This window comes from Peromyscus maniculatus, chromosome 2 (assembly GCF_049852395.1).
Source record: "Peromyscus maniculatus bairdii isolate BWxNUB_F1_BW_parent chromosome 2, HU_Pman_BW_mat_3.1, whole genome shotgun sequence".
NCBI classification, from domain to species: Eukaryota; Metazoa; Chordata; class Mammalia; order Rodentia; family Cricetidae; genus Peromyscus; species Peromyscus maniculatus.
Window position 1 is genome coordinate 826,703 of NC_134853.1, and position 72,089 is coordinate 898,791.

Genomic DNA, 72,089 nt, shown 5'->3' on the forward strand with positions numbered 1-72,089 from the left:
GAAAACGGGAAGGCTCTGTGCCTTCTCCTTGGTTACAGGAGTGTTTGTTTTGGGAGATTTTTCAAAACTACACTTAACAATTTGTGTGTGTGTGTGTGTGTGTGTGTGTGTGTGTGTGTGTGTGTGTGTGTGTGGCGTTTCCATATGTGTTCTATTTCAATAAAAATGTAATAAAAGCAGCTTTGTTTGTACTTCTTTACTCTTTCAACACAGTACATTATCTTCCTGCTTAGCTTCACTGCCAAATGTCTGCAAGGAATAATCTATGCCTGTTGTCTCTCTTGTTTTTAACATCCCACTCCTTCCCAGCCCATTACAATCTAGCTTCTGCCTTGCTGCTCTGGAAGTGCTTTTGCCAAAGTAACCAGTGACCTCCTAATTGCTAATTGTCCCTCTCCAGGGCTCATTGTACTTGACCTCTCCAAGCCATCTGACTCTGCTGACCACCCCTTATTTGTAATCTACTCCTCCTCTGACCCATTCTCATTCTTTTCCTTTCCCTTGGACCATTTCAATTAAGTCTTCCTCCTCCCCTGCTTGACCCCCAAGCACTAGTGTTTTTCACTTCTTCTTGTTGTGGCTGCTATAAAATAAGAACTAAAATCTGCCTGCCTGGAGACGTGGTTTCCATATCTCAAAGCACTTAAAACAAAACAAAACAAAAAACAACTATGAATGACTTGCCACTGTATAAAATCAGCATATTTCACACACATATAAATTCATATTTTGGGGACATTGGGGAAATTTGGTAACTTGGAATAAAATTGAATTGAACTTCTTGAGGAAGCACCAGTTTTCCAAAGTCAGATTTTGTGTGTTTTTTCAGTAGAAGAGGGGTCTCACTTACAGCTGCATTCACAGAGCCCGCTTGCAAGTCCTAATGTACTTGAGTTTCTTGCAATAATGACACCTACATCTTTAGAACAGAGATGCCCAGCAGTATATACAGTCACCCAGGAAACTCATCTAAATGCTTCTCCCCACATCAGGGAAAACAATGCTACTGGCATTAGGTAGGGCCACGAAAACTGCACCTAAAATGGCCCCAAACCTATGTAAATCCAAGACAGACTAAGGTCCAGCATGGAGATGGGGGTTGGACATACAGCACCATCCCTAGCTGTAGGGTGAATGGTGATTTTAGCTCCTAGAAAATAGACAGTTTTAGTTGACTGTATGCCGGTAGAAGACCACACATCCAAGAATGTTTGGGCAGCACAGAACTATTTTGAAAAGTTTTATTTTTTTAAAGGCAAATAGTTCTTATGTATGTTGTCTATGGAGGACACCATTGGGGAGGTTATTACTATGTGTTGTGTGTGTGTGTGTGTGTGTGTGTGTGTGTGTGTGTGTGTGTGTGTGTTGCATTTAGTCAGAGTTGACATCACATATTTTGCTTACTTTCTCTCCAGTTCATCAATGTGTGTAATACTGGGTAGAGTCATGTCTACCTGTGGCTATGAAGGTGGATCACAGTCTTGATTCAATACTAGTAATGTACTAGATGTCTAGGAAAGAAAGAAAATAGAGCAAATGTCTGAAAGAAAAATAAGTGTTTTGTGAGATAGAGCTTAGGTTCACTGGCAATATACTCAGAATGCAAAGGCCAGAGAAATGTGGAATTGAAGAACAGATAGTGAAGGATAAGAAAAGAATGAAGACTGAGCTAGAGAAGGTATGCTAAAAGAGGGGGCTTTAGATATTCAGATCTGATAAGTCAATCTGTTTAGTACAGAAACACTTGAGATTTGAGTTTGGAAAGATGTTGTTGGAGCTTAGTAGAGTTCAAAGGCCTTATAGTTGAGAAGATAAGCCTCTACAAGAAAGGGGCACTATGTGTGTGCATAGACACCTTTTAAGTACAAATGTCAGAAACAAGATATTGTTATTTATTATTCTTGTTTTCCTAAGATTTATCTCTGTTGTTCAGTTAATATATCTACACTTTTGGGGTCACAGGGATGAAAGTACTTAGTGCCACCAAAGTGTAAACACTTTGGTGAAAAAAAAAAAATGCCTTCAGCAAATTCCATCTAGGACAAAATAGTTCAGTGAGTAATAAATACTTAAACAGCAGAAGCATGTATAAGCAGTGTATAGCTTTCCTAACATGTTTTATACATGAACTCATCTCATTTTACCATGTAAGACACAAGGCAAGACTGTTCTAAACTAACAGATGGACAAAACAGGAGCAGATCATGAGTCCTCATTCCTCCACTTTGTTTACTTTTTAGTACATTTTGTAACCTGATGGAGATACTGGGAAGCAATAGCCAGTGCCTTTAATACTGTAACAATTACTGTTTGCCAACTATGATTTGAACTTAGAATGCACTCTCTTTACTTAAAAAATATTGAGAGATGTTTTTTCAAATTTTCTTTCTGAATCTGATGTTCAAAATTCATTTTTACTTAGGGTTCAATAAGAGTAAACCTGTGGATTGTCTGTAGCAGAAAACATGTATGTAAAGAAGGGAGTGAATCACAGAAATAGAGAATGAGGTCTGAGTGCCCTGACTTTCCTTTTTCCTCCCAGCATTTTCATGTAATTTCTCAACTCATGTCCTCTAGACACAGGATATAGGGGAAAGGATATAATGTTTGTATTCTGAAGGGGTTCCAGTATTATGTCAAGCATGTATTTGCCCGTTAGCTGTATCAATAACAATCATGTGAAGAGAAGAAGGAATTAAACTCAGATTTTCTATCTACAATATAGGTTTAATAAGAAAAATATGTATATTATTCATTTTGTAAAACATGAAAAGCCACAATGAACATATTCCACGTGGGAGAAGCACACAGACCATTACATTTTTGCACCTTTACTTTAAAAAATGTCCCTAAGCTCTAAACATTAATTGCTCATTGCCAAAGTTTAGATTGAACAAAACAGTTTGTTTCCATAAATTATCATCTAAACATTCAGTGTGTGTTTGGAATCCATGTTTTTGAATATAAATGCAAATTGCTAACAAGTGGTAAGATACCCGGCAGTTTCTGAGCTATGTTGTAGATTAATACGTATTTAATTTCATAACGAAGTCTAACAGAATGGTATCTACCGACCCTGTATTTCTTTAAAATGTGCAATCATATGAACAATAATGTGTAATATCTAGTTAAACATGTTTGAGGTACATAAAGGCTACATCAGGTTTCTCATCTTGTATGTTTATAGTTTGTCTCTGTAATTAAATATCTTTCACTTTCAAAGACAACATACGTTTCTTCTCGATCAACATGTGGAATCACTGGAATTGGACTTTTAAATGGAAACTTCTGTCATTCAGTATAATCAGAGAAAATCATTAAGACTTTGCACAAGTCTAAAGGGAGAAGAAAATCAAATTTTTCAAAGTTTATGAATAACTTTTAGACCCAGTAGCGAAGACCACAAGTTTTTAACTCTATTACTTAATGCAATACTGCTCTTACTTACTGTCTCAAGTCTTCCTTCTTCCAGACCACTCTCCATGTTGGTATCTGATGATTTTTCTTGGACTATTGATGGCCTCTGGGATAAAATTCATATTTTAATGTCTCCCCTTTACCTTCATCTCCTCTTAGGATTCTATTTTTCTTTAAAAATTTTTGTTTTATTTTACATCTTTTCCCACTCACCCCACCCCCCATCAGCTCCAGAGAGAGAGAGAGAGAGAGAGAGAGAGAGAGAGAGAGGCCTCCCATGGGGAGTGAACAAAAGCTTGGCATATCAGGTTGAGGCAGGACCAAGCCCCTCTTCCCTGCATGACATCATGAAATTTGCAGGCAAATGGATGGAACTGGAAAAAAATCATCCTGAGTGAGGTAACCCAGACCCAGAAAGACAAACACAGTGTGCACTCACTTGTAAGTGGATATTAGATGTAAAGTAGAGGATAACCAAACTACAACCCACAGCCCCAGAGAAGCTAGGTAATAAGGAAGACCCTTAGAGGGACAGCATGGATCACCCTAGGAAGGGGAAATAGGTAAGATCTCGTGGGTAAACTGGGGGCTGGGGAAGAGGACATGGGAGATGAGAACATGAGGAAATGGGATGGTCCAGTTGGGGGAGAGATGGAGAGGAAGAGCAATGAAAGAGATATCTTAATAGAAGGAGACATGATGGCATTAGGGAGACATCTGGTGCTAGGAAAATTCCCAGGAATCCACAAGGGTGATCCCAGTTAAGACTCTTAGCAATAGTGAAGAGGGTGCTTGAACTGGCCTTCCCCTGTAATCAAATTGATAACTACCCTAATTGTCATCATAGAACCTTCATCCAGTAACTGATGGGAACAGATGCAGAGATCCACAGCCAATCACTAGACAGAGCTCCAGGAGTCCAGTCAAAGAGAGGGAAGAGGGATTGTATGAATAAGAGGAGTCAAGATCATGATGGGAAAACCCACAGGGACAGCTGATCTGAGCTAATGGGAGCTCACTAACTCTGGACTGACATCTGGGGAGACTGCATGGGTCTGCACTAGGCCCTCTGAATATGAGTAATAGTTGTGTGGCTTGGTCTGATTATGGGCCTCTGGCAGTGGGGCTAGGATTTATCCCTAGTGCATGAACTAGCTTTTTTGGAGCCAATCCCCTGTGGTGGGACACCTCACTCTTAGGATTCTATTAATGCTTCTCCAGGCATAGTAGTCAGTGACTTAGTCACTTTATTTCTGTTGGAATTAGTTTTATGTTTCTACCTTCTCATAATAATGTTTTGGGATTTTGCAGATGACCTTAGCACATCACACTCAATAGCTGAGTCATCTGAAAGAACACAGATGTTTTTAATTCAGGAAGCTGAGTCCCTTTACAGAAACTTAAAATGATATTTTAGGACTACATCTCTAAAGACACTGCAATGCTAACTAAGCATGAAACTGACACATTCTTGATAGAGGCTGATATCGATGACTCTGGATTAATAAATTTTAATAAATAAAGTTCACACTTTGGATGTATAGAGAATGAGTACAATGCTTCTTTTGTAGAAAGGATTTAGAAAACGCCTGAGAAAAAAACCAACCAGTGTTCTTATTTTTATATGTTCAAGATTAGGAGGGTGTAAATAGTGGTATAAGGGCCAGTCTTGGTTTTATAATGGGGAAGACACAACTTGAGTGAAGTTTCTGGCTAGTCCCTTTTATCAACATATAGATCTTCTGCCCCAAGGTACTTGCCAACTCCTGAGACTGAATTGAGCACCTCATCGCTCCAATGAAACCAAGAAGAGATGAGCTGAGATTTTCTGAAACAGATGATTCATCTTCTTAAACTTCACCCATTTGTAAACAAAAGCTTGAAGTCCACCCCACAGACACATAGGAAGTATTAAGCAACATGGAAAGATAGTAAACATGAAAGAATACAACATTACCATCTCAAGACCAAGTTTGAGAAATGGAGGTAGATGCTGTCTCAATGCTCCTTTCTTTTTTTTATTAAGAAAATTTTTTCATTCATTTTACACACCAATCAAAGACACCCAGCTTCCCTCCTCCCATTCCCCCAGTCTCCCCTCCCAACCCATCCCGCACTCCCTCCCACAAGAAGGCTAGGCCTCCCAAGTGGAGGCACATTCAGTAAAGGCAAGTCCCAGCCCTTGCCCCTGCCTCAAGGCTGCGTGAGGTGTCCCATCACAGGTAGTGGGTTCCACAAAGCCCTCTCATGCACCAGAGATGGATTCTGATCCTACTGCCAGGGGGCCTCCCAAGCAGATCAAGCTACACAGCTGTCTCACCATGCAAAGGGCCTAGTCCATTCGCATGTAGGCTCCACAGCCATTGATCTAACTCTCATGAGTTCCCTCTAGTTTGGTTTTGTTGTCCCTACATGTTTCCCCATCATGATCCCGCTGTACTTGCTCATAGAATCCCTCCTCTCTCTCTTTGACTGGACTCCTGAAGCTCTGTCTAGTGACTGGCTGTGGATCTCTGCATCTGCTTCCATCAGTCACTGGAGAGAAGTTCTGTGACTACAGTTAGGATATTCACCAGTCTGATCTCTGGGACAAGCCAGTTCAGTTCAGGCACCCTCTCCACTATTGCTAGTAGCCCAGGTTGGGGTCATGCTGTGGGATGTTCTGTATGCTCTGAATGTGTTGCTCTGATTGGTTAATAAATAAAGTACTGATTGGCCAGTAGCCAGGCAGGAAGTATAGGTGGGACACAGAGAGAGGAGAAGTCCAGGAGAAGTGGAAAGCTGAGTGAGGAGATGCTGCCAGCCACTGCCATGAGAAGTGAGATGTAAATTACCGGTAAGCCATGAGCCACATGGCAACTTATAGATTAATTGAAATGGGTTAATTTAAGATATAAGAATTAGATAGCAAGAAGATTGAGCCATTAGGCCAAACAGTTTAAATAATATTAGCATCTGTGTGCTTATTTGAGTCTGAGTGGCTGCCACCCTGGGCAGGACTGGAGATAACTCCAACTACAGGGTCATCCTTGGGGATTCCTGACAACTTCCCTAGCACTGGGTTTTTTTCTATCCCTATGATGTCTCCCTCTATCATGGTATCTCTTTCATTGCATTCCCCCTTCCTCCCTGTTCTAGCTCAACCATCCCATTCCCTTATGCTCTTATGCCCTATCCCCTACCCTCCATTGCCCACCCCTCATCCACAGTTTACTCATGGAGATCTCATCTATTTTCCCTTCCCAGAGTGGTCCATGCATCCTCCTTTGGGTCTTCCCTGTTAGTTAGCTTCTCTGGAGTTGTGGGTTGTTGCCTGATTACCCTTTGCTTTATATCTAGTATCCACTAATGAGTGGGTACATACTATGTTTGTCCTTCTGAGTCTGGGTTACCTCACTCAGGATGGTATTTTCTACATCCATCCATTTGCCTGAAAATTTCATGATGTTATTGTTTTTCTCTGCTGAGCAGTACTCCATTGTGTATATGTACCACATTTTTTTAATCCATTCTTCAGTTGAGGGGTCGATGCCCCTTTCTTTCCCTTCACTGCTCAGTCATTTTTTTCCATTCTCTGAACACACAGAACCTAAAGGGCAAATGGAAGAGCAGAATATAAAACACTGTGGTTTTCTGTTCAGGACTATGTTATGATTCTACAGCTAATTCAGGTATGTTATCTATGGAATGACATTTTCTGAGTGCCAACCTCACTAACCCCACAGGCATGCAAGCTGGATAAGAAGCCCACCTGCTAATCCAAAGAAACACTTGTAGACTGAAATACCCGTGATAACCCTTGCAGCAGAGGACACCAGAGCCATTCCACTTTTTATCTGAGTTAGAGACAACTGTTCTATGGACTTCTAGGGACATGGTTTGGAAATCATGCTTTCTTATATAAAGAAGACTAGGGAAACAACCTCTGGATCAATGTAGCACCGAGCCAAAACTTTTCCTTAAATATACGGTTATTTGAGTCATTTGGGGTTTTCCTTTCTCATGCTGTTGTGTAGGTATACATTGGAGGCTGTTTATTATCATTCACAGTGTTTTATTAAGTTAATTGATGGTATATATAACATATATATATATATATAACAAGAGTATAAACAAGAAACATATAAAATAAACAGTCTGATCAACACTGAAAAATGTGTTTGAAATGATGAATTTAACAGTATACTTAGTGAAGGGCTCTAACAGGGCCAGGCATGGCAAACATGGTGCCAGCAGACCCTGCCTTTCCTCTCTCTTGCTAAACCACTAGATTCCATTATTTAGCCAGCTTCCCATTCCTAAAGCTGGTCATCAAAAGCCATTCCCTTATCTGACCACTTCCTTATGCCTGATTCATCCTTGAGGCTGACCACCAAGGTCCAGCTATCAGACTGACAGGTTCAGTCAGAACCTACCAACTCCTCCTAGCTCACCCTAACATGGACCTTGCCTGTTTTCCCTTTAAAAGTCACCCCTACAAAGCCGTTTGCTGGTGTTTCTGTCTGATTCAGATGAAGCCACCTTATCTCTTTGTCCTGCTTAATAAAGAATCTCTGTGTGTTGGAAATTGGTTTTTCTTCTGTGTTTGGGTGTGTTTTGTGCCTAATCCGGGGTCCAGAAGGGAGCACCCAGTGGTGTGAGGGTCCCTTTACTTAGTGGTTTAAAAAGGCAAAGTAACTATGACAAATATGAACTGTCTATAAGTGAAGATTAAAAGGCAAAATGAAAATTCTGGTAAGGTCTTAGAAAGTTACAAAATAGTTTAGAAAACAAAAACATTTGGAAGTGTTTTGTTAAATGATTCAGAGATACTTTTTCTTTGAAATATATTTATTCAGTAACACACCTTTTCCAAAATTAGAAACCAGTAAATATGTAATGTAACTGGGGTTTGGTGAAATATACTTTTTCTGGAGAGATTTCACATCTTTATTAACCAAAATCCAATGCTGTCTAATATTTCTGACCACATATTAGGTTTTTTAGCTTAACATGTGAGTTACATGCATTATGGAATGCATTTCAGTTGCTTGGGTATAAATTAAGTACAATTTGGAGTATTTTTTATTTATACTCATGGTGCTCTGACTGAATATTTCACCAATAAATCCTTATTTAAGCTTTCTTGGGCTTATCAGGACAGCTCATTTCATGGAATTAGAATCTGTCAGTGTCATTACAAAAGCTGAAAAGCTAATCGTTAATTTGGATTTGTTGGTTTCTTGTTGTAGTCTAATGTGTTTCCTTCAGGATTCTGTAATCTGTCTTGTAAAGTGTTTAATTGTATCTTTATTTCACTGATTATCTTGCTTCAGAGTATTTTAAAAACACATTCACATTTATGTAATTTTGTGAAACATGTTTTATACTTCTTTCTCCTTTTCTATTATTGTGACATAGAGTCTCATTACTTTCCTGTTTGTTTCCAGTATAGTAATTTCAACTACTTTTGTAGATAATTCTGTCTTTCAATTTCACAGAACTCGTTTTGAACTTCAGAGTTGTTTTGGAAGCAGCAGTTGGTCCATTTTCAAGTCTTTTCATGGCTTGATTCGAAAACAAAGTGGCCATGTTCTGTACTTTCTGGGGGCAAATGTATACTTATATTTTATAACAGTAATTCTGCCTTTGATTTATAATATTTTGTTTTTAGTGGTTTAACTTGATATCTCTGCCATTCCATGTTGAACTAAAGGCTAAATGGATACAATTCTTGCAGCAACTTCTCAAATGTGTTTCTAATCGGCATGCAGCAGCCCCTCTCCATTAAGCAGATCTTCCCATTTTATGTTCTTTACTGAAAGCTCATTATTTTGCATTTACTGTGGTGAACTATATTTGCCATCTATTAGTGTAGACACTTAGGTGTTCTCCATTTTGATGCATGCCTTAAAATGTTGCTCTGACTTGCTTTTCTAGTCATTTAAAAGTAATCTGCAAAAATGCAGGTTAAAGGTAAACCCTGTGTGGCCTGGTTTATTTATTGATCTTTTTCAAAAATAGATAAATTATGAAGAAACTTACCAGTAGGAAAAGAAATAATGATTGGATAGACTTACTGTCTTGCCCTTAGCTTTTACATGAGCGTCACTGATTGTACATGATAATAATAAGAGAACCTGCCTAAAGGGTGTAAAAGGAACTAACATGACTTTCTCATAGCTCCTATCCAATAAATGTGATCTGTGTTTCACCATCTCTGTGCTTCAAGTCAGACATATTCATGGATTTCAGTGAATGGGCTCACAGGTACCAGAATTTCTTAAACTATTCTGATTGGAGTAGTGTGAAAAGCACTGACAATACAATTAATTGAGTTAAATACAATTACTGGAATCATATAAGAATAAAAGGGCTTTTATGAATTTTGAGTTGATAATTCTAATTTATTCAGATATATTGGTAAATACAATAGTAAAAATCTGTAGAGTGAGTACTACAATCATGGTCATTTGTTGCTATTGTATTCTAGTATAACCTGAGAACCAGAATTCCCTCAATCTTCCATATCAATGATCACTCCTGGCAAAATTATTCCCACAAGAAACATGAGTGGATTCCCAAGGTAACTTTCTTGATTTTATATGTGTCTTACAGACTTACAAAGGGTTTTCTTTAAAATTGAATTGGAGAATACTTCTTAGGATCAAGGATTTAAATATTAGGATCTGAAAGTAAATGGATTGTCTTAGATTGGAATTGTTTTAGACTTGCATTCTGAATGTTGGAGATAATCCCTGGAAACAATTAATCAAAAAAAAAAAAAAAAAAAAAAGGAGGACCAAAGAGATAGATCAGTGGGTGAATTGCTTGCTGCACAGATATGAGGACCAGAGTTCAGATTCTCAGTGCCTACATGAAAATACAACATGAAGGCAATGTGCATCACTATTCCTGGTACTGTAGAGGCAGAGGGATTCCTGGACTAGCCAACTAGTCTTGCTGAATCAATGAGGTCCAGGTCTGGTGAGGGAGCCTATTGTAAAAAATAATGTGGAGAATGATTGAAAACAATGTTCAGTGTTGACTTCTGGCCTACACACACACACACACACACACACACACACACACACACACACACACACACACACACACACCACAAACACATAAGAGGGAAAACTTTGTGTTTATTTCCATCATATAATAGAGAAGAGTTTCCTTGGCCAGTCTCAGAAGCTGGGTTCTTTTAGGTGACATACATCACAGTTAAGTAGGAAAATGGTAATTTTAAAAGAAGGATAAAGTATAAGTACAGCTTTGCATATTGAAAGGCTTGGTGTTCTCATGTCTTTCGGTGAAGTTTCTTTTTCCTTTAAGGAGAGCCATATGATGATGGACAGAAGATAAAGTTTCCTGCTGCATGCTAGTGTTATAGTTCCCAGGATGACTGACATGTGGACTATGGAAATTCATGCAAGTTCTGAGATATTAAGACATTTAGAAGGGATGAGAGCTGAGCAGTATTAAAAACTTGGTAGGAACTTGTCAGATGATGTAAAGGGGGAGAGGGAATTCTAGAACAAGGGGACAACTGTTGATAACTACAGTTGTATTTTTCTTCTTGTTTTCCACTATAGAATTTTGATTTTGCTGGATCACACAATGCAATAATTGTGTGGCAATTGTCTGTATATCAGTTGCAGCCAGCTTCGTTTTGCTGTGACCACACCTGTGGTCATCAGCGTGGAAAGAGAAATGCTTATTTGGCTCACAGTTCCAAAGGCACGAGTTTATAATCAATTGATTCTGCTTCTTTAAGGCAACACACCACATTAGAGGTCTGATGATGAACAAGAGACCCTCAATCAAAAATGCAAGGGGTCCCCAGAGTTCCCTTCAAAGATCCACCTTTAATGACCTGGGGCCTTTCACTAGGCTTCACTTAGGAAAGGTTCCAGCACTCTTACTAAAGCTAAGCTGGAGGTCAAGGTCTAAACTCATAATTCTCCTCTCAAGATGTCATGAGTAGCCTCCTCGTGCCCTTTTTTGTGAGATGAGTGTTTTTATATTGGGTAGACCTTGGGAAACTTACTGCAAATCCTTGTATCTTAGCTTAGATATACATGGACAAGGTGAGCAACCAAAATGATCTACAGGGTTGATAAAGAAGGTCAGGTGTAAAATATGCTCTGTAATCTGGAAAACTGAATTTAAAAATAATTTAACATTAAAATGGAAAAGATTTCTGTATTTTATATCATGTAACAAAAACAAAATGAAACACCCCAAACACAATATTCAATGGACACAAAGATTTATCTCATTTCATGTGACTTTTTTTGTATAGTTCAACTTAAACAAAGCAATTATATTTAAGAGAAGCTTAAGGCACAGATACTAAACACATGGTATATGATATAATTCTTCAATCAGTTTCATGAGACAGACTTAGAAGAACTGAAATATCAAACTTCTTTCCAAGCAGTAAAAAACCACTATATAAGGGAGCTCCAGGGACCTGCTATTATATTTCTTTGCCAAGTGGAACCTTTATTGGAGTATAGCCAGAATTGGACAAAGGACACTTTTCTTTTCCTCCCAAGTGCCATCACTGTAAACAACTCTCTTCATGCTGAGAAGGAAAACTCTAGACATCCTTAAGAATGATAATGTGAGGTGTGTGAGTTGTAAAGGGAGTTCTCTTAACAATGTGACAAGAAATATACTTGAAGAAATTCTGTTGCTTTCCGTAATTCAGATTACCGATTACTTAATCTTTTTTAAAACCCAACATGGGTTTTATATCAGTTGTGAAAGTTTTAAAGTCATGACTATGAAATGACTAGGTTTGTGTTAAATAATAATAAAAATTCAAGTAAAAGTACCCTAAGTGCATCCAAACAATTTTGTGAATGAAATATAAAATATAGCCAGTTGCATTAAAATGCTGGGGCCATGTCCACTAAGCCACTGCCAGGTGCTATTTTCTAGAATCATTTTGAAGCTACTTAATGCAGACTATGTTGAAAAGCTGTTATTTGGCTTCTTCAAAAGTACTCAGTAAATAACCTTCAGTCCAATTATGTTTTCCCTCAAGATAAAAATGTTAGGCCTTTAAGATTTATAATGGTTTTCTTCTGACTGAATATCAAAGTATACAAAATCCTTTTCATTTTTAAAACCAGTAAGTACTTGATGGCAGATATATGTAGAATGGATAACAGTGAGTCAGGAGAAACAAGACACAGGGCAAGAATGAAAGTTCTCAGCTTTATTTCAAGGTTCTGCTGTGGAGGATGTAAATATAAAGGGTAGAAAGAAAATTACATATTTTTACTCATTCTGGCTTAAACATCTCATACTTTAAATCCAGCATGTATGTGCCAGTGAATAAAGGCAATGAACAGGTAATGACCAATCCCTCAGTCTTTAGAGCTGGCATAAAGAGATTTAGTCATGCCCAACCCCTCCATCCACACAGGAATATCACCTCAAAGTGCTCTGTCTCATGAGGGGTGGTGTCTTTAGTGAAATCAGGTGACCAAATTTAAAACTAACATGTAAAAAAAAGTGAATTGTTTTAAAAACAAATTATTCTTGTTGCATCTAATGTATAAATATAGTTTAATGAGAAACTATGTTTACATCACAGTGTGACAGGGGCTGCTGCATCTGTGAATCAATATGTATTTAATATTGGAGTCAGATATACCCCATTCTAAAGTATACATTTGAGATTTCCCTTGATGTGTGGCCCAATAAATGGATGCACTTCTTCAGATGACCTAATTCTTTCTCTTTTATTCATTTAATATCTGCAGTCCTGAGAGTTAAAGACATAGTCCAGCAGGATTCCAGTTTTTCTTGAATGACACAATAAGATTTAAACAGAGGATTGATAACCCTGCACACTCAGACATTCTTGGGAGGAGATGCCAAGTCATATTAAATCTAAAGTACAACCCAACAGAAATGGAAGAGAAAAAAAATCTCCTTATGTTAACCTTTTTCAAGCTTTATGGGTTCTTTCAGTTTTCTAGCAACTGTGTGTATGATACATTATTCATACAGTTATGTATGTTGAGCATGTAAGAAGTAAAGAATTAGTAGGAGTAGAGCTTCAGATATAGCTTACTGGGAAAACTACTTTATTATTTTGAGGGATAGTTTTAGTCCTAGTTGAAAGAGTAGAACAGTTTTGCCTGAACATTGTATATCAGACAAACTTGCTCATGTACTATTTCTGCCATTTATTAGGTTGTATACCAAGTTCTTAGTCTGAATATATATCAGAATCGGCCTCATTGACATTATTGGAAAGCAAAGTGAGACAATTCTAACAGTGTGTTGTGTTTTGGTATGGTGCATTTTATGCAAATTCCTTGTGAGTATTCATAACATGGTGACTAGCACTTACCTTGTAAATGTTCAGTCAGTGTCAATGATGTCCTAGGTACAGTGTTATAAAAATAAGAAAAGATGTTCCAGCACTCCACGGCTTCTGAATTCAGATATCCTCCACTACTTAGAAGGCATTATCATGTTAGTAACTGGTCTTCAGTGGGTGAAGAGTAATGGACCTGACACGGACACCAACCATTAACACCATTACAATTAGGCACCTTAGAGCTTTACAATCAAAAGCCAGAAGAGTCTAGAATTCAAGGAAAGAACCTGTCATCTAGGTGCTAGCTTCTCAAGACTGCTGCTCCAAACAAGGTCACTGTCCAGAATAATGAGAGCAGTTGGGAATCGCACCCATTCTTTGTTGCCTAAAGGTCAGCAGCCATCTGATCTAACTGTGCTGGATTTCCAACTGGGAGTGAAAACAGGTTTTTCCATCACATCCAAAACCAAAGGGCATGTCTGAATCATGGAAGATGTAGATGACACAGTTGCTTTAATCCACAATAAGATGTGTCTCAATTTTCTATAAATGGACTCATCAAAGTGTCCTGTAATGGAAAGACTAAAATATATGGGTCATGAGAAAGAGGGGAAAGATGAGCAGGGCATGGATTTCCTTTTGGAATGAGAAGGAAACTATAAAAATGAGAGGCTTTTTCTTGAAAAATAGGTCCAAGTACTGTCTTTCTATTATAGGGACTAAATCTACCAGTCAAGAATCTTTCAGGGCTGGAGAGATGGCTCAGAGGTTAAGAGCACTGGCTGCTCTTCCAAAGGACTAGGGCTCAATTTCCAGCACCCACATGGCAGCTTACAACTCCCTGTAAGTCCAGCTCCAGGGGATCTGGTATTCTCATACAGACATACATGCAAGCAAAACCTCAATGTACATAATAAACAAACAAACAAATAAATCTTTCTTTTTTTAAAGCTGATGGGTGAAATAATCTGACAAAAACTAAACAATAAAAAAAAAGAATCTTTCTACTCTTGGAAATTAACGAAACACAAGTTATATACTTCAGCATTATGTACTTTGACCTATTTTTCTACATATTCATTGAATTAATCTTACATTATGAATAGGCCAACAGATTAAAATCACTAATGATGAGTGTTCTTTCATATTCTTGTCAGACCGCATGCTGATCTAGCAGCCATGTATATTTTCTGATTTCTCAGGCATTGATTAACAAACATTACTTTATGATAAGCTCTCCAATTGTTTCATGACAGAAATTATACACATTAGAAAATAATCACTCTTAAATATAATGCTGAACTTGGGTAAATATTTCAGCCACATCACATAGTTTTCTGAGCTTGGTGACAAATTGAAAATAAATATCCAAGTATAAGGTGACTTGCTTTTTCCAATTTATTTGAGAGATATTAAATATGTTACAATTAATTATGTTCACTGTATTAAGACATTCCATTTATAGGCCCCAAACTACAGGGATCTCCATAACAGCCCTAAGTTATTCTATTTTGCAGCATGAGGAACATTGTTAATGTTAAAAAATTAGAAAATATACCCTCTTTGATCTTTGTTCCTTATTGAAAGACAGAATCCAGATAGCAGGAATAAATTTCTCTTCAAATAATTGGTTTCTCCTAGAGGAGGATATGATTAAATAGAATATGCTAGTTGTAATAGGACAACAAAAGAACTGGAAATCTCTTTTCTGCTCACTTCCTCCTACCATCTCTAAGCTGTTTGCCTTGGGATTTAGACATCGAACAAACAAGTTGCTGACCCTAGAAGTGAACAGTCACACTAGTTGTTTTGGTAATTCCAGCATTGAAATGGAACATGTACCAAAGACAGGCATGTATGTCACGGCAGTCATTTTGTACAGCTTATTTTAATTGATAGTTCATCATTGGGCATCTGCACAGATGTCTAAAAGTGAAAGGAGTTATTGGGTGTATGGAAGTTCTGTAACTGGAGATGTAGAAAGAAGAATGGCTTTCTCTGATATGACAGCATGTTCCTATGAGTCTCTCATTGTTTGAAATCATTCTTTGTATTCCTTCATTTTCTAGAAAATATTTATTAATAGAACATCACTAGCAAATGCAGTGATAAGCAATAGAGTTTTGCTTATGTTTACATCTTTATTTAGTAGAGGCTATAGTTTTCCAGTAAGATCTTTTTGCTAGGCATTTGGAGCCCCAAGCAGAAGTATCAAAAGTCTTTTCGTTTTCTTTTTCAAATAAGCTTTTGCAAGTTACTGAACATGCTAGTGATAATGCTTCTAAACAGTAAAAGTGGAAAAAATCAGATGACTGTGATATATCTCTCTCAAGCTCTATCGTATTTTGGGAGGTGAGTGCGGCAGCCTCTCCCCACTCAGCAGGAATAGACCATGTGAGGACACAGCAGGAAGGCATCCATCTGGAAGTAAAGAGAGAGGGCTAATGTGAAATCAGACCCACTAGCACCTTGATCCTGGAGTCTTAGTATCCAGAATTGTGGGAGAATGAATTTCTGCTGAAAAGGACCAGTCAATGATAGTTTATCATGGCAGCTCCAACAAAGTATGAAGAAAGAAACATAGTGAAGATTTTTTTGCAGTCATAAATTGCAATAAAATTCATGTCCTCTTAGACTCTTAGTTTCAAAGTAGAAAATAAATAATATACACAATGAAAAAACAGAAAATCATTTACTGTATGGGAAAGTGATACATGGTATGAAAAAGTTAAGTAGAGTTAGAGGCTCTGCAAGCCTTTAAACAGAGGGTAAGAGGTTTCGTAGGAGAGTGGGGAAATCACCCTTAAATTAGTGCCTGTGACTGAGTATTGGATTAGGTGTGGAAATCAGTCAGAAGTATAAAAGTAAAGTATCTCAGACAGAAGAAGCCTTCACAGACTTTTACAAGGTATAGACTTAGATTTCTGAGTACAGAGCGGCAAACCAAGAAGATAGTGTGGAATGTATGGTAATATCAGAGGAGACCAAGGCAGAATAGACACCCCACCATCCTGGAAAAGTCTTGGAAACCAAGATAAGATCTTGAAATGGGCCTGGCGATGGTGGCACATGCCTTTCATCCCAGCACTCAGAAGGCAGAGCCAGACAAATCTCTGTGAGTTCCAGGCTGGTCTACAGAGCCAGATCCAGGACAGGCACCAAAACTACACAGGGAAACCCTGTCTTGAAAAAAAACAAACCAACAAACAAAAAAGATCTTGAAATGTTAAAGTTGCCATGCACATCCTCTGTCTTGGATGTTTCTTTCTCAGTATCTGTAGGCCTGTACATTTTCAGTATCTAAAAACCAGTACCTATGTGCTCCAAGTTTTTTTTTTTTTTTTTTTTTTTTAGTAGAGCAAAAGCTCCTTGAATGATATTCCATGAACCATCTAGATTCCACTCCCAGTTTTGAAAGTTTTCCACTAACACCATCTTCTCTATCAAATACACGATAAATGACTTTCTTATGTTGATAAAATTAATGTGTTTCCCTAATCCATCTGCTCCCTATTCAGTGCTATAGAAAAAAATAAAGGATCATATTCTAAAAGAAGTCTAGCTCTAGGATTGCTTGAGGAAGAAGACAGAATAAGGAAGGCTAAATACAGACTGCTAAGTCCCAAGGGGTAGCTGGCAGGCTGAAGGTGAACTATAGTTCTATTTATGGTGGAAATGAGGAGTGGGATAATCCATCAAGAGAAAGAACAACTGAATAAATAGATATAAAAGTAATAAAAGTTTGTTAGAGTCTGTTTTTTGAACAACCATATGTTCATGAAAGTTTCATCCCAGTATAAGCATTCCAACAGACTCTAGGGTAAATGATATAAAATACAACTGGATTTAAATTCTTAAAGAGGACCCTAAGAGGGACGCATGAATCACTCTGGGAAGGGGAAATAGAAGAGATATCCATGAGTAAACTGGAGATGAGAAGGGGCAATGGAGGGTAGGGGGTGGGGGATGACAACATAAGGGAACAGGATGGTCGAGCTGGAACAGGGACAAAGTAGGAGAGCAGTGAAAGAGACAGCACGATAGAGGGAGACATCATGGGGACAGGGAGAAACCAAGTGCTAGGGAAGTTCCTAGGAATCCACATTGATGGCTCCACCTTAGACTACAAGAAATAGTAAAGAGGGTGTCTGAACTGGCTTACCCCAGATTGGCGTTAATCAGATTGGTGAATACCCTAACTGTCATCATAGAGCCTTCATCCAGTAACTGATGGAAGCAGATGCAGAGATCCACAGCCAAGCACCAGGCAGAGCTCCAGAAGCCCAGTTGAAGAGAGAGAAGAGGGATTCTATCTATGAGCGAGGATCATCAAGATCATGATGGGGAAAACTACAGAGACAACCAAACCAGACTAATGGGAAATCTTGAACTTTAGACCAATAGCTATAGAGCCTCCATGGGACTGGACTAGGCACTCTGCATAAGCAAGACAATTGTGTAGCTTGATCTGTTTAAGGGGGCCCCTGGCAGTAGGATCAGAATCCATCCCTGGTGCATGAGCTGGCTTTCTGGAGCCCACTACCTATGTGGGACACCTTGCACAGCCTTGATGCGGGGGGGGGGGGTGGGGTTGGACCTGCCTTAAGTCAATGTACCAGGCTCTGCTGACTCCCCATGGGAGGCCTTACCTTGTTGGAGGAGGGAATGGGGCGTGGATTGGGGAGAAGGCTGGTGGGGCAGGAGGAGGGAAGAGAGGGGGTTCTGTGATTGGTATGTAAAATGAATAAAAAAATTCTTAATAAAAAATCCTCAAAGAATTAGACTCATGGGGGTAGCACAGCAGAAAGAACACGGGGTGGCTGATCTCATAACACCCATGTTCAACAAGCAGACATTGAAGAATGTTAGGAATCAGCTAACCTTCTCCTTTTCCTCCTCTTATTTACTCTGCTCCTTTAGTCCATGGCAGAGTACTACCCACATTCAAAGAGGTCTTCCCACTCAGTTAATCCTATCTGGAAATGCTCTCTCAGACATACCCTGTTTCTCCTAGGGAACTTGAAATCAAGTTACAGTGATAATTAAGATTAACCATCACATGTACCTAATAAGAGATATGAGAAATAGATACGAAAAGTGAAAAATGCTTTAAATCAACTGCTTCTTTTCACCTCCATCATCAGTGCCTAAGACATGAGAAATAAATATAAAAAGTGAAAATGCTTTAAATCAACTGATTCTTTTCACCTTTAATGATTTATCCTCACTTTTACACTTTGGGTTAGATGTTACTGACATCATTTTTGTTTTGTTGAATAAAGCACACATAAACCCAATTATTTATTTAAACTAACATATATCCATGATTTGATCAATGGAAAAAATACAATACATAACGATAAGTCAGTGAACCATGTACCATTTTTATAGTGGTGATCCCATAAAATGTTAACAGGATTAAAACATGTCATGTTATTAAAACTTATTAGCTAAGTTTATTAGCACATATAATAAACTCCCTAGCTAAGATTGTCAGCATATCTTAGCTAGGGAGGCACATAAGACATCAGTGAGGTTCTTGTGGTGATACGGATATAAGCAAACCTTCTGTACTCCCAGCATATTAGAACAATAGCACATGTAACTCTTGGCATTATAATATTGCAGTTGCTGTTTTCTATACTCACTGTATTATACTTTTTGCTTTTATTTTAAGTGTCCTCCTACCTACAAAAACATATTCTGAGACAACATACTGTGCCTAAAACCTGAGTAGCTTCAAATATTTCACTTGTATCACATTTCTTGATCACACTAACAGGCCACATGGAGCCAGTGACCTATAGAAAGGTTGATGTAAGTGTACTTCATGTTTGCACGATAAAATTGTCTAAGTGCACAGTTCTCAGAGTGGGGCCACATCACTAAGAGACACTTGACTAAATACTTACACATACATAATTCCTATAAGGAAATGTGCAATTGTAGATAACTGCTGTTCAAATAGGAATACCCTCTTCAAGTTGGAGAATAACTTTTCTTCTTCCACTCTTACTTTACCATGTTTTTATAGAATGCAGACAGAGGTGGACAATAAGAAAGCATTTGAGCTTTGGAGTCCTAGGGGTCAGCTCTCACAGCCTCCTGTTCTAGACTATTTTGAAAATATAATGATTCCACATCCAAAACCTGTTTTCAGACCTCAACACCATTACTCACTCATTTGCTGTGACCTTGAGCAGGTCTTTATAGGTTATTTTCTCACCTCTAAAGTAATGGTCACAATGATTATTATTTTTAGTTAATTTTCTAAAGACCATAAATTCTTCTGTACCAATATGTTCTTGTTTTCAAAATGACCTTGCTAATACTCTCCAAGAGAAAGCAAAAAGGTAATCGCATAATAAATAATTGTTATGACTTTATGTCTCTGGTTTGCAGTTTTAGACAGATGTCTATTATTTAGCTTTCTGCATAAAATTGGTTTTGATAATTAAATAAACTAATACAGGTATGGCAAATAAGCTCAGTGGGTTAAGGTACTTGCTGCCAAGTCTGATAATATGAGTTTAATTCTTAGAACTCAGATGCTAAATGAAAAGAAATATAGTGGTATAAATCTTGTAGAAGTAAACAACCACTCTCTAGTTGGATTTAAGGCCCACTCCATGAGACAGAATTCATGTATGACACTGTTTGGGTGGCCAAGAACTTGTTACTAGATAGGCCATGAGCCTAGTGGAAAACCAAATACTCCTGCTCTGCTAAAGGAGCATTGTAGCTAGAGTTTTTCTGGTCCTGCCTGGCCCACAGTCAGGACAAATCTCTCTAACCTGCCAGTCCTGCAGCAGCTCAGACCCAACCAAGTAAACACACAGAGACTTATATTGCTTACAAACTGTATGGCCGTGGCAGGCTTCTTGCTAACTGTTCTTATAGCTTAAATTAATCCATTTCCATAAATCTATACCTTGCCATGTGGCTCGTGGCTTACTGGCATCTTCACATGCTGCTTGTCATGGTGGGGGCTGGCAGTGTCTCTTCTGCCTTCCTGCTCTTTCTTTTCTCCTCTCTATTAGTCCCGCTTATACTTCCTGCCTAGCCACTGGCCAATCAGTGTTTTATTTATTGACCAATCAGAGCAATTTGACATACAGACCATCCCACAGCAGAGCATAGTAATAAAATGAGTCCTAATGACATTCTGCCACACCATAGATCAGTGCTTGGCTCAGGCATCATAGTGAGATTGTGCTAAAAAAATGTCATGGGATATTTCTTTTATATGTTCAGAAAAGAGTTGTATCTAATGGCTAATTGAAGATTCATACCTTTGGAACACTTTTCCACTTCTGGTTGGAGTACAAACTTGTACACCCACTTTGGAAATCAATATGACAGTTTCTCAGAAAATTGGGAATCAACCTACCTCAAAATCTGGTTATACCACTCTTTGGGCTGTGCCCAAAGGATACTTCATCCTACCTCAAGGACACTTGCTCAGATATGTTCAAGAAACACATACACATAAAAAAACCCCACAAAACCCCCAAATTGAAATCCTTAATATACAAGAAAAAGACCAATAAGAAAAAATAATGTTGCTTACATAGCAAGAGTATTGGAGAAATTATTTTGGCCATGTAGTTAAAAGGATATTTATTTAATGGTGTAACTCACAAATTAAGTAATAGGTAGGTCGCAGGGTCTGGGGAAGGTGTATTGCAGTACAGCGGTGTTCTCTGGAGCTCTGCTCAGTCAACCTCCACCGTTCAGCATCCCGGCACAGAGAGAGCACACAGAGAGAGCGCTGGCCGATCCAGCTCTTGGGTCTCCCAGCGCCTCCCCTGGCCCCGCCTCGTAGGCGTGACAGTTGCCAGAGTCTCAATAGGGGTTGGAACTTCCAGATCCAAGCTGGAATGGCTACCCACTACACAAGAGTCCAGTCATCTGAGCTCTCATTAGTGTATGATGTTTTTGTTTGGCCAGCTGAAGGTCAGTCAGGTCAGGCTCCCAGCTCACACTAACCTTGCTACCTTCACCATTACTGACTGCTTTCTGAGATCTCGAGCATTCATTCCATTCATCGGCACATGACTCTGATCACTACTACAATTTATCTCACATGTCTTAAGTTTTCTTTTTAGCCTGTTCATATCATATTAAACGTTTACTATTTTATTATTGGCCATTCGTGTTATATTTTGAGTAAGGACAAAGTTGGAAGAAATGGATATCTGTAACTTCTCAGCAAAATTTTCTTTGCCCTCATTGTAGGGCAACCATTTTAAGCTCAGAGTGAGCTATGCTCCAGTGAGGGACAGTGTGAGTGTATTCAACTGTCAGTACACATGTCTATGTGCAAATGTTCACACAAACACATACAAACCTGGAGGATCAAGAACCATCCTCTGAGGACAACATGCTAGTTCCTCTCCATGGTTCTATGTCTGAGGTCTCCACCCTGGGATCTGGCTATGCTCTGTGGGAGCCTGGGCTTAATGACAGAACAGCACATAAAAAAAAAATAGAAAGAAAAGAATTGAAGCCCTAGAGCTGACAAAATGAAATTAATCTCAGCCTGAAACTACACAGCATGGAAAATTTCCCACGTAGCATATGCTTATTTATATTTCTTCAAGAAGCACAACAAATTCTATCAAAATACAGTAATTCTACTGAAAAATTCATGTTCTGAGTTGGAGAATACTGGCCATTGCTACATATGAATTCAAGCAATTTCTGCCTTATATGGGGAAAATCCTACAGTTCTTTCCCCTTTAAAACCACAAAGCATTTCCATAAAGAAAAGATATTCCTGAATTTCTCAGTTCTATAGCAATTCCAAGAAGTTTTATCTTTTGTCAGAGGTAAGGCTTCCCCCACCCCCATATTTCTGTAATTTCAACCTCTGAACATTAGGCAGACATAAATTATCTACAAGCCTAAAAAAAAAAAATCTTTGATTAACAAGCCACAGAATTGCAGGTATTAAAATTGCCCCCCAGAGGGAGCCCATATCGTTCCATGAATGCATTAGAATTCTACTTTGAATTACAAAGAAAAATTAATTAAAAAGTATATGTTTATATGTAATGTGTATCCCCTCTGAGTTAATTCTAAAAGTCACATATATGCAGAATCTAATAAAAATGCAATTATGTTAGCTGCATATTTTATTTAAGCAATCTGAGGAAAAAGATGAAAGCAGGAACTACTTAATGTTTCCTTCATGGGAGCTTCCTTGGTGACCCAACAGTTCAGAATAGATTGTAGTACTCTGTGCCCACTGGAGAATTCTGCATGACTGAAATGCTTGTTTTGTCATTATTACTTCAGAAAGCAGTCAGTAATGGTGAAGGTAGCAAAGTTAGTGTGAGCTGGGAGCCTGACCTGGCTGATCTTCAGCTGGCCAAACAAAACCATAATGTGCTAATAAGAACTCAATTGACTGGACTCTCGACTATGTAAGTAATAATTGTTCCTGGATACGGTATCCAGCTTGGATGCCACATAGGTTTCTATTTGTCAGCCATACCACAACTAGCTTACAAAGCGGTGATTTGGGGTTGCTGCGATCAGCTCTACTTCCACTCTAGCTGCAAGATTCTGAGTTACTTTAGTCATGTCTACAGAGGTTCTGCAGAGCTGGTGGTGATAGAAAGATTCAGCAGGGTCCATTAACAGGGCATCATAGTTGCTGGGAAATGCAGGCAGCCCTGAGGATTGTTGGTCATTTTATCAAGCCAACCTCAGACAGAGTATCCCTACCTATCTGATCTTTCAGATGGCTTGGCCTTCATATCCCTAGATATGTAGATGTCTAGAGACAAAAGTGTTCTGACATCCAACACTTCTCCATATTTTGCTTATTGCATATGTATTCCATTTCATTAGCTTTTACGCTGTTTTTGTCCCTCCCTGTGCTTCCCCCACCCTTTGGTTACTATGGAAACAAGTTCCCTGGTAGGGGAGGAGCCTAATGGCATCTAGCAGTGTGAAGTAAAGTCAATTTATATCATGGTTTGTGAAATATTGAGAGTTCATAATGGTTGTTATTGCCACGTATGGTAAATCAATCTCTCTCTAGAGCAAATTTCTAAATATTGATATGAGTGCAGGAGTGATAGAATTATGGAGAATCATGTATTTCAGCAACTTGTTTGGCAGCCTTAAAGATCTCTGTTTTGCTTGCTTGAATAGAAAATAAAGTACAAAAGAGAAAAAAGTATTATATTTTAGTCTATTCTTAGCTATCCCAAAGTATCAACTAATCTCTAAAATAAAGTATATGATTGTTTAAAAAAATGCAACCTAAGAGGCTCTATTTCATCATTTAACTTATGGAGATGTATCCATGTGTAGTTCTTTACACATAGCTTATATATAGCTCAGTTGCTATGCCATCTTCATTCTCGGTACCATCATACCCACTCTAAATCAACTGATAACTGTGCTAATCCAGAACACACAGGCTTTAAACACTTGTCACAATACGTGTGCTTCACACAATCATCAAGGTGATTACATTTCCAGGTTTTAAAATAGCCTGGTTTGTCCTTCTTGTAGAAACCCAAATTTGTTTATTTGGTTTCACTTGCAGCTCGTTCTGTTCTCTATTTTCTCTCCAAGAGTTGTGAATGATGAGACGACAAAATATTGGGTTATTTGTGCACTTGAAACAGATGCCACCTGAGCGGTGACAGGTATTTTTAAGTATAATCTTCTGCATTCACTTAACACTCGCATTTTAAATATTTCAAACCTTGGCCATATTCTTGTTCATTTTCCACGGAAATGAGTCATTTCTTGGATGTGAAGAGAGCGAGTGTGAGAGGATTGGGACAACAGAGGTAGAACTATTGGGAAGGTGTGGCTGACTCAACTGATGTGTCCTGAGGAATGACAGGGAATTCTCAACTTTGCCTCTGAAGGGCTACCGCCACATTGTCCTTGTTTTACTTGTGCTTCATGAGTTCATCTACCATGGCTTCCTACTAAAAACGTAATTTGGAAATGTAATTGCTGTAACACTAGGGAATCTTGTCAAGTCTGTAGAGATGCTTAGCACAATGCACACTGCCTCACCACCCTGGAGAAGTAAATTTCTGCCCAGAGAAGATCTCAAGCTGGTGCCCAGTGCAGAGCACATTGTAGCCACACTGAGCAATAGGATCTGCCTCGGTCTCACACATTGGTTCTTATACAACTGGAAGATAATTGATCTGCTTTTTCCTGAGAAGCACATACCATGTGAACTTCCCCAGTGCAAATGGATGCCCAGCCCTGTCCTTCACACATTTTGTAATGCCTATTATAAAAACAAAGAAACTACTTACTCCACTGACCTTCACTGTGTGCCTATTTTCCCTGTTGGTGTTAAAGAAATATGTATTTCATGCATACCTTCTTTATTTTACTCTTCATGATCTTCATGATTGATAAGTCTGAACCTGGGCTTGCATCTTGGTTGGGCAGCCACACAGCACTAAAGATCCAGTCTGGAGACAAAGGAAAGAAATGTGTAGTTTTCTTGGGACTCTTCTCTGACACAACACAAGCTACCAGGGGAAGTCTAAGACACCAAGGACATTCATTCAGATATCTCCAGTTAGCCCAATGTTAGTATCTGCAGAGATCAAAGCATAGTTACTATTGCTTTATGTTTTATTAGTGCTTCAAATAAGTCTGTGAAACCAAGATGTGTTCCTCTTCAGTACTGTAGTGAATGCTATGCATGTCAGAAAACAATTAAAGGAATCCATTTAGGGATTATGAAAACTGAAAGGTTATTAAAAGAGTGCAGGTGATTCTTTTTCTACCTTTCCTTTTGGGGTTTTCTCGTTTTTCAATTGACTATGGAAAATCGGCAAGGATCTGATATTCTCTATGGTGTTTTTGTTCTTATTGTTGATTGTTGCTTTTTTTTTTTTTGGCTTTTGTTTTGATCAGAGCAAGATGAAGATCACGTGAGGAGAAAGAAATGTTCAGAAGCCTGAATATAGTGCAGTCTTCCAGTTTGTTCAGGCACTGACTAGAGACTCTGTGGATGCCTGCAGGGGAGAGATGCTTCATTTTTAACAGTTTCTGTTCTGGGGTCTTGGTAACCTACATATGCATCACATTTGTGTGAGCCCTCTACCTTGGACATCTGTCAGCACGGGTTAGATGAAGCAGTGGAGATCTACCTCTTTTCCACAGAAAGATGGCCAGACATAACCTTGTGATAATGAGAGGAGGAGCATTGTATTGTTTGGAATGGTAGTAAAAAGATAAAAGTGTAGTGGAGGTTAGTAGCTTGTACCGAGAAAGGAGTTCAGATTACAAACAGAGAGACAGGATCTAAGGCAAGACACAGGCAAATCCAGGCACATAGCAAAACAGTATTGCAGTTAGCTGTGTGGATGTTGTGCTGAAGTGTCACAAGCATCTCTACAGTTGTATTGCATGGGTGTGTGGTGTGTGACTCGGTAGCAGACTCAGAATTAAGTTGTCAAGCTGAGAGGGCGAGCCGACACCTTGGTTTTCACAATGTATTCTTGTAATTAGATTAGGTCAGATTTTTAAATATACACTTTAGATTTATATAGTTATGAAATAATGCTGAAAGAGTTCACACATTTGTTACCCTATTTTCCTCATGATAAAATCTTGCAAAACTATAGAATAACATTCTAACCTAAATATCAGTAGTGATAGAGTCAAGGTACTGCACATTTCTAGCACATGATGTGGTTCAGGCTGTGATTTTGTAGACGTATTCACTCCTTCCCATCTCCATTCTTTTTATACCTGTCTAACCTCAATCTGGTCCTTGTTGTTATAATTTCAGTTCAAGAATGCTACATAATGAAATTGTGTGGTGTGTATGCTTTGAGTATTGGCTTTTGTCTGTTAGCATAACTCTACAGAGGTTCATCAAAGTTTTTTTGTTTTTTTTTTTGTTTTTTTTTTTTACTTTTACTGATAAATACTAATTCTTGGTGTGTATGCACTACAGACTCATTCCTCATTCAATAATTTCCACTAAAAGGCATTTAGTCTGGCTCCTGTTTGGGGCAATTATGAATTACTAATCAGAGTAATTCACATTTTACAAATAGGCTTCTATCAACTTTATGCATAGGAAAATTGCTAGGTTATACAATAGCTACATCTTGAGATTTTTAAATAAACTGTTAAACTGTTTTCCAAGTGGCTGCACCATTTTCATTCCTGGTCGGTATGTTGGAGTAATTCAGTTTCTTTGGCATTCCCACTGTCTTCTTGTGTCTGCTATTTTATATTTTAGCAGTTATGGTATCATATTAATAAATGTCTGTTTACCCCAGATAGAGCATTGATGACAGATCAAAGTAAGAATTCAATCAAAGTTCAACATGGTGAAGCAACTAATTTGTTGGACTTACTGCCAAGCATGATTAAGGAGGTAGTTTTAAGAGTATAAGTGACCCTTAAATAGCAAACAGTTCACTCACCACTGTGTCCCACCCTACTACGTGTCAAGACTTCACAGGAAGTGCCCTATGGAAGTCTACTTTCAGTTAGCTTTTAACTTCTCGTATATTCTCTTCTCTTCCAAGATAATCTATAGCTAGGTGCAAGGGTAAGAACAAGCAATGACAAGAATCCCAAATAAGGTGCAATTGTTCTCCTGCCCTCTTTATCAAGAAATGACAGTAACTTCATTTTCATTACTGCAGGCCTACCTATCACTATATTATTCAGCTTATGTTACCATGGCTACTGGCCAATGTAATGTCTACTCCAAGAAGGCAATAGGATGATTTTGTTATACTGAGAGTGGCAGAGGACATACTTCAATAAATACATACTAATGTTGCATTGCTTTCATTTGCATTTCCCTACGGGGTAATGATGTTGATCATCTTAGCACGTGCTTATTTGAGTTAAATGTTTCTTCTTTTGTTTATTTTCTAATTTAATTGTTAATTTTTATTGATGAGTTTTAAAAGTCACTTATTTATTCTAAATACTAGTGCATTATCACACGCATAATTTTCAAACGTTTTCTCCCACTGAGTAACTTGCCTTTTTATTCATTTAACATCCACACATTTGTTGCTATTATGTGCAAACACAGTTGGGTTTTGTATTTTTATCATGTGTTATTTGAAGTTACAAAAATTATCACTTTATATTAAGGTAATTTTAGGTCATCCTACAAAGTAATGGGTTTTATTATTGTACCCAAATATATATATTTCATTATACCTTGCTCTCGATCCTATTTTCTAGTATGCTAATTGTGGATTTACCTGTCAGTTTAAAAAAAAAAAAGTGCTTATCTTAGCATTGAAGAGTTACCTTATCTCTCATCCTATGAGAGCTTTATACTTTCACAGTTTGCATCTTTAAATTTGGGTGAGAAGTATAATTTCAGGGTTACTTTGCCTCTGTGGGGATCTGATTGTTCCAGTTTTTGTTAAAAGTTTACCTTTTCTCCAAAGCATGGCTTTTCTTTTCCCCAAAGGTGTATTTGTGTGTGTCAGGGGTCTCCACTCTACTCTGTTGATTCATCTGCCACTCTCACTTCCTACATCATATAGTACTGACTCCTGTAGCAATATAAGTCTTGAAATCAGGTTCTGGCTGTGTTTTTGCTAGCTTTTGTTGGGAATTGTGCTAAACCTGCATGTCAATCAACGCAGTAGTTATGTCTTTAATGTGCTGACACTTCTGGCCCCCAAACAATGTATTTCTCTCTCAATTGATTTGAATCTTTTTTTTTTTTTTTTTTTTTTTTTTTTGGTTTTTCGAGACAGGGTTTCTCTGTGTAGCTTTGCGCCTTTCCTGGAACTCACTTGGTAGCCCAGGCTGGCCTCGAACTTACAGAGATCTGCCTGGCTCTGCCTCCCGAGTGCTGGGATTAAAGGCGTGCGCCACCACTGCCCGGCTGATTTGAATCTTTTTAAATTTTGTTTTATCACATGTAGTTTCATATTATAATCATGAAAGTTATAATATATTTTCTGCATTGATACTTAAGTATTATAGTTATTTTTAGTAATTCTAAAAGGTATCATGTTTTTAATTTTAGTTTCCACATTTCATAACTTTCACACACACAGTAATTTTTATATGTCATATAACATTTGAACATGCTAAATTTATTGCTAAACTCTAGTTGTTTTATATATTACTTTGAATTTTCTACATAGATACTCATATTACACAAATAATGATGAATGTCATAATTTTCTATCAATTACTTTTATTGCTTTATTTGCTAGAATTTTCAATACTATCTTTAAAATAATGTTAGTGGGAAAACAATAGTCTTACTGTGTACCTGACTGGAAGTAGAAAGCAGTAAAGATCCAATCATTAGCCATAATGCTATGGATAATTTTTGAAAACTATTATTTATCATATTTAAGATGTTTTCTTCTAGTCCCCCTACTTGAGTTTTGTTTCTACCAAGAATTAGCATCAAACCTTGTCAAATGTTTTTACCGCTTTTTACTGTGATTGATAGAATCACATTTTTCTGGTTTTATTTTAATTTTTTGCCAGTCTTGTTTGGTTCTATCCTAGGTCTCTGGGCTATCCAGGCTATGGTTCCTGGCTATCCAGGCAGTGTCAGGCATGGGCTCCGTCTCGTAGCACGAGCCTCAAGCTGTATCAGTTATTGTTTTGTCACTCTCACAAGTTCTGAGCCACCATTTTCCTAGAAAATCTTTCAGGAAGGATAGAGTATAGGTCTCAGGTTTTTGGGCTGGGTTGTTGTCCCATTCCCACCACTGGGAACCTAGCTAGGTTACAGAAGATGGCAATTTCAGGATCTATATCCTCCTTTGCTAGGGCCGTGGTCATAGATTCCAGGAAGTTTCCACTGCACTAGGTTTCCACATCTCCCCCTAAATGGCCACCTATTAGAGTTGTAGCTCTTCAAATTCTCTCCATCCCTCCCTCCCCCGCCTGATTCCCTTCGGTTCCCATCCCCACCTGTCCCTAGTCTACCCACAAAATCTGTTATATTTCTCTTTCCCATATGTACTCTTGTGTTCTCCTCAGTCCTCTCCTCTTTATCTAACTTTCCTCTTAAACCATATTCACTTTGTCCCATAAGTTTGGGTATGCTGTGCAATTATTTTCATTGAAATCTAGGAAGTCTTTAATTTCTTTATTTCTGTCTTGACCCAGTAGTTATTCAGTAGAGAGCTGTAGAGTTGTTCAGTTTCCATGAGTTAATAGTCTTTCTGTTGATTCTGTTGTTGTTGAAATCAGCTTTAATCTACGGTAGTCTAATAGGATGCATGAGGTTATTTCAGTTTTCTTGTATCTGTTGAGACTTGTTTTGTGATGGCATAATGTGGTTAACTTTGAAGAAAGTTTAGTGAGGTGCTGAGGAAAATGTATCTATCATCTTTTGTCTTTGGGTGAAATGGTCTTTAGATAACTGTTAGGTCCATTGGGTTCATAACACCTCTTAGCTCTACTATTTCTCTGTTTAGTTTTTCCTCTGGATGACTTGTCCATTTGTGAGAGTGGGGTATTGAAATCTCCAACTTTCAATGTGTAAGAGTGGATGTGTTCTTTAAGCTTTAGTTATGTTTCTTTTGTAAGCATGGATGTTCTTGAGTTTTGAGCAGAGATTTTAAGACTTGAAACATCATCTTGATGGATTTTTCCTTTGCTGAGCATGAGGTGTACTTCCCTGTCTCTTTGATTAATTTTGGTTTGAAGTATATTTAGTTATATGTTAGAATGGCTACAACAACTGTTTTGTGATATTTTGTTCATGTTATGACAAATAAAGCTTGCCTGGAGATCAGAGGACAAATCTAGTTTACCACTAGTTAACCATAGAGGCCAGGCATTGGTTGCTGACACCTTTTAATCTTAGCACATGGTAGGTTCATGCCTTTAATCCCAGCACTTGGGAGGATCATGCCTTTGATCCCAGCACACTGGAGGCTCAAGCCTTTGATCCCAGCACATGGGAGGCTCACACCTCTTTAATCCCAGGAGTAGGGAGGTGGAGACAGGATCCTTACCCGATTCGGTCTGAGGATTTGTAGAGGTAAGAATTTTCCAGTGGCTGTTGCTCTGCTTCTCTGATTTTTCAGCGTTCACACTCGATATCTGACTCCAGGCTTTTATTGATAAGACTAGGTTCACACTTCAAACAACTTGTTTCTTAGGTCTGTGCTTTTGGAAAAATTTTTTCTAAGCCATTGCTCTGTAGCAATGTCTATCTCTGATGTTGAGATGTGTTTCTTGTATACAGCAGAAGAATGGATCCTGTTTTTATATCCATTTTGCTGGTCTGTGTCCTTTTTATTGAGAAATTGATCTAATTGATATTGAGAGATATCAATGACCAATGATTGTCAATTTCTGCTATTGTGTGTGTGTGTGTGTGTGTGTGTGTGTGTGTGTGTGTGTGTGTGTGTGTGTTTCCTTTCTTTTGATTTTGCTGGTGTGAGATCATCATTTCCTGTGTTTTCATGGGTATAGTTTACTTCCTTGGGTTGGAGTTTTCTTTCTAGTACCTTCTGTATGACTAGATAGATATTGTTGAAATTTTATTTTATCATGAAATATTTTTTCAAACTATGGTTTTTGATAGTTGTACAGGATATAGTAGTAGTTTCTACAAGACAATTGTCCAAGCTGTTTTGGTTTTTAGAGTTTCCATTGAGAACTCCAGTGTAATTCTAATAGGTCTACCATTATATGTTGCTTGGTCTTTTTACCTTGTAGCTTTTAATATTCTTTCTTTGTTCTGTATGTTTAGTGTCTTGTTTATTATGTAGTGTATTATGTGGTGAGGAGACTTTTTTTTCTGGTCCAAACTATTTAGTATTCTGTACGCTTCCTGTACTTTTGTAGATATCTCCTTGTTGAGGTTAAGAAAAAAAAACTTCTATTATCTTGTTGAAAATATTTTCTGGGTTTTTGAGCTGGGCTTCTTCTTCTTCTAAACCTATTATTCTTAGTTTTGGTCTTTTCATAGTGTCCCAGATTTTCTGGGTGTTTCATGTGAGGTTTTTTTTTATTTAAAATTTTTTTGACCAAAGTATTTTTATTTCTTTTATAGTGTCTTCATTCCTGAGAGTCTCTCTTCCATCTCTTGTATTCTGTTTGTGGTGCTTGCATCTGTGGTTTCTGTTTGCTTACCTAGATCTGTAATTTCTAGAGTTCCCTCAGTTTGTATCCTTTGTTGTTTCTATTTCCATTTTGAGATCTTGAAGAGTTTTATTTCTTTCCTTCAATTGTGTAAGTTTGTATTCTCTTTGAAGGATTTATTCATTTCTCTCAATTGTTTGTTTGTCTTTTCCTCAATTTATTTAAGGGATTTGTTCCTTTCTTTGTTATGAACCACTATCATCTTCATAAAGCTGATTTTAAACTTTTCTTGTGCTTCGGTTGTGTTGGAGTATTCAGGACTTACTGTAGTAGGATAGCTGGTATTTGGCGGTGACATACTGCCCTGGCTATTGTTGACTGTGTTCTTATACTGGCATCTAGGTACCTTGGTTTGGGGTGATTATAGGTCTAGTTGCCGATTTCTGGGTTTGTCTTTTTTAGATGGGTATTTTGTTCCTTATTTTCTGCTTCCTCTTTGGTCTTCTGTCTTATGCAGTCTTTGGTTCAGCTGAGGGTCTCCACCCACTTTGGGATGGACTTCTGGTAGACTTCTCTTGTCAAGCATGGTGTCTCAGCCAGAGTTGGAGGCAGGAGTTCTGATAGCCTGCTTGGCCTCTAATACAGCAGGTAGTCTCAACCCAAGTCAGAGGCTGGTTTTCTGGTGGCTGTCTGACTTGCAGGCTGAGATATTGCAATGAGGAGGGATGGATGGCCTGGCAATGGGGTATACATCCTACCTGCTCTTCTGGTAAATGTGGTCTGTGATTGTGCAGGGGGTGTTTGCCTGGGGGACCTGATAGAGTAGGGGTGTTTGTGGGCTTTCAGCTCACCTAGTTTTTTGGCAGGTGTGGCCTATGGTTGGGCAAGTGGTCTCTTCCTGAGGAAGGGGAGAGAGTGGGTGGGGTTCGTGGGTGGCTGGCTTCCCTGAGCTTCTTCCTGGCATGACCTGTGGTTTTAATTTTTCTTTAGACATTCACTAGATTGTCCTTTTCTTATCATTTTTGGGAGTTTTAAAATTAGGACTTCAATTTCTTCTAAAATTATCTGGCAAAGCAAATTATGTATTTCACATTGTGGAGAACTGTTTTGGCATTGTTATGGGGGCTCAGTCTACCTTATCTAAGTTGTCAAATTCATGTCATTCAGGTCAGCATAGGGCTTCCTTCTTACATTTTTTTTGATCTGCTGGTTTGGGATGGTATTTTCAATTTCATTTATAATATTGGCAGCTTATCTCTTCTCCCTTTTTTCTTTTTTCTTCTTATCTTATAAGAAGATTGTTAATCTTCTAGATTTTACAATTAGTTTTTACAGTTAGTTTTTAAAAAATGGTTCTTCATTGTAGATATGTGAATGTTTGTGTGTCAGTTTTATCCATTTCTGCTTTTATATTTATTATTTGTATCATTATTCTTGCTTTGTGTTGAGCTGATTCTTACATTCTTGATTTAAGAGTTTTTTTTAAATGTACAAATTTAGGGTGATTTATTTCTCTCTAAGCCTTGCTTTAATTCAATGTATTTTTTCTTTTATTCCTCATGGAACTACTCTCTGTTTTACCAGTGAATTTAGATTAGTGCTGTTTCCTTGACAAATTTTAGGGACTTTTTTTGTTATAGGTATATTACTAGTTTCCAGCTTGAAGTTTGGTGTCAGAGAACACACTTTCTAAAATTTCAACAATTCCAATCCTGTGTTGTTGTTTTTTTTTAATAGACCATGTTGTGCTCTCATTTGGTGTCTGTCTTATGGGCATGTGAAAAGAGAAAGTATTCTTATGTTGCATAGCTATTCTATGAACACAGGTTCCCCCTTGTACTTGCTCATGTCTAAGTTCTGGATCCTTGCTGGGCTTTTTTTTTAAATCTAGTTATTCTATTAGCTGTTGAAAAAGAAATATTGAAGTCTCTAAGTATAACTGGAGATGTGTCTGTCTCTATTTTTTCCAAGTGAAGTAAAAGTCCAGGTTTCCCCAAGAGGTACCAATAATAACTAAGAAGAGAGGCTTTCTTGCTTACTCTTGGGCAGAGGGAAAAGTTCTGCTTCTCCAAGTGGTCCCATTGATATGGTATTGGGAGTAGACTGTGGGTGGTAGTATTTCAGGATACTCTGCTTTCTCCAACAACTCTGTTGATACCAAGAATGATTGGAAGAGCCTTTCCTTTTTTCCAATAGTGAGTATGAAGGTTCTAATCTCATAGCTTTGTTTTCAACACTATCTTGTTGGAGGTTGCTGGAGTACTTGATTTCAAGCTCTATTACAAAGATATAGTACAACAAACAGCAATGTACTGGAATAAAAACAGAAAAATTGATCAATAGAACTGAATTGAAGACCCAGAAAAAAAAGTCCATGTACCTATAGATATTTAATTTTTCACAAAGAAACCACAAACCAAAAACACACACCAGAAAAAAGCATCTTTAACAAATGACAGTGGTCAAATTGGATAGCTCCACATAGAAAAAAATGAAAACAGACCTACTACCCTGAATAAAACTCAACTCAAAATGGATCAAAGACCTCATCATAACAAATATCCTAAATCTGATAGGCTTAAAGTCACTGGCACAATAAAGGACTAATTGAATGGGAAACAATAGAAATCAAAACCTTAACTAATAAGACTTCACAAAGTTGAAAAACACTTGCATGGCAAAGAACACCATCATTTGGACAAAGTGGTAGCCTACAGAATGGGAAAATACCTTTATTAATTATTAACTTGACAGAGGGTTATTATTTAGAATATATTAAAAAACATCTTTAATTTAAAAGTGGGATACAGTACTAAGCAGATAGTTCTCAAATTATGAAACCCAAATGGCTGAGAAAAACTTAAAAATTGTTCAACATCCTCACTATCAGGAAATTACAAATTAAAACTGCTTGGAAATGTCATCCTACCTATTCTGTCAGAATGGCTAAGATCAATAAAACAAATAACAGGAGATGATGGAGAGGATTCAAGGAAAAGGGAACACTTCTTCATTGCTGATGAGTCTGCAAACTCTACAGGTGCTATGAAAATCAGTGTGGAGATTCCTCAAAAAGATGAAAATAGATCTACCTCAAGATCCAGCTCTACCTCTCTTAGGCATATCCCAAAGTACTCTTACTACAGAGATACTTGCTCATCCAGGTTCATTCTTGCTTTACTTATAATTTCCAGAAATTGTAAGTAGCCTACGTGTCCATTAACTGATGAATGGATAGTGAAAATGTGGTATATTTATACAACATGATATTATTCAGTTGTTAAGAAAAATGGAATTATGAAGCTTGCAGGTAAATGAGAATATGCATAAACCATCGTCCTGAGTGAAGTAACATAGACACAAAAAGACAAATATTTCATTTTTCCCTTATGTGTAAATATTATATTTTGAGCTTTAGATATGTGTTTCAATAAAAATAACCACAGAAGTTAGGTAGCTATTAAAGGACTGGGCAGGGGCAGAGGGGTGCTTCCAAGGAAGGAAAAAATAGAATGTATTTCCCTAAGGTGGGTAAAATAGTGTCTAAGCAGGTTGCACTTACATAATTAGGAAAAATATACATATATTTATGAGTCTAACAATTAATAAAAAATGAGGCCATGACTTTGAATGATAAAGAATTTTAATAAAAAATGAAAATTTAAGACTTGATCATAGATGACATTCATAAGAGTCAAACACCTCCAGTAGTATATAACTGAAGGTGGGTATTCAATATGATTTCTTCAGTGTTATTAAATCCATGAGTTTGCCTGGCTGTAATTTGCAACTTTTGTTGACATCAATGAAAATTTATGGAATGAGTAATTAAAGGCAAGATGTATGTGTGCACAAGAATCAAGGCATCTGTGTTCCTAGAGCCTGGCATGAAGTGTAGCATAAGTACAGGCTGGAAAAAATGTGTGTCTTGGGATGCTCCACACACTGGGACAGCAGCATCTATAATCCATTGATCTCTTCTAGGCTTATCATTTCTTTTAACTGTGAGAAGTAATTATTCATTTAAAGAAAATCATACCACTACATTAAAGCCGCCATTGGTGTGTACAAAATAAGAATTCAACAATTAAATTATATTAAATTAAATTAACTCCAGCAGCTGTAATTTCCCTTTAAAAAGCACAGCAGCACATTGGGCATGAAAAAATGCCATGTGAAGGTCATTATTGTTTCTGATGGTTTTAATTATTTAATTTTTGATTCTTGTAAGAATTAGGATGCCCCAATATATTTTCACATGCTTAAAATCTTTCCTGATAAGCACATTTATTTGGTTTAGCTATATTTTTTCCCTGACAGTAGACATCTATATCAATGACTTGTCTATCTCAACTGAATCATTGAAACATAAACAATGCCTTAGAGTTACATAACAATGTGGTAACTATCAACACAAACTGATACATGCTTACTGCAAAGACAAACAGCTGATATAGGATATTGGTTATTGATTGTTTAAAACGTGGATATTTTATGAGTATTAGCTCATGTTATGAGCATATTGCAATTAGTAACCTTCACTTCTGCCTCTCCATATCATAATGGAGGTAAGTTGAATGCACACATTGTACATGGGATGAATTTTTTTTATCCCTTTGGCTTGAATATATTCAGACATAATACTTTCAGGGTTGTTCTTTTTTTGGGGGGTGGGGTAGTTATTTCACTTATCCAGACTTTTGGATTTGGTTTTAAGAGTCGCAGTGTAGGATGCCATCAATTACAAGAACTAAATACTACCAATAACCCTGAAGTTATAATCAGAAATAATTTTCTATGGTTTATGTCACTGTTCATACCAACATCTTCATTAACTTTGCCAGTTTGTTTGAACAATGAGGATAAAAAGTACTCTAGTTGGGCAATCTGAGTTATGACCCTACTTTCTATTTTTTTCTTTTTCTTTTCCTTTCTTTTTTCTTTTTCATGACCCTACTTTTTAAAGTCAGGACATTCATCTGTTCTTTAACTCATTTAGTTTTCTCATTTGTAAAGTGGGGACCATACCTCTCAAAAATAACCAAGTTTTCCGTTTATTTTACTCATCAGATTACAATACGTCAATCAGTAAAACACTATTGAATTTTTGAGTTTGAAGGATTAAAAGTTAGTTTTTTGATGTAAGGCTTGTCACTTACCTTCTAGAAACATAACAACAATGTGAAGGGTGGTTTCATGCACACCATATCTATGATGTAATGTCTAAAGGATATCCGTGATGCTTTCTCATGAAGTTAATCTATTGGAAAATCAACCTGAGCCAGCTGTTTCCACCAGTCTCCAGAAGTGAGAATTCAGCAGTTCCTTAAAGCAAGCTTTCCCTCAGTCACAAAGAACCCTGCATATATGCTAGGTCAGTGAGGAAAATTTCCCCGTCTTTTGCATTGTTTAAAACTTAAACTGCTTGGAATTAAGCTTTGTTTCATGTGAAGAAAAAAATCTGTTTGGTTTTCCTTTTAATGGTGTGTGTATGTGTTTGAGAGAGAGGTATTAATACTAAAGTCTAATAATTTTATTTTATGTATTTCCTCTATTATGCATGAGAATTTGTGCTAGTTTCTTAAAATAGAATGGCTGTCATCTCAATTTGGGGCATAAAGTATATTTTCCCAGTACTCTAAGAAGGAAAATCTAGTACTGATTAACAAGGTTGGCTGGGATCTATGCTGAAATTCTGAAGGATTTTCTGCAGGGAATTCTGCATTATCTCTGTGCTTATTATCTTCATCAGTGACAAAGGGATAACAATAAAATCTCATTTTTCTGGTAAGTGTTGTATTTGTTTGCTTATGTCGTGACCAAGCCTTAAACATACCCTTAGCTAACTGAGAGGACAAAAATAATATGTTGAAGATAATTTCAATAAAACTAATGAATTTTTTTTCCTGGTAACAAGTCTAACATTGCTCAGGCTCTTAAAACAAACACCTCCTGTATTCTCTATTGATATGATAAGGGATGTTTGGGGAAGACAAAGAGGAAGGAATCAGATCTGGAAGGTACAGTGATGAAGCTCTTCAGGACAGGAGGACAGAGATTAGAGCCCAAGCTTTGCCTGAGCTCTCTAGCTGCTTCATAACATTACTCTTCAACTCTCGGGGTTCCCTGATTAAATTCACAGATATGAGATAAAATCTGGATTATGTTCAGGTGTATAAAACTATAATTTTTCAAAAGCTAAAATTTAGTAGCATCAACTTAGATGAGGAAATCTCAAATTTGGGTCTCTTCAAGTCCTTGTTCATAGTCACAACAATTGGAAAGAATGTCACACAGTTCATATAAGCCTGTTTTGGGTCCCAAACTCTCAGAATGTGGAGCTCCCATAGCCTGTGAATACCAAAGGCAAGGAATCATAGTTGGGCTGGAATCTCAGGGTGTTCATAGACAATTAGATAACTAAGAACCATCTGGAAATCTTGAAATGACTCACTTCTCTAATCCCTTCCATAGAGAAGTAAAGTTGGTATTCCATATGCGAAGTCCAATCTCTGTGAAGCTCATAGTGATACCAGTGGCTTTGGTCTGTGAATTATACTCGAAAGTAGGTGAGGTTTGAGTGCCCAGAGCATTGGGAATCATCTGTCCCACTTGAAGTAAACCTTTCTCCCTTAAGGGGAAAAGGGGAACAGAATAAAGAGGAACAGTAAACACTGTCTCCTAGGTCCTTCCAGCTAATCTTTGCAGCAGCAGGTGAGGAAAAAAATCACTGTCCTTGTCCACTTGGGATGCTATAATAAGGCACCATGGAGAGGTCTGTTTCTTATAGAGATCAGTGCTGTAAATCCATTATCCAAGTATCTTAAGACTCCATATCTTGTGAGTGACTATTTTTTTGGTTCATAGAGCAGTACTGCCCAGGAGTCCTTACCTGGCAGAAGGACAAGCATCTTTGCCCGTGAAGGATCTCTCTTCCATATACTTAAAATTAATTTTCAAGTGCCTACCACTGCCTGTGTGACTGGGTATATTAGTTTCTTGTCTTTTTTTCTGAGACAAAATATTGTGACAGCAGAAGCTTGGAGAGAACTGTTACATAGGCTCACAATTTGAGAATACACTTAACTATGGGGGTTAAAGAATGGGAGCAGGAGCAGGAGGAAGCTGGTTACACAACATCCTCAATCCATCCAAGAGAGATGAAAGCTTGTGCACAGCAAACTTTCTCTTTGTCATCTGGTCTAGGGCTCTAGTTCTTGGAATAATACCATCCATATCTGGGGTGACTTCCCACCTCAAATAATATAATCAAGATAATTGCTCATGGACTTGCCCAGAGATTTGATTTTGTTCTGAATCTAAATCTCAGTTGACAAAATTAATCATTATCCTGTTTTTTGTTTTTTGGGTTTTTTTGCATAAGAATGATGAAATTCTAAGCACTGGAGCAACAGACCACAGTTCACCCCAAATTCCAGCTGTATTTTTAGTGCTTCTAGCTACAGTTGTATTTAGTGCCCACCTCTGAGCTCTGTTAGAATAAGTCCAGAGACTCTTAACTTGAAATCGCCATGACGTGGCACAGTGCGCAGGCATTGTGAACCTTTTCAGTTTTTGAATTGACAAATAAATAATTCAGAAATTCTCAAACAAAGGCTTTGGGAAAAGATGAAGTTTGTAAATATTTCTTGAGAGCAAAAACAGTTTGTTCACCAGTCAACTGTAAAAGCTTAAAGCAACCTTCATAATCTACTATATAATCCATAAATAATTCTGGAAGAAATAGAGGTAATAGATGGAAAGATGGGTGTACCAATATTGTCAACAAAAGCATTGGTATAAAACTTGATTTTAGGGAATGGAAGTAAGGCTGAACAGCTAAGAGAACATGTTGTCAGGTCCCAGTCCCAATATCAGGCTATACACAACCTCAAGTAAAGCTAGCTCTGGGGTTCCAACTTTCCTTCCTGGTCTCTGCAGGAACCTGCACTTGCGTGCACTTGACATACATACACAATTAACAATAAATAAATCTTCAAAAATACCTTTGATTCCATACTTGATAATGGCATTATCTGTTTCGCGCTTCTTGCTTTGGTCTTCCTTCATTGAAACTGGTAGAAATATCTAATGGCCCAAGCCTGTGCTAATCAAGTTAGGAATGACAGAGACAGAAGTTAAAACAGTTCTTCCAATTGAAATCTGTTTAAATTTAGTTTCGTTAATTATTAAGGTTTAGTGCATGGGGCAGTTAGTTACTTAAATGTATTGTAAAAGCTTCATGTGAGCACAGCACATTGAGAAGGGTTATTTCATATTCCCTTCAATCAGAACATGTACTACCAGAGCAGTACACCCTACTCCTGGACGAGACTGCCTTGACACATGCAGGTAGCCCTTCATGCTCTTCTAAATGCCATACCATGTAATTGTCCTATTTCTGAGTTACATGAGTTACGAACTATGCTTTAATGTCTCATGTTAATCTGTACATCCTAGTTTTCTCCTCCTTGAAGTCCTACCTTTCAACATACACATAAATGATAAAATTCATGTGAAATGTTTTTAAGAGCATATACTAGTTATATATAATTTTGGGTTTAATTGTGAGATGATCTTACATGTATATAATGTTTTCGATGATTTTCATCTGCAATTACTATCCCCCTACTCCCAGTGATATACTTCCTCTTCCCAAGTCATCACCATTCCACTCTGTGTGTGTATGAAAGAGAGAGAGAGAGACAGAGAGAGAGACAGAGAGAGAGACAGAGAGACAGAGAGAGAATATGATTCTAATTAGAGTTAGTTAGGGTTAGGGTTACCACATTGTTATGTAACTCTAAGGCATTGTTTATGTTTCAATGATTCAGTTGAGATAGACAAGTCATTGATATGTCTTGATCAAACATTTTTATTTATCTAATCAGCTAATCATAATGGAATATGTTCAATTGTATTTTCCAGGATGAATTATTCTTATTCAAGCATTGTCAATGTTATCACACATGATTTTAGGAGCAAAGTTCTTTACACATTATCCATAAAATAAATATCTATAAGTTCATACTTATATACCAGTATATAATTGAACAAAAGGAGGAAAATAAAGCTTTTTTTCTCAAGTAGAAACTGAATAAATTATTAAAAGTAGAAATGAAGGAAACTGAAAATTTGCCAATAGTCAACCACTCTAGTACCAACTCCAGAGGGATGTTTGAGGAGAAACAATGTTTTCATTGTCTTAGTGTGTCTCTCCTCAGTTTGTAAACTGCTAAAGGAAAAGCAGTTACTCTGGTGAAATCTAGGAGATATCGTATTGCCAAATAAACAAAACGCAAATGATTACTTCATAGAACTCACTGAAAAGCGCACATCACCTCTACTATATTATTACAAAGCTTGAGTATTCCTTAGCTATTACGTCACATCGCCATGGACAACACCTAACTCAGACAGCAGTCCACAAAATGTCTGCTTACTACCACTCAATGTGTCAAATCATGAAAAACAATGGAAGACTGTCTCAGTCTGGACACAGGAAGACAAGAAATGTCATGGAAGATAAAAGAAAGACTAAGGAAGGGCTGGGATCTAACTCAGTGATAGAGTGGTAGAGCTTTTCCCATGAGATTTCTGGGTTCTGAATTTGAACTTCAGCAAGACAAAAAGGCATAAGAAGAAAGAGATATAACGATTCAGTGCACAACAAAAGAAACAAGAGAAAATTAGAAGGAAACCAAAAAAATTGAAAAATTAATAGACTATAGTTCAGCCAATAAGTATGATATCCATGTGAGTTTTTAATATTGATAATTACATTGTGATTAAGCAAACTTTAGAGGAAATCAAGTTAAAAGTCCATATTATTTCAGTCAAGTCAATACTTATTTCACATTAATTCACTTTGGCTAATGGACTGTGTAGGGACCAGTATCAGCTAAAGATCCCCCACTCCCCCAAGACCAAATTGTTAGCACAAAGGAGATATTCTTTGCCCCAGAGGGACAAAAAAGGCATGGAATGGGAAGAGATAGAGGACAAGGGAGAAGGGGAAAAGAAGAAAGGAGAGGGGGCAGGGGTACTTTTCCTGGTGGGGGACAAAGGACTGCCTTTGGATAGAGAGGGGATAGATGTGGCCCATAGGCAAATGGCAGTTTATCAAAGTAAAAGGAGAAACTTGGTATTAAGATGAGGTGTTTAACTTTAATTGAGAATGTTAATTGGGCAAGCCAAAGGGGGCTTTTGATTGCTGAATGTCAATACATTGAGAGCTGGACCTCAGGAGGAGGGAGTGGCTAAATAAGGGAATAGAACTTGGTGGCTAGCTTTAGGAATGTAATCTCACAGTTTTTAGCAAGGCAGAGAGAATGGAGAGAAGGGCAAGGCCTGCCACAGCCATGTTTGCTAAGCTCAAAATGAAAGTGGCTTAAGATAGAGGTCAATGTAGAGTAAATGCTTAATATAGCTTTGGATAATGTAATCCTATGTTCTGTCTTCTCAGGGAGCCTTGCTGTGCCACACTTAGTACACGGACTCCTGGGCTGACATAACTATCCTTTGCCCAAATGAGAGTTCAGTGTAAATTTGGGAAACCCATTCTCAGCAGGTCGTCCTCCAGCAATACACGGATAAATTGAACTGTAGATTTGTTGTCTTCAATCACTGCAAGCAATAAAACCGTCTCTGTCTGTCCAATATCTACTATGAGAGATGGCTTGGTCTTCTCTGAATTCAGATATAGAATCCTAGCAAGATGGCTTAGAGATAGTTAAGAGAGTGTACATGGAAGACCATATTTCTCTAATCTTCTGGACCTCTTGGACAGCACCAGTGGCTTGATAGATAAGAAAAAAAAATGTTTTCAAAAAGAGTGAAAAGTTTTGACATTTAAGATTTATATCTAAAGCAGACTCGGAGAATAGAAGGTAAAATAGCATACTGTCAGAAAACTAATCTAACAGCAGTAGACAAAAAACAGCCATAGAGGGCAAGCTCAGCTTCAAGGGGAGTTAGTAATAACATGCTATCCAGAGCTCTGGGAATAAGACCTATATATTTTAGGACATGTGCAGAAGAGCAAAGATCATTGAATTGGTTGGTGATACTAAAACTGAAGTCAGGAAATAATAAGGTGCAATATTATCAGATTGAAAAGGATTTGAATCACAGGTGATTAAGGCAGAAGATGCCAAACACAGTCCAGGTATAAAGATACAAACTAATAAGTATAGGATCAAGGAGCCAATTATGCAGAACATACACGCAGGAAAGGATTTGGAGGATATTGTGGGAAAATCTGTAAAACCAACAGCACAGAGCACAACTGCATTAGGAAAAGCAACCCGGATTTGCTAGGTTATCTCATCAAGGAGAAAGACGATGTGAAGAGTGGAGTTATACCTTTGTTAGGCATGCACTTGAGTTCTATGGGAATATAGTGTCCAGCATTGAACCGAATAGAAAATGAAAGTGACTGGGCTTGGGGACAGAGGATATGGTAAAAGGGAACATTTAATTGGGAAGCAATTTACCTCTTAGCTTCACTGGGACATGGGGCCTTTAATAGATGAGATTTTGAAAATCGGTTGTTCTCGGGGAAAATTTTGATATATAGAAAATGATGAACACATTATTGTTTATATGTACACTCTGTTGTAGTGAGAGCTCAAATATCCTTTAGAGAATGCAACCAAGTGTGTCCTTTTTTTCACTGTTGTGATGGCGTGTATGCAGAAAGGCAAAATTCAGCCCCAGGGTTGATACAGTGGAACCAGAGCTGAACCATTTAATGCAAGAAAATTCTCCAAGAAAAGCTGGTGAAGTAAAAGTGCAAATGAGTTGAAGTGACACTTAAACTTATTTTGGGTGAAGGTGGTGATTAAAAAGCATTGCTAAAAAAAGAAAATCACAGTGAATGGGAAGTGAGGATATATTTTAAATGGCCAGTTTTGACACGCAAAGTTTTCCAAATTGCAACATCTTCATGTTTGAACTAGAATGTAGCTGTATAAACAAACCTTGGAATCTTCCACTTATTTATATTTGTGTGCCTTGCTGTTCTGATTCTGCCGCAGGGAATGCGGATCACTTTAATGAAAGTACAGTGGATGCCAATTTCACATAGCCCAATCTAGCATTCTGTTCAACATAGTTTACTAGATTCACTATGTATGAGGAAGTATGGAGTTCTGGCTGGCACACAGAGTGAAGGATGAGCACAGACAATTTTCCTGGTGATGTAGGATTAAAGAATAATTTTCATTTGAAATATGCAGAGAAATAGAGAAAATTATCGAGCCTTGTTTATCCTTTCATACTTCTGAGTGGTTATCTTACTTCTCCACTTCATTTTGCATGATAAAGAATCATGGGCATTTCTCCCTGGAAGGGAGTTTAAGAATCATCTAGTGAAATCCTCTTAAATTTCAGATAAGGAAAATGAGAAAGAGGGGTTAAGAAATGTACCCAAACCTTCAAAAAGTTCCTAAAAGAAGGCTTAGGATTAGAATTTGTTCCTAACTCATTATTTTAACATTCAGAGTTGTAGGCTCCTAAATTCGTAAGACAATATGGTTGAATTTCTGCAATTATGCTTAATTCTCTCTTTTTTGTGTGTGCTTTCATTTTCAAATTTGTATTTTCACTTTTCAGAGTAGGAAGCCTAGACACATTTGCAAAATCATAGTGTATGAACTGATTGGGATATTAGGGCATGCCAGAAGAACAGAGACTCTCTGGGACAGCAAGAGTGACTGTTCACTGCTGCTGCAAAGGGATGCATCAGGCCTGGAGAAGCCTAATGTCTCCAAGCACATCCATGGACATCAGGAATACATGGACTTGAAGACCAACTATTTTGTGACCAGTTACATTACAATAATGTAATACTACTTCGACCAGTCTGTCTTCCTAGGTTTTCCACCTTCTTAGATGAGATAATTATTTAGACAAAGTCCCTAACCAATTATGAAAATAGCACAGGGTCACAGTGATGGCACCTACTAGGTGATGGTGAAGGGAGTGTACATGACATTGGAATGTAGTCCAATTTACCTTAAGGTGTTCTTTAGTAGGGTATTTAATTAAAAAACAATAAGAGATTTTACAATAAAGTCAGTACTTTTCCTCCAATATTTTAGGGGCTAAGTTCAAAGAGATTCTCCATTTAGAGATAGTCTATGAAAAATGAAAAATAAATCATTAAAATATAATTATACTTAGCATATAAAAATACTCAGATTATGAGAGAATTTCATGATCATAGGGTCAAATGGATGAAAGACTCATGGTTTTTGTAAAGGATCTAGTAGATCGAAATCTAAAAATCAGTATACCTTACAAAGAGTGAAATATTCATAGAATTCCTCTTTGGAAAATGTTTCCTTTATACATCCTTCAGTATTTTCTCATTTGTCCTAAAGAGTTAAATTTATAATGCTTTCCATCTATGGTTATTGTCTCCTACTACAAATTCTCTATCTTGTTAAACTCTCAGGAGATAAATATCAATACAGCATGACAACACATGTGGATTCACATTATTATTCTTTGTTGCATGACTTTTCCTGGAGAGATTTGAGTAAATGTCTTTTATTTTCAGATAGGGTATTTATGACAGCCCAAGAAATTATTCCACACTACCTAGCATCATGAATCAACTAGTTTATTTGGGGCTACCTATAAAAGTATGGGTGATTCAAGAAAACTACATTGCAAAACATGCCCATCCCAGATTGGGTGATTATTCTTAAAATCTATATCCTTAGAGCTATCTACAAGAGTTTTCTTTTCCCTAGGAATTACTAGGGATATATACATATGTATCTATATATTTCTTTCATTGTCATGAACACTTAGCATGATTTCTATTATTCAAATAACACCTAACATTAGATTACATAGCCAAAGTAGGAAAAAGGAGCAGAAATATGTAAATAATGTCTCATTATTTGATACAACAGTATGGACGTCATAATCTAGGCCTGACTCTTCATTTCATCCTAAGATGAAGTGAGTTCAGAAAGTTCTCCTTAGAAAATGAACTTACCAAAATTTCTTGTATTCTAATTGACATTTGAAAGATGACCAAATAATAGTTTGGAATATGTCTGCCATTAAACACATGAGAGTGGGATCTGTAATTTATTCTGCAATAATAGGCAAGGCTGTTAAAAGATTTGTATAAAATGTTTGGTTCTATGTACTTTCCAAATAATATGTGAAAAATTAGATATAAGATATATGAAGCTCTGCAGGAAACACTTTTGTTTTCCTTTGTTTCTATTACAGGAATTCAGAAACCATCCATTGTCCGACCCAGGTTCTATCAACCAAGGAATTTCATTGGTTTACTTGGTAATTTTTGTATTCTATTTTGTTCATAAGAGGTGATGCTTTGATATTGCTTAGGGGAGATTGCTGTTCATTTGCATATAGCTAGATTTTGACTACATAGTTTATGTTGTAAAATGTTTTCGTGGGTTTAATTAATAAGAGGATTAGAAATTATTTTGTGACTTTGTGATTATAAAATTTCCCTATGTTTATACACAATATTTAGTATTTTGAATATTTTTATATCCTAGGGGTAGTATCATTATATCCTATGGAAAAAGCAGTAGTTTTAAAGAGCTAGATCTCTAAATTTTCATTTTAATTAAGAATAATGAATATACATAACAGACATTTGAATAGCACTGCACAGATGCTTAGTTAGTCTGTTACCAAGTGGAGCACTAATGTGGAAGAACGAATTTGAAGATACTGAAAGTGCTAGAGTGTTTTACCATATTTATACTTTAGCAATAATCAAAGATTTCAGAAATTTATATTGCTATATAAAAGATAATGTGATATATACATACATATATTTTTTTTCTTTAAAGCTTAATCTACAGTCTGTCTTTAGGACCATTAGTTTCAGGACTCCACTGAATCTCTGATTATTGGGTGAATGCTGAAAGTAAGTAGCATATGGACTTTAAGTGAAGAATATAAATTAAGCCTCATATGTGTTTTAAAATATACATCAGGCACACAAAGCGGGTGCTTAATGATTAGTTATATTAAAACTGATAAGGAAGAAAAGAGATGATGAAACTTCTTGCCACAAACTTTCCTTGATCTAGGCACCTCACCCATTTCACTCCATATTATTTTTACTAGAAACGACCAAACCAAATATAGTCCACAAAAATAATAGTTTTGCTTCACTTGCTTCGCCTACAGTGCCAGGGGGATGGATTTAATGATTTTATAGGTCTTTTCAATCTCTGTAATATTTGTGAGATGGCAACTGTCAATGTTGAACAAGAAATTGCTGAAATAGCACAACTTCTGGAAATGGATAATATCTCACAGGACAAGAGCCCAGAAATGGAAAGAGCAGTCACAAACCTGGCTAAAACTCATCTCAATGCCAACTTTACTCTTTAGCTAACAAAAACAACCAGTTTTAAGAGTGTAACCCGTCACTATGGCAAAACCAGCCATTTTCAATTTTTCTCTACCAGCCATTGTGCAATCCAATGAGAAAAGTGACTCCTTAGTCTCTGTGTTTTCTTAGACATCTGGTCAAGGTTGGCATGCAAGGCGGCAGCCACACACAGTGGGGGGCCAGGGCCCACACAACTTCTTAAGACAAAACAAATAAGGGCCAAATGGTCAGGTGCTAGCAAAAGTCGACATTTCTTGCAAGGATAGACCTCCAACCCATAACTTTGACTTATGCAACACAGAGGTCCTTCCTTCCACACCCATAGAGGAGTTAACGGGGGGGGGGGGGGGGGGAGGGGAGTTGCTTACCCGGTTATAGAGACTCAAAATGCTCAAGGACAGAGGCAAAGGGAGCACAACCCTCTAGATTTTAAAAGCATTCAACAGTTCAAGGAAGCGGTAATGTCGTATGGGCCCCATTCTCCTTTTACCACCGCTGTACTTGAAACTTTTTCTGCCTTAAATTGTACCCCTAGCGATTGGATGCAGTTGTGTCACGCTGCTCTCTCTAGGGGGGCGGGGGGGCGGTGGATTATTTGATTTAGAGGAGTAAGTTTCCAGAGCATTGTCAAACTACAGCTAATAGAAATGCTGCTGCAGGCTTCCCGGCTCATAATCTGGAGATGCTCACGGGTACAGGGCAGTATGCCACTTTACAAGCACAAATTTTGTATGATCCCACAGTTTATACACAGATTAGTGTAGCCGCTACCAGAGCATGGAAAGGGCTGCCTAATAAAGCTGCTGGTGAACAACTATCTAAAGTCATTCAAGGGCCATCAGAACCATTTGCAGAATTTGTAGATAGCATGCTTCAACTAGCAGGGAGAGTATTTGGGGATGTTGATCAAGCCATGCCCATAGTAAAGCAATTGGCCTTTAAAAAATGCCAATAAATATTACAAGGAGGCCATTAGACCTCATAAAAATCAGAGCTTAAATGATTATCTTAAACTATGTAGAGATATAGATAGACATCACATCATGGGACAGGTAATGGCTTCAGCCATAAGGGGAAATAATTCTGGAGGAACCTGCCCAAAAATCTGTTTTGGATGAGACCAACAAGGTCATGTTAAAAAAAAATTTTCCTGGAGCCCAACAACAGCAAAGACACCGGGACTTTGGCCCCGATGTAAAAAGGGCCATCACTGGAGTAATGAGTGCTGATCTAAGGTTGATGCTCAGGGAAATATGTTACCACCGTCGGGAAATGGGCAGTGGGGTCCACTCCGGAACCCCCGAAACCAGGTGTACAGAGCCCTGGATACACCTGTCCCGACCCCAGTTTCCCACCATCCCATCCAGTTCATTCCTTGAAGGAATCCCTTCCTGTCCAAGACCTTATCAGAGGCACCCCTGGAAGCACAGGATTGGACCTCTGCTCCTCCGCCAGAGCAGTATTAACACCTCAGATGGGCCCCCAGGTTCTCGATACTGGAGTTATGGGTCCACTACCTGCAGGGTCTTTAGGACTGATTTTGGGCAAGAGTAATCCTCTTATACAAGGTATTAGAGTAATTCCAGGAGTGGTAGATGAAGACACTAAAGGAAAAATTAAAATCATGGTTGAGGCTGGTAAGGGGGTGACTATTATTCCCCAGGGTGCTTGCATAACACAACTGCTTTTGATGCCTCACTTTCATACTAATAATCCTTTTCTTTTCTTTTCTTTTACAATACCATTCAGTTCTACATAACAGCCACAGATTCCCTTGTTCTCTCCCTTCCTGCCCCCCCTTCCCCCCAGCCCATCCCCCATTCCCACTTCCTCCAGGACAAAGCCTCCCCCAAGGACTGAAATCAACCTGATAGACTCCGTCCAGGCAGGTCCAGTCCCCTCCTCCCAGACTGAGCCAAGCGTCCCTGCATAAGTCCCAGGTTTCAAACAGCTAACTCATGCAATGAGCCCAGGACCTGGTATCACTTCCTAGATGCCTTCCAAACAGATCAAGCCAATCAACTGTCTCACCTATTCAGAGGGCCTGATCCAGTTGGAGGACCCTCAGCCTTTGGTTCATAGTTCATGTGTTTCCATTCGTTTGGCTATTTGTCCCTGTGCTTTATCCAACCTTGGTTTCAACAATTCTCGCTCATATAAACTCCTCTTTCTCGCTAATTAGATTCCCAGTGCTCCACCCGGGGCCTAGTGGTGGATGTCTTGCATCCAGATTCCTCAGTCCTTGAATGAGGTTTCTGGCACAACTATTAGGGTGTTTGGCCATCCCATCACCAGAGTAGGTCAGTCCCAGCTGTCTCTCGACCATTGTCAGCAGTCTTTTGTGGGGGTTATCTTTGTGGATTTCTGTGGGCCTCTTCAGCATTTTGTTTCTTCCTTTTCTCATGCGGTCTTCATTTACCATGATCTCCTATTCCTTGTTCTCCCTCTCTGTTCTTGATCCAGCTGGGATCTCCCGCTCTCTTTCCCTCTACCCTCGCCCTTCATTGCTCCCACTCATGTCCAGGTTGTTCATGTAGATCTCATCCATTTATCCGTCATTGGGCAATCCTCATGTCTTTCTTGGGGTCCTGTTTTCCAGGTAGCCTCACTGGTGATGTGAGTAGCAGTCCAGTCATCCTTGTTCCACATCTAGTATCTTCCTATGAGTGAGTACATACCATATTTTTCTTTCTGAGTCTGGGTTACCTTACTCAGAATGTTTTTTTCTAGATCCATCCATTTGCCTGCAAACCTCAGGATGTCATTGTTTTTCTCTGCTGAGTAGTATTCCAATGTGTATATGTGCCACAATTTATTTATCCATTCTTCAGTTGAAGGGCATCTAGGTTGTTTCCAGGTTTTGGCTATTATAAACAATGCTGATATGAACATAGCTGAGCAAGTGCTCTTGTGGTATGATTGAGCATTTCTTGGGTATATGCCCAAGAGTGGTATAGCTGGGTCTTGGGGGAGATTGATTCCCAATTTTCTAAGAAAGCGCCATATTGATTTCCAAAGTGGTTGTACAAGCTTGCATTCCTACCAGCAGTGGAGGAGAGTTCCCCTAGTTCCACATCCTCTCCAGCATAAAGTGTATTCAGTGTTTATGATCTTAGCCATTCTGACAGGTGTAAGGTAGTATCTCAGAGTTGTTTTGATTTGCATTTCCCTGATGATTAGGGATGTTGAGCAATTCCTTAAATGTCTTTCAGCCATTTGAGTTTCCTCTGTTGAGAATTCTCTGTTTAGTTTTATAGCCCATTTCTTAATTGGACTGTTGGTTGTTTTGATGTCTAATTTCTTGAGTTCCTTATATATTCTGGATATTAGTCCTCTGTCAGATGTGGGGTTGGTGAAGATCTTTTCCTATTCTGTAGGCTGTTGCTTTGCCTTGTTGACCATATCCTTTGCTCTACAAAAGCTTCTCAGTTTCAAGAGGTCCCATTGATTGATTGTTTCTCTCAGTGTCTGTGCTACTGGTGTTATATTTAGGAAGTGATCTCCTATGCCAATGTGTTCAAGACTACTTCCTACTTTCTCTTCTAGCAGGTTCAGTTTTCTTAAACGACATATAGGTGAGGGTGGATTTGGCTCTTTGGGCCCTCTAACATGCTGGGTTTCCACCTTAGAACAAAGACCTATGCTAAATTTAAAAGTTAATGATCACAATTTTCAGAGTCTTTTAGATACTGGTGCTGACACTTCATTTATTTCTTTAAAACATTGGCCCGAAGCCTGGCCCCTTAAAAATTCTACCTCTAACCTACAAGGTATCAGCACAGCTCAGACGCCATTATAGAACAGGCTACTTTTAAATTGAAAGGATGAGGAAGGTCATATAAAAACTTTTCAACCTTTTGTGCTACCTGACATTCCAGTAAACTTGTGGGCATGGGATATGTTAAATGGTATGAGAACAGTGCTTACTACACAGCCTGTACAACAGATGCTAAAGAGTCAGGGCTACTGCCCGGGCAGAGGCTTAGGGAAAATGTTACAAGGAGACCCACTCCCTGTGACAGACAAAAGCTGTGTCACTAGAGGTCCTGGGGATACTAGGAGATTAGGGTCTTTTTCATAGGGGTTACAGCACAGCAGCCTTTGATTATACAACCAATAAAAATCACTTGAAAAAGTGATGACCCTGTATGGGTGGAACAGTGGAAAAGTGGAAAAAAAATTTGAGGCTGCGAACACATTAGTTAAGGAACAGTTAGATGCTGGGCATATCATTCCTTCCACTTCACCTTGGAACTCACCTATATTTGTTATTTTAAAAAAAGTCAGAAAAATGGAAACTATTACAGGATCTTAGAGCTGTAAATAAAACCATGCTTCTCATAGGAGCAACATAGCCTGGCTTGCCTGCCCCTGTGGCAATTCCTAAACATTGACATTTAATTGTGGTTAACTTGAGGAATTGTTTCTTTACCATTCCTTTGTATCCTGAGGACAGTCCTCGCTTTGCTTTTAGTGTTCCTTCAGAAAATCTTAAAAAACCTTATCAGAGATATCAATGGGTGGTATTGCCTCAAGGAATGGCCAATAGTCCTACTATATGTCAAATTTATATATCTTTGATCATAGCTCCAGTTCAAAAAGTTTTTCAGATGTTTATATAATTCATTACATGGATGATATATTAATGGCTGCTAAAGATAAAAAACTTGTTTTTGATGCCTTTTCTAATTTACAAGAAGTTCTTAGCCTGACTAATTTACAGATAGCCCCCCAAAAAGGTACAGTTATCTTTTCCCTATCATTATTTAGGTCATAAATTGTTACGCATGGGCATACATCCACAAAAGATTACTCTGCGTATGGATCAGCTACACATGCTTAATGATTTCAAAACCTTTGTGGGGGATATTCAATGGCTTCGGTCCACTTTAAAAATTCCAACAGGTCAGCTTTGTCCTTTATATGATGTCTTAAAGGGCAACCCTGACCCTTTATCTCCCCGTAAATTAACAGCTGAAGGACATGTAGCCCTACAACGAGTACAAGAGGCCCTAAAACAGGCTCAAGTACAATATATAGATCTTTCTTCTCCCTTATTGTATTTGATATTTTGTTTTACTCATTCACCTACTGGAGTGTTTTGACAAACAGGTCCTATTCTATGGGTACATTCCCCAGCTTCTCCAGCAAAAACTATCACTCCTTATCCACAGGCTGTTGCTCAGATTATATTTAAGGGAATCAAGCTCAATGTTCAAACTTTTGGTAAGGAGCCAGATATTGTGGTGACTCCATACACCCAGTCTTAACTAGCATGGTTACAAGCTAATGATAATGATTGGACCATATTGACATGCTCCACTCAGGGTAGGTTTGATACTCACTACCCCTCCAATGATGTGTGTCATTTTTTTAAATTGCATCCTGTTCTATTTCCCAAGATAGTACAGATGACTCCCATTCCTTAGGCCTATGTGGTATTTACTGATGGCACTTCACGTGGTTTTTCTGTGGTGGTTTCTGGTAACATAGTAAAGAGAATAAAAGTCCAGGACACTTCTGCCCAGATGGCAGAGGTACAGGCACTGTTGTTTGCTTTACAGATGTTTTCTGATGAGAGTGTAAATATTTGTACTGATAGTCAATATGTGGCACATGCCATTATGCCTTTAAAGACAACAGCCTACATACCATCCATTTCTCCCATTCATGAATATTTATTACAAGTACAAGGACTTATATGGTCCTGCTCACATAACCTTTATGTTAGAGTTCATACCCAATTGCCTGGACCTCTAAGCAAAGGTAATCAGAGGGCTGATGCCATTACTCGTATGGCTGTCACATTAATTTGTTCTGCCTTTAAAAAGGCTACTCAGTTACATCAACGTTATCATCTTAATGCTGGATCTCTTCGTCATCACACAGACATAACCCAGAAACAAGCCATCCAGATAGTTAAATCATGTCCTATTTGTGTTAAATTTTTACCTGTTCCTCATTTTGGAGTTAATCCCTGAGGATTTTTACCTAATCATGTGTGGCAGATAGACGTCACACACGTGCCTTCCTTTAAAAAATTACAATATGTCCATATGTCTATTGATACATATTCTTCTCTAATTTTTGCTTCTGCCCATTCAAGAAAAAAGGTTAAAGATGTAAAAAAATCATTGTCTTTATGATTTTGCCTATATGGGAGTGCCAAAATACATAAAGACTGATAATGGTCCCTCCTACAACAATATGGGATTTTCAAAATTCTGCCAAGACTTTTCTATTGTTAATAAGACTGGTATTCCTTATAATCCTCAAGGACAGGCTATAGTAAAATGCTGTCATCGTACCTTAAAAACATATATTGCTAAAGTAAAAAGGGGGGTGCTAGGGGCTCATCTCTCCTCTCCACATTCTATTCTTTCCCTTGTTTTATATATTTTAAATTTTTTATCAGTAGATTCTTCTGGAGTATCTGCTGCAGATAAGCAGTGGAGGGCTCCTGTTGCAAATCATCCTCTGGTGTGATGGAAGGATCTTTCTACTGGCACATGGAGGGGACCCGATCAGGTGTTAGTGTAGGCCTGGGGATCTGTTTGTGTCTTTCCGCAGGACAATGAAGTTCCTCTTTGAGTTCCTGAACGCTGTGTGCACCCTGTGGCTGCTGCTGAATCCCAACATGGCAGAGACCTATTGGGCCTTCATGAAAAACTCTCCCCTCCTGATTCCAATAGGGATTGAGAGCCCAATACAGCCAGCCTTGGCAAACATTAATGTAAGCCTAAGAACTGTAGCCATATGGTTGGATTCTTCAGAAGGTAATGTATGGTAACTTTTTTCAAAAATGTTGAGAATGTGTCACCCAGATACCTTGGAGATTAAGGATAACTCTGAAGGTCAATGACCTTCATTTGTTAAGTACCATGCCAGCTAAGCCTTTTCACATTTTGCAACCCTCTTCAGGCTGGTGTAGTACCTACTTTTCAGAAATGGCTCTGTGCAACATTTATTGGCCTCCTGAAATTCATCTAGCCTTTTTGAAGATACCTTAAAATTTGTGAGCCTAAATGTAACCATTAATGAGACCATTAGTTCTGCTACTTGTTTGCTGCTTTTGTTTTTGTTTTCTTTATGGTTCTTAGTTGTTCTTTTGCAGAGCTGCCAGCCTAAGTAGTGCTGGGATTAAGAAAAATGGGCCTTGATGGTTCATGTTCCTAGAACTGCGTCCATGCCAGTAGACTGTGACAGTTAGACACAGATGATGCTCACACACTCCAGAAGAGAATCTGACATCGCTGTTGCCATTGTTGCTGTTATAGCGGTGATGGCCACTGCTGCTACTGCTTCTGGATTGCTATTTCATAATTGGTTACTACAGCTACCACAATGGAGACCCTGGCAACAAAAGTAGCTACCACAGTTAGTTAATCTTTCATTTTATTGGGTATGATAAATTAATTCTACTATTATACATTTAAATTGGGTTTGAAAGTTGTAAAAATTATTAAAACTCAAGTTCCATTTGCTTATGGGATACCATCTTACAATGACTCCAATTTACAATAAGGCTCATTTAGGAAGGAAATGGCTCAATTGCTTTTAGCCTCATGGCTATGGATGGGTTAGGACTTCTGTTGGTCTTTTCTGTGTCACACAGATTACAAGTCCAGCACCACTTTGAGATCATTGGCAGCAGTTACTCTACAGCTCAGGTGGTTAAGTCTGTATGATAATGAGTATTCAGAGACAGGTAATACTTAGGGGGCACTCACCAACCTAAGATAGAGTGCCTATGTGGCCTGGGCAGGTGTCTCCATGATGGGTAAGGTGACCTGCTGATGTCCCACGAAACCTAAGTCAAAAGCTCATTTTTTAGCCCTGGCCCCTCACTGTGAGTGGCTGCCGCCTTGCTTGCCGACCTTGACCAGATGTCCTCCCTATGCAGTTTCCCTGCTAGTTTCCTTCTCATCTAACAATCACCAGAGGTTCTTTGTTTATGTATCCTGCATTTGGTGCAAACAGCTTAGATGCAAGAATGTAGAACATTTGGTAGCAAACTTCTGCCCTCTGGGGATCCTCCATTGTGCTGTAAGCCTGTACTTAAGGTTTCCTCCCTCTTTCAATAGATGGCATTTGGCATTCAGCCGTGGTGGTGAATGACTCACTGTCTTTTGTCTCTTATTTTTTAATCCACAGCCCTGTGCTCGGACATCATGAACAGGTATCGGTAATGCTGGTGTTACCACAACAAAGTTGGGTCAATTGTGTATGACTAAGATTTAATTAATATTAAGTTTAGGACCTGGTATTACTTTGACTGTATTTATTTACATAACTATAAATTTTTGTGACAAGAGGTGAAACTAAACCATATTCAAGTTCTTCTGACAAATTAAGCAATTGAAATCTATTATATTCCAACACAGAGTCTGAATTACTCATTGTTAGTGATTGATTTTCTCCCTGTGGTGTTGAATATCAAATGTGGGTTCTCTCGTTGGAGTATCAGGGCAGAGAACACACAGTTGACAGCAATATTCTTTTGCTCACCTCTACTTTGATATTTGAAATTTTTATGCTGTAAAAGTAGACAAACAATGAAATCATATAAAAGAAGGTTTTTTTTTTTTTTTTTTTTAAGTATTGTAATACCAAGTGTCCAGTGCTTGCTGAGGAGATAGGATTCTGGACCTCAGTTAAGGCTCAAGAAAGTCAAAACTCATATAGGAAAAACAAGGCTAGGAGGGATCTATGCAGGTCCAATTACTTGATCAGTCCCTTGATAATTAAAAAGACAAATAAATATATCTTCCATAATCCCCTTGATTTTTCTTTACAGTATTTGTTATCCATTGGGAAGAGTTACAAGTATGCTAAAAGTCAAAGAGGGAAAAAACTGCTTAAAACTCAAGAGGAACCCATTTATTAGTGTGACTGGACACCAACTATAAACAACCCGAAAAAAAAATCTGTGACTATTGTGATCAAAATATAACATAAAATGGCACATTTCATTTGATAAGTGAACTCCAAAGAAATAACCAAAGAAGAATTAAAGAACCACAAAATATCATAAAGAAAATTTAATCTAGTAGATATATTTGACCACAAAATCTATGCAGCAAAAAAAAAAAAAAAGAAAGAAAAAAAGAACGAGTGGCTCTGTTAACATAAAGATAGACTAGGAAACATTCAAGCCAGACAGAAGGAGCACAAAAAGATGGAAAATGTAGATTAGGCATACTGGAAATATGCAAAATGATTTTAATATATTTAAAAACTGATATATCGAAGAGGCAAGGAAGAAAATACAATATTTGAAAAGAAAATTACAAACTATATTATTTAGCAAATAAAATATATCAGCTCATAAACTCAAGAGGAAATATGTACCCAAGTAGAATAAATATAAATAAACCACATGTAGTCATATAATCATAAAAAATACTGAAAAGTAATGAGAAATTAAAATAAGTTGGGCAGGATGAATTACCTCCAAGAAATTCATAACAAGAAATCTACTATTTTTTTCTATGAAGCAGTGAATGTGTGTTGACAGTAGACTGAGAAAGTTTAGATATCCAAAAGATAAATGGCTGCTATTGAAGCAGTGGCCCTATCTTGCCTGGCAAAAGGACACTGGTGTCTTTTCTCCTCCAAAAGCCTACATAGTACCTTCCATCACTATGAAAACTAACCAGTATGGAGAGTCTCCCTGTCAAATCAGCACTGACTTCTCTGTGTCCTGAAACCAGAGTGAGCGAAGTTTTCAGAAGTACAGTCTTACTATGTAGTTACAATGGGCAGCCGAGAGAAAAGGCAGTGGATTGCATTATTTTAGGTGCTTCTGGGGTCTCTCTGGCCAACATCTCACAGGGAGGAAAGTGGTGCCTGGCACTATTAAGCACTTCTGTTCAAATTCATTTTTACAGATTGTGTTTCTTTTTATTTTCTGTATGGGTGTTCTGCTTCATTGTAAGTCTGTGCCCCACATGGGTGGAGTGCTCATAGATGCCAGAAGAGGACATTGGATTCCCTGAGACTGGAGTTACAGAGGATTGTGAGCTCTCAAGTCAGAAGAGCATCTAGTGCTTTCAATGCTGAGCCATATATCCAGCCCCTCAAAATAATTAAGAAATATATTTAAATTACTTTACAAACTAGCATGTTTCATAAGGCTTCTTCATCTATCCTTAATTTTGGTTAACTTAACCCCTTACTTCCTCCCCCCTCTTTTCCCTATTCTCATTTAAAACTGTAGCTTCAAATATTCTTTCCCTATACTACATATGTTCTACTATCTATCTATCTATCTATCTATCTATCTATCTATCTATCTATCTACCTATCTATCTACCTACCTATCTATCTACCTATCTATAATTTAGATTGCAAGATCATAGCTTCCAAATAGCTTCTTCATGCACATTTCATTTTGGTTAAGTCTTTCCCAGGATCCTAATTTCCTCATACTCATCACCTACTACCTCCTTAAACCCTTTTACACCCAATATTCTACCTCTCTACTTTTATTTCAACCACATTACAGTATTCTCCCTTTCTAAAGGCATTCCCCTAAAAATGATCATTTTTTTATTTTTCTGGCTTCCACATATACTCTATGTTAAATACACAAAAGTCTTGAAACAAGGACCCTCATATAAGAAAGAGCCCGTGGTATCTATCTTTTGGGACTTTCGTGACTTTTGCTAGACTCATAATTCTTCCAGTGCTATGGGATAATGCTGTTGTATACTGGTTTAATAAAATGCTGATTGGCCAGTAGCTAGGCAGGAAGTATAGGCAGGATAAGCAGACAAGGAGAATGCTGGTAAGAGGAAGAGCACAGACAGGAGACGCCAGCCAGACATAGAGGAAGCAAGATGACAAGGCAGAACTGAAAAAGGCACCAAGCCAGGTGGCTAAACATAGATATAAATTGTGGGTTAATTTAAATGTAAGAGCTAGCTAATAATAAGCCTGAGCAAATGGCCAAGCAGTTATAATTAATATAAGCCTCTGTGTGCTTACTTGGGGGACACAGGTGGGTGGGAGAGATTTGTCCTGACCACTGGCTGGCCAGGACACAGAAAAACTTCCAACTACATTCCAGTCCCATCACTTTACCTGAAAATTTTATGACTTCTATTTTCTTTACAGTTGAGTAATAAAAATCCATTGTGTAATATGTTCTACATTTTTATTATCCACTTGTAAGTTGTTCGGTAGACATCTGAGTTGATTCCATTTCCTGCCTATTGCTAATAGAGAAACAATGAACAAGGATTTTGCATGTATTGTGTTTGAAGAAAGATATAAAGCCCTTTGGATTATGCCTAGAATTAACCATTTTCACTCTGGGTTAGATTTGAGGATAGCAGCATAGGAAGGAATTCATATGTGGCACTGAAAACATAGACAAACCCATGGATAGGTAAGTCATATGCCCTACAGGAGAACCTACTGATGTTGTTTGTGGTGGCTTGAATAAGAATGGCCCCCATAGGCTCATATATTAAAATTTTTGATTCACAGTTGTTGGAACTATTTGAAAAAGATTAGGAAGTATGATCTTGTTGGTGGGGGTGTGTGGTGGTGGTATTGTGTTCCCCAAAATATTGTGTACTCTAATAAACTTATCTGGGGTCAGAGAACAGAATAGCCACAATATCAAGCACAGAGGTTAGGCAGTGGTAGCACATGCTTTAATTCAAGCATTCCAGAGGCAGAGATCCGCCTGTATCTTTATGAGTTCAAGGCCACACTGGAAATAGCCAAGCATGGTGACTCACGCCTATAATCCCAGGAAGTAATGGCAGGAGGCAGAAAGGTATTTAAGGGGTGAGGACAAGGTACTATAGCTGGTTAAGCTTTTAAGCTTTGGAGCAGCACAGTTCAGCTAAGAGGCATCCAGTCTGAGGAAACAGGATCAGCTGAGGAACTGGCAGGGTGAAGCTGAGGCTTGTTCTGCTTCTCTGATCTTCCAGAGTTCACCCCAATACCTGGCTCCAGGTTTGCTCTTATTAATAAGACCATTTAAGATGTATGCTACAGGGATGTGTCACAGGGGCATAGGTATTGAGGTTTCAGAAGCCAAAACCATTCCCAGTTAAATTTCTCTCTACCTTGTGCCAACACCATTCCTATTTAACTTTCTACCTTGTGCTTGTAGATTAAATGCAATCTCTTAGCTACTACTCCATAGACGTGTCTGCCTATCTGCTGCCATGTTCCCTACCATGATGGTCGGTCTTGGACTCTAACCTCCTGTTATCATTGATCCCTAAATTAAATACTTTCTTTGAGAAGTTGCCTTGGTCATGGAGTTTTGTCATTGCAATAGAAAAGTAACTCAGACACTGTTTTAAGTGGTCATATTGTCAAACTACCTTCTAAATATTACTGCTCATATCCATAGATTTGTGCTGTCCCCAACCTTGGTCAGAGAAGCATTTTGCAGTTGTAACTGTTAATACAGAGGCACATTACTGTTCAGAGTACTGAGAATAAGCAACTGTGAGTTCTCAGCCATAGTTGAGCCATCTATATAAACCGGTTCCTGCTAGGTTCAGGGAATATCACGGAGGAGTGGGCAGAAAGAACGGAAGAGCTGGAGGATGGAGAGGAGTGATGTTAAAAGTTAGCCTTTGGACACCAATGGTGGATGCACACATGAACTCACAGAAGCTGTGGTTACCTATACAAGGCCTGCTCAAGATTAAGCCAGTGAGAGATTCGAGCACAGAGTGTGGAGAGATTCCCGAGGTTGCTGGGGAAGACAGAGTCGTTTTCCTTTAGGAGTGCACACTTATAGGTTCCCCATTCCCCAGTGAATGAACCCATACCTATGTTAAAGGTAGCAACATTAGACTTAGTGGACTATACAAATAAGAAATAAATGAATAATAAATATTATAAAAAGAGGACATGAAGTTGGGTGGGAGATATGTTGGAGGAGTTGTAAAGGGAAGTGAGGAGGAGATATGCTCAAAATGTATTGTATACATAACATGTATAAATGATCAAAAATGGAATAAAAATGAGATTTAACAATGAGTGGTAACCTAAAATATACCCCTAAACTTCTACATTGGTACTAAAATATAGACCTTTTCCAGTCAAACAGATCCTGTGTGAGTTAATTGCTAGATGTACCTTCTGGCTGAATATTGGGGCTCTGGCTCAGGCATAATAAAATACTGTAAACAGAAACAAAATCCCATATAAATTATAACAAAGAAATCATGAAAAGATAAATATGTGAAAATGGCCTAAAAATTAAGAATGGTATCTTATGATGTGTAAAATATATACAAAGTTAAAAAACACAGCAATATTATAAAATGTGATAGTATAGACAGATACATACATATGCAAACTTCTTATATAAACCAACTACATTTTAAGAAAAGATTCACCTCAAAATTTTAAAAAAAAGCATGAAACACTCAATATTTTCTGAGACTAACAGACTTAATCTCAAATAATAGCAAAAACCTGAAACACCCAAATTGTAGCAATTAGGACTAATGAGAGTAATGACTAGTCAAAGCATCAAAGTATCAAAGAAGAATTCTCAGTGAATGATAGAACATCTTTCTTATGTAGGAGCTAAAATGGCTGAGGTTTGTCAGCTTCAGCGGCTCTGTCATTTGAAGGAATTCTATGGTTTTATATTTGAAAGTAGGAAGAATGAGCATTACAACATCTGTGTACTCAGAAAGTTAAAAAAAAAGACATTAAAAAGGGAAGGGCATAAAATCAGTACACAAGCCAATAAAATAGAAAATGAGTAGAAAAATATAACTACAAGACAAAGTGATGATGTTAAATGAGTAGTAGAACGGATACATTCATGGCAGGGTTCATTAAGAAGAAAAGAAGCTACAATATCTATCTCAGGAATGGAAAACAGACATTACAGCAAGTTTTTCAGATCATAAGAAAATTAGAGTAACTTTATGCCCAGAAATTTGGAGATTTAAATAAGATAAAAAATGCCTAGGAAAGTAAAATTTACCAAAATGAACACAAGAATAAAAGCAAATTCTAAATGCTTTAATTAATTTTGAGTCCCTAAATAAAAACCTTAGCAGAAAGGAAATTCCACTTCTAGAAGATTTTATTAGTTACTCCTTCCAATGGTGAAGGAATAAATGAAGCTCCTAGGAGCTGCTCTTCCAGAACTACAGAGATAATTTCCTCGATTAAATTAGGAGGTCAATGTGATCATAATGTCACAACCTGAAAGACCAACTAAAGAAATGAAAATCACATTTCCGTATCACTTCTGAATGTCGACATAAAATTCCTAAATCACATTAGCAAATTGAACCCAAAATATATAGACTGAATAATAGATGATGTTCTAGTTAAACTTATTTCAGGATGTAAGATTAATTAACAGTTAAAACTCAGCCATTATTACATAACATGTTTGTGACACTACAGAAAAAAATAAATGATACATTCATTGAATATAACAAAATAGGTGATAATATTCAATAGTTAATAAATTTAACACTATACTAAAAATAAAATCAGTAATTTCATAATCATATACATGATTCTGCAAAACTAGACAAAAATCTTCAGTATATATTACATTAGATGCTGCCTTATGGGTTGCTTAATTCCCTTTGCTTATTCTCTATATCCTTGTACATTAAAGCTTGTAGGTTGAGAGCATCGGCATTATCTGGGCATGTAATAGCTAGTTTTGGTTACCAATTTGACATATCTTGGAAGTGGCAACCTCAACTGAGCAATTGCTTGCATCAGATGGGTTTATAGAGGTGTTTGTAGAACATTTTCTTGGTTAATGATTGATGTGGGAAGTCCAAGTCCACTGAGGGCAGTTCTGCTCCTGGGCAGTGGTACTGGGCTGTATTTTATATGTTATACATACATATGCACATGCACATGCACACACACACACACACACACACACACACACACACACACACACACACACCTGTGTCTGTATGTATAACCACCAATTTCTACTTGGATTTAAGACCTGCTCAAGAAAGGGAAAATCATGCCTAATACTGTAAACCAAATCAACTACCCAGGGCCAGTGAAGTTATTGATCTTGGAGGAAAAACTATAAATCCCTCTACTAAACCAACATAATATTTAATTATCCTCTAAATATTTGTCTTTGTACACAGAGGCAACGTAGTGCTTAGCCCTCTTCGAGTAAACATCTCTTTGCAGATTGAAGCCTTTAAAGAAAATTACAACCAATCAAATTGCAGAGCTGTGGAACTCAGTTCCAAAGGATTCATCTGCAAAACAACTCTTGTACCTAAGGCTCAAGGAACACTGTGTAAGAGGACATAGAAAACTTGTAAGGGACAGAGTTTGCCATAAGACTGTATCTACTAGTAATGTCAGAAGCTACGCTCATTAAAATCTCACCAACATGATTGCCTAAACATGAGCTGAGCAAGGACAATACAACAAATATACCAACGTGGATAGGGAAAGACCATGAAGGGGGGAAACTGTACACAAAGAGCTACGAGCAACTAAGAAATACTGAGAGTGGGAGAAACAATCTTCCCCAGGGAGAAGCCTTGCAATAGATTATCCAGTACCAAATGCTTAGCCCTGAAAACATATACATATGAGTAAAAACATGTGTGTACAAGTAAATATATACAGACTGAACAGGATTATATTTAGAAATATATATGTATATGCATGTAACAATAATTAATGAGTTGAAGCAGAGGCCTTGAAATTCAAAGAGGAAAAGTGCTATGCAGGAGGGCTTGAGGGAGGAAAAGGAAGGAGGAAATAATATAATTATATTGTAATCTCAAAAATTAAAAAATCTTAAAAATTCTTTACTATTTATACAAAGTTCAAGCTTATTCAAAATGAAGCTTTTTCCTTTATTTATTTATTTATTTATTAATATGTATATATATATTATTTTACAATACCATTCAGTTCTACATATCAGCCATGGGTTCCCCTATTCTCTCCCCTCCCACCCCTCCCCTTACCCCCAGCCCACCCTCCATTCCCACCTCCTCCAGGACAAGTCCTCCCCCGAGGACTGTGATCAACTTGGTAGACTCAGTCCAGGGAGGTCCAGTCCCTTCCTCCCAGACTGAGCCAAGTATCCCTGCATAAGTTCCAAGTTTCAAACAGCCTGTGCAATGAGCACAGGACTTGGTCCCACTGCCTAGTTGCCTCCCAAACTGATCAAGCCAATCAATTGTGTAGATGTAACCAACCGTCTTATTAAATAAGAAACACAGAAACAATGTAAAAGAGAAAGCCGAGAAGTCAGAGCTCAGAGCTAAAATCTCACCCTTCCTCCTGCTGTCCCAGCTTCGCGAAAAGAGACCTACTTCCTGTCCGTTCGTATTTTTAAAGTATGTTGTTCTGCCTTCTCATTGGTTGTAAACCCAAACACATGACTGCCTCGTCACTGTCTGAATGTACAGCCCCCTAGGTCTTAAAGGCATATGTCTCCAATGCTGGCTGTATCCCTGAACACACAGAGATCTTATGGGATTAAAGGCGTGTGCCGCCACCGCCACACTCTTGCTATGGCTCTAATAGCTCTGACCCTGAACACACAGATATCTATGGGATTAAAGGCGTGTGCCACCACCGCCACACTCTTGCTATGGCTCTAATAGCTCTGACCCCCAGACAACTTTATTTATTAACATACAATCAAATTAATATTTCAGTACAAATCAGAATAATATTTCAATACAATTAGATTACCACCACATTTCCCCTTTTCTATTTTAATAAAAAGAAAAAAAGCAAAAGGTTATGACTAACAAAAGAAAAACTATATACAAAAGTACAATAACTATATACAATATATACAAGTAATAAATACCTAAACAGGTATTTGACGAATCAGAGAAAATAATTCCATTATCTATCCTATTTTGATAATTCCAAGATGTATCTAATGTACTTTCTATCCTAATTAATTTTCAACTATAACTAACTAATCTTCAACCATAACTAACTAATCTTTAACTCCCTCAGAGACCCAAGAAGGGAATAATATTAGCTAACAAAAATAAAAACAGGAAGTGCATGCAAGCAACTTCCAAAAAAATTTTGTGAGTTGACAGAAACAGCCAGCTGCCTGGGCAGTCACCTGAGGTTTCTCCGCAGTGTTGGGGCATCATCTTCAGCCTATAGGCTTAGTGTATCTGACAGACTCATTTGTGAAGTAGGATGTACACAAGGTCAACAGTTCAACCTCACATTGGGTGAGAGCAGTCCACGTACCAGAAACACCTGAATTCCACTAGTGTCCTGTCATGATTCAGGATTTTAAATTCTGGAAATTGTTGACAGTTTTTTAATTCAGCTGTCCATTCTTCTTGGCTGTGTATATATGGCTTCATCTCAGCATCCCCTTCTTCTCCACATCCCTCTATTAAATGCCGGTCTACTTTTGAGAGGCATGAGCTTTCAGCTGCTGTTCCATTGTACAACAGAATCCATCGGCCCTCTGCCTGTTAAGCTGCCTTCGAAGAAAAGGGCACCGTACCTTTTCCGGATGCGAAGGCCACTTCAGGGATGGGGCCATATTGTCCTGGCCTCAGAAGATGCCTTTTGATAAAGCCATAACCACACTTGTTTTGGCAAGAATCAGTAGTCCCTTGTTTCGTGATCTGTCTGTCCATTTTGTCCTGTTGATTCGAGGATACTTTGTTGTCCAGTGGCTAACTTTTGCCAGAATGAAAGTTGACTCCATATGCAGTTTCTTCAATGCCCATATTTTCTCTAAAGTAGATTGGTACTGCCAGGAGCCGACATGTCTCAAAAAAGAAAAATTTTCTAAGTTATTAAAACATTTTAAATGCCATATTCTGTAGATCTCTGAAGGGTTTGAAGATGACCTGTCTAAAACATCTCTGCTCAATTTTTAAAACATATCTAATATGACTACAAGTTCTATGATAATGTCTAACTACTAGCTTTCATTTCTTTATATCCTAATAGTTGATAATAATAACATTCAAGGATCAGAAATTTGCATTACATTGTTAAATGGATGGAATAAATACAATTAGAAATATACATATAGCATTTTCTAACAATATCAGTTTCAAATTTGTATATAATATAAAACAATTCAATCCAATGTAAAGTATTTAAAACTAGTAATTGTCTTTTTCTTTTCTTTCTTTCTTTTTCTTTTTCTTTTTTTTTTTTTTAAACAAGAACCTTAAATCTAATCTCCTTTGCTTAACCTTTTTCCTAACCCTTGACAATAACTTGTAACCAACCCCCCTAAATACTGAAAATTATCCCAGACCCAAAACCCATTAAAAAGACCAAAAAACCACCCGCCCCACACCACCTCTTTGGGAATGTGGGCGTCGTATTCTTAAAATTGCTTCCTGCTGGGTATGGGCGAAGTTTTCTTTATCCTGAAAGAAAAATTTTAGGTTAATTGTCAAATTCTAGGAGAGGTAACTATATCCTTCATTATCCAGTCTGTGTATAATGCCAAAGTTGAGGGTTTATCTCAAGTCCTTATTCAAGTAGTCTTTGAGACTGGATCATCTCAGCTAGTCATGTCAAATTTGCTCTGAGCATCTTGTAGTTCAAAGCTGATCTGTGGATGATGTTTGTCAGCTTAATGATATTATTATTGTCCACGTGGAATTGTTGTTGTTGTGGGGCCCCATCTTCTTTCTGGAGACTTCAGTTGATGTTAGGCCAGGCCGTGATTTCCTGCAGAAAACTGATAAGAGACTCGAACACAAAAACATATATATGCAGCTAGCCTTTTTTCTAGAATTAGTTAGTACTCTATGTGACCATTCATATCTTAACAAAGTTTAAAATGTATATATATATATTAATCTTGTAAATTTTGATATAAAATTTATACTTTGAGAAAAAGTTTAAAGAATCAGAATAGAATCAAAGAGTTGAGATTAGTAATAGAATAGTCCCTTAATTAATTTTGCTTTTGTCCTGTACCATAGCAGAAGATGGCTCTTATTCTGGCATGATACAGGGAGTTTGCATTTTCCTTTTAACAACATGCTTGATTTTAAAGAAGGAGAGAGCCATTCTCCAACTCCAAAGTCAGCTTTAAATTTTAATTGAACTGGGACTATTAGAAAACCAAGAGTGTTAAATCTTTAGAGAAAAGCAGAAACAAACATTTAGGAAGACATAAAATTTTTTTAGATAATATATACCCATACACCGTTTCACTCTGTTTCTTGGGATAGATGATTTGTCCCTTTTCTTCAGTTGTCTCATTTGTCCAGTGTTCTTCAGATTCCTTAACCTTCATTCTCCTAAAAGACAAAAACAAAAACCTTTCCCCAAGACTAATTTTGGGGATGTTCCTTTTTGGCAAGTTATTATCTGATGAAATGAAAAGGCATGTTTTATTGATACAAGTTAGTTTAAATTGGATGTTCATGCTGGTTGATGAACTATCACCTCCTCTAATTAAGAGGTCTCTCTTGTTCAAATCGAACCTTTATCAATTTTGATGGTACCCACAGCTTATCTTCTCCTGTAGAAACAAAAGCAAAACCACGTCCCCAATGTAATACATACCCTGGTTTCCATTCTGAGGTCAGCACATCCTTAAAGTATATAGGCTGATTTAATTCTGTAGTTTTTTCTATTATCCAATGTCTCTCTGCAGCTGTTGTTCCTTTCTCATTGGCATTCAGAAAATTCAAAGTTAGAAGAGCATTATGCAGTCTATTTCTGGGGGTTTTTGTTACCCATTTCTGTTTATTTAGCATATCCTTTAGAGTTCTGTTTGATCTTTCTATAACTGCTTGACCTGTAGGATTATGTGGTATGCCTGTAATATGCTTTATATTGTAATAAGCAAAAAACTGTTTCATTTTAACAGAGACATATGATGGAGCATTGTCAGTTTTGACTTGTGCAGGTATACCCATGATGGCCATAACTTCTAGCAAATGAGTGATTACAGAATCAGCTTTTTCAGAACTCAAAGCAGTTGCCCATTGAAATCCTGAATAAGTATCGATAGTGTGGTGTACATATTTCAATTTTCCAAATTCTGCAAAGTGAAACACGTCCATCTGCCAGATTTCATTTCTCTGAGTACCCTTTGGGTTACATCCTGCTGGTAATGGCGTCTGATTGTAGAAGGAACAAGTAGGACATTTCTTTATTATTTCTTTGGCTTGTTGCCAGGTTATGGAAAAATCCTTTTTTAAACCTTTACTATGAACGTGATGTTTTTTATGAAATTCTGAGGCCTCCAGCACATTTCCTATCAATAATTTATCAATCTCATCATTGCCTTGTGCTAGAGGGCCTGGCAGACCAGTATGGGATCGAATGTGAGTTATATATAAAGGATGATTCCTTTTCCTGATTGTATCTTGTAATTGAATAAATAGTGAAGTTAATTCTGAAGCATCAGGGATAAATTCTGCAGTCTCAATATGTAACACCACTCTTTCAGCATACTGAGAGTCAGTTACTATGTTGAGAGGTTCTGAAAAATCCATTAATACCAACAGAATAGCATACAATTCTGATTTTTGAACTGAATTATACGGACTTTGAACCACTTTACTTAAATTTTCTGATTTGTAACCTGCCTTTCCTTCTTTGTTGGCATCTGTATAAAATGTACGAACTCCAGATATGGGTTTTTGCCGTACAATTCGAGGCAAGATCCAATCAGCTCTCTTTATAAGATCAATTCTATTGCTTTTGGGATATTTGCTGTTAATTTCTCCCAAAAAATTACTGCAAGCTCTTTGCCAAGGTTCACTTTCTGTCCATAATTTTTCAATGTCCTCCTTAGTTAATGGTACGACAATTTCTGCTGGGTCTATGCCTGCTAATTGACGAAGTCTCATTTTTCCTTTGTAAATCAAGTCAGAGATTTTTTCCACATAAGTTTTTAATTTTTTATTTGGTTTATTTGGTAAAAATATCCATTCCAATATAATATCTTCCCTCTGCATTAATATTCCAGTAGGAGAACGCCTAGAAGGTAAGATAACCAAAATGCAATCCAGCTTTGGATCAATACGATTCACGTGTCCTTCATGCACTTTCTTTTCTACCAAGGCTAATTCTTTCTCAGCTTCAGGTGATAATTCTCTTGGACTATTTAAGTCCTTGTCACCTTCTAAGGTTTTGAACAAATTAGTCAGTTCATCATTTTTTACCCCAACAATAGTTCGTAGATGAGAAATATCTCCAAATAATCTTTGAAAGTCATTAAGAGTCTGTAGTCTATCTCTCCGAATTTGCACCTTTTGGGGTCTAATTTTTTGTAGCTCTATTTTATATCCTAAATAATTAATAGAATCTCCTCTTTGTATCTTTTCAGGAGCAATTTGTAATCCCCAGCGAGGCAAAATTTTCTTTACTTCTTCAAACATTATTTCTAAAGTATCTGCATTTGAGTCAGCTAGTAAAATATCGTCCATATAATGATAAATTATAGATTTAGGAAATTTTTTACGTATCACTTCCAATGGCTGTTGTACAAAATATTGGCACAGAGTTGGGCTATTCAACATTCCCTGTGGGAGGACCCTCCATTGAAATCTTTTAACCAGTTGAGAATTATTATAAGTAGGCACTGTAAAAGCAAATCTTTCTCTGTCTTTTTCTTGTAAGGGTATTGAAAAGAAACAGTCTTTTAAATCAATAACTATGAGAGGCCATCCTTTTGGTAACAGAGTAGGCAAAGGCATCCCAGATTGTAGAGAACCCATTGGCTGAATTACTTTGTTAATTGCCCTAAGGTCTGTTACCATTCTCCATTTACCAGATTTCTTTTTAATAACAAATACAGGAGAATTCCAAGGGCTGGTTGATTCTTCAATATGCTGAGCATTTAACTGTTCTTCTACCAGCTCTTCTAAAGCCTGGAGTTTCTCTGTTGTTAAAGGCCATTGCTGGACCCATACAGGCTTGTCTGTTAACCATTTTAAAGGTAGAGCTGTTGGTGTCTTTGGAAGATCATCAGTTATTGTGCCCTGTTCTTGTATAATATGGATGGCTGGTGACCACTCATTAGAACAATATCTTCTAATATTTCTCTCAGTAACATGTGCTAGTTTATGATTTGTTTCTGAGATTGGAGGGATGTTAATCTGAGTATTCCATTGTTGCAACAAGTCTCGACCCCACAGGTTCATAGTTATGTTAGCCACATATGGTTTTAATTTTCCTCTCTGTCCTTCTGGACCTATATATTCGAGCCATCTTGCACTCTGTTTCACCTGAGATAATGTCCCAATTCCTAACAGTTGAACGTTTACCTCCTGAAGAGGCCAAGTTGGATGCCAAAATTCTGGTGCAATTATGGTAACGTCCGCACCTGTGTCTACCAGACCAGACAACAAAACACCATTTATTTTTATCGTTAATTTTGGTCTTTGTTCATTAATAGAAGTTTGCCAAAAAATTTTCTTTATGTTTTCTCCTGAATTTTCTATTCTCTCTGTTTCATCATTCTGACCAGCATGATTTATTCCAATAGGCATTTGGTTATTTAATCGCTCTCCAGAGCAGGCATTTCCTCTATGGCTGCTGGAAAGGTTTGAACTGGATTTGCACTGGGGGCCTGCCTGAGGCCCCTCTGGGAGTTTCCCGAAGACTGAGGCAAAGGATTACCCTGTCTGTCCTTTGTTGATCTACATTCGTTGGTCCAGTGTTTTCCCTTACCACACCTTCTGCATACTCCAGAAGGAAGGGGCATTCTGTTGCCATTGTTCCTTGAAGAAACATTGTTTCTGGAAATGACCTGTCTACAGTCCCTTTTCAAATGTCCTTGCTTTCCACATCCAAAACATCTAACACTCCTCAAACCTTTTGAAATTACTTCTCCTACCCATGTATCATCATGCTCATCAGCTTCAACATTAATTGTTTCTCTAATCCAATCTTCCATAGGTGCAGATCTTGCCCTTAATGGCCTGATTATTCTTTTGCATGCTGCATTCGCATTCTCAAAGGCCAAAGATTCAATTATTGCCTTACCAGCTTCTGAATCCGAGACCGTTCTCTTTACTGCTGAAGCCAGTCTTTGTAAAAAATCTGTAAAAGACTCTTTTGGGCCTTGCTTCACCTTTGTAAATGACTCAGATTTTTTTCCTGGTTCCTCAACTTTGTCCCATGCATTCAAGGCTGCCGTTCGACATAAAATTAGGGTTTGGACATCATATAAACATTGTGCTTGTGCTGAAGCATATTGGCCTTCGCCCATAAGCTGATCCTGGCAAACTTGTACTCCTTTATCCCTCCATTGTTTTTCTATGTTTTTAGCCTCCTCCTTAAACCAAGTCAGAAATTGAAGTCTCTGGCTGGGTTCCAGAACACCTTGTGCGAGGTCCCGCCAGTCCTGTGGTACTATCCTATTATATGTTGACCAAGTGTTTAACATTTGCTTTACATATGGGGAATGCATGCCATAAGATACTATTGCCTCCTTAAACCTTTTTAAATCCAACATTTCAATTGGAGCCCAAGTATTTTGTGTAGCCATTTGATCAGGCATCTGCTGTACTGTTACAGGATAAATTAAGGGTGACTGTGTGAAAACAGGCTTTCTTTCTGCAACCTTATGATCCCGACTTGAAACAACTTCACTGTTAATTTCTTCTGTCTGAATTTTTACAGGTTTAACAAGTTCTTCTAACGCTGTTATCCTGGCACTTAAATTGACTATCTTTTTAAATATTAAAATGTGGATTATTATAGTGATGAGGTGCATAATTCCACCAATACTAATATTATATAGTTGTTCCATTGCCAGACTGCCTAAAATTTCGAACAAAAACCAATTTTCTTCCAATGTACACATAAAACCCATTTGTTTTTTAATGTGGAAAAAAATTCTCTTTTAGATAGTTTCCTTTAAAATATCTGATATATTATGACTTACCAAATCTGCGTAGAACAGTAGAAATCCGAGGGGATTTTCAAAGCAGCCACCTAGTGTCCCAGGTGTAAATCCAGAGAGAGAGAGAGAGAGAGAGAGAGAGAGAGAGGAAAGAGAGAACGCACAAGAAAGCGTAGCCGGCTAAAGCTTAAATGCAGCCACGTGTTCCCTCTTGTGCCGAGTCAAGGCTTGGGTCTGGCTTCCTTAAGCTCCGACCACGTGCGTTGGCTTTACAGACAGGGCCCTGTTCGGTAGGGCAGGTCTGAGTTGTTTGTAGCACCGGCTTTAGGCAAGCTGCTCACAGACCTAGGCCCGGGCTAGAAGTTGCTACCCGGACTAGGACGCCAGCAGCTCGGACTAAGAAGCCGATCGCCGCCGGCCGCCGTGTGCCGCCGCTGCCGCCGCCGCCTCCACCGCGGGCCGCCTGCCGCCCTTGCGGGAAAGCGGACCTGCCGCCAAGCCAAGCAGTTTTTAATGGATTCTTGTCACGTTGGGCGCCAGATGTAGATGTAACCAACCGTCTTATTAAATAAGAAACACAGAAACAATGTAAAAGAGAAAGCCGAGAAGTCAGAGCTCAGAGCTAAAATCTCACCCTTCCTCCTGCTGTCCCAGCTTCGCGAAAAGAGACCTACTTCCTGTCCGTTCGTATTTTTAAAGTATGTTGTTCTGCCTTCTCATTGGTTGTAAACCCAAACACATGACTGCCTCGTCACTGTCTGAATGTACAGCCCCCTAGGTCTTAAAGGCATATGTCTCCAATGCTGGCTGTATCCCTGAACACACAGAGATCTTATGGGATTAAAGGCGTGTGCCGCCACCGCCACACTCTTGCTATGGCTCTAATAGCTCTGACCCTGAACACACAGATATCTATGGGATTAAAGGCGTGTGCCACCACCGCCACACTCTTGCTATGGCTCTAATAGCTCTGACCCCCAGACAACTTTATTTATTAACATACAATCAAATTAATATTTCAGTACAAATCAGAATAATATTTCAATACAATT

General features: G+C 37.9%; 1 long non-coding RNA gene across 4 annotated transcripts; it reads left to right on the top strand.

The window, feature by feature from the left end:
• The first annotated feature begins 3,694 nt into the window (after positions 1-3,694).
• Positions 3,695-35,259, top strand: LOC143271780 (uncharacterized). Of its 4 annotated transcripts, none has more exons than XR_013048905.1 (3): positions 3,695-5,403; positions 9,890-9,982; positions 17,956-18,292. It is a non-coding gene; the product is annotated as an uncharacterized LOC143271780 (long non-coding RNA). The 4 variants fall into 4 exon arrangements; XR_013048904.1 differs by lacking the exons at positions 3,695-5,403; positions 17,956-18,292 and adding exons at positions 6,278-7,088; positions 34,692-35,259; XR_013048902.1 differs by lacking the exon at positions 3,695-5,403 and adding an exon at positions 6,278-7,088.
• Positions 35,260-72,089: the final 36,830 nt, after the last annotated feature.